General features: G+C 38.9%; 5 protein-coding genes across 5 annotated transcripts; 3 read left to right on the top strand and 2 right to left on the bottom strand.

Annotated features, from left to right (window-relative positions):
• Positions 1-4,537: 4,537 nt before the first annotated feature.
• Positions 4,538-8,057, bottom strand: LOC113142900 (cationic amino acid transporter 2). Its single transcript, XM_026328250.1, has 11 exons — positions 7,584-8,057; positions 7,275-7,402; positions 6,955-7,133; positions 6,709-6,842; positions 6,283-6,505; positions 5,928-6,064; positions 5,475-5,577; positions 5,252-5,382; positions 5,001-5,167; positions 4,804-4,912; positions 4,538-4,694 (listed from the first exon to the last, which is right to left on the bottom strand). Exons 1-11 carry the CDS (start codon positions 7,951-7,953, stop codon positions 4,621-4,623), a joined length of 1,755 nt encoding a protein of 584 aa, XP_026184035.1. The 5' UTR covers positions 7,954-8,057; the 3' UTR covers positions 4,538-4,620.
• A 2,809-nt stretch (positions 8,058-10,866) lies between these two features.
• casr (calcium-sensing receptor) lies at positions 10,867-14,767 on the top strand. The gene is made up of 6 exons (XM_026328875.1): positions 10,867-11,051; positions 11,141-11,447; positions 11,623-12,456; positions 12,542-12,772; positions 13,416-13,539; positions 13,632-14,767. Exons 1-6 carry the CDS (start codon positions 10,867-10,869, stop codon positions 14,765-14,767), a joined length of 2,817 nt encoding a protein of 938 aa, XP_026184660.1.
• A 2,998-nt stretch (positions 14,768-17,765) lies between these two features.
• On the top strand, positions 17,766-23,902 carry b4galt4 (UDP-Gal:betaGlcNAc beta 1,4- galactosyltransferase, polypeptide 4). The gene is made up of 7 exons (XM_026329053.1): positions 17,766-17,932; positions 19,133-19,656; positions 20,213-20,445; positions 20,713-20,900; positions 21,095-21,217; positions 21,341-21,445; positions 21,548-23,902. Exons 2-7 carry the CDS (start codon positions 19,395-19,397, stop codon positions 21,681-21,683), a joined length of 1,047 nt encoding a protein of 348 aa, XP_026184838.1. The 5' UTR covers positions 17,766-17,932; positions 19,133-19,394; the 3' UTR covers positions 21,684-23,902.
• Positions 23,903-27,129: 3,227 nt separating this feature from the next.
• On the top strand, positions 27,130-37,942 carry arhgap31 (Rho GTPase activating protein 31). The gene is made up of 12 exons (XM_026328020.2): positions 27,130-27,773; positions 30,605-30,707; positions 31,064-31,208; positions 32,700-32,782; positions 32,897-33,004; positions 33,203-33,345; positions 33,439-33,646; positions 33,777-33,898; positions 33,990-34,046; positions 34,207-34,851; positions 34,957-35,099; positions 35,374-37,942. Exons 1-12 carry the CDS (start codon positions 27,674-27,676, stop codon positions 37,438-37,440), a joined length of 3,924 nt encoding a protein of 1,307 aa, XP_026183805.1. The 5' UTR covers positions 27,130-27,673; the 3' UTR covers positions 37,441-37,942.
• Positions 37,943-46,046: 8,104 nt separating this feature from the next.
• On the bottom strand, positions 46,047-46,879 carry gsx1 (GS homeobox 1). Its single transcript, XM_026328945.1, has 2 exons — positions 46,501-46,879; positions 46,047-46,399 (listed from the first exon to the last, which is right to left on the bottom strand). Exons 1-2 carry the CDS (start codon positions 46,877-46,879, stop codon positions 46,047-46,049), a joined length of 732 nt encoding a protein of 243 aa, XP_026184730.1.
• Positions 46,880-56,510: the final 9,631 nt, after the last annotated feature.

Here is a 56,510-nt window from a genome sequence, read left to right on the forward strand (position 1 = left end):
TATTGACCCCATGACCCCAACAGGTACAACTGCAAAATACAATAGTATTCTGAGAAGTATATATTATACTTTTTTTTAGCATGTAACACCATTTTTTCTAATACTATCTCTATACAGACAATGTCAGGGCACCTCTAGAACTGTTTGCATGAATTTTTAAGGCTTAATATCCATCTACTGCTGCTGTAAAATGGAAATAACTCAATACCTGACATCTGAAATCTGCAGCCTAAATTTTACTTATTTGCCTATTTTTTTAGTATGAGTGTGTGTATGTATATATAAAGAGAGAAAGTTATAAAGAAAGTTACTTACCTTTTCAGCTGAAAGCAGCAAAGTCTGTGACTGACTTGTACCTGACCACAAGATAAGATACAAATAACTGTGAACTCTGCACAGCTCAACATTTTTGACACATTATGGTACTTTTCAAACATAGACGCCATTTCTGAAAATAAAAAGATCAGTATGATTTTTTTGCAGAGGTCACTGGCATGTCAAGCAATGTCATACATTTCACAAAGCAACTGACATGCATGATATGACATGACAAAAAAAAATTCAAATATTAATATTTATATAATTTTCTTATTTCTTAGTTGCATAATTTTTAAAAGCTTAAAAACAAAACAATATGGCTACAAAATCTGTGAAACCCTTTCAGTAATATTTAGTATATAAAAGAAATTTGGCCTGATACTTTGTGCTTATCCTTTGCCTCATCCTCCACACGAGGGCAGTGTTTTCAGCTCTGAACACACTTCGAGGTTGCTGCAACATATAGAGATCTGTATGTTACGCTACAAATGTGTAATAAATCTCCCTTTTTTCAAAGAAACGTATTAGCATGTTGCTGAAATTGAGTGAAAGAAACAAGAAAGTAAATTTTGAGTGCAGACTTGTTCCTTTTGGCTCTCCTATGTCCTGACGTCTCATGGACACAGTGTTGAGTTGGGACAGAGATTAAATCAACAAACTGTAAACTGAGATTGTTTTTTTAGAGGAGACATCTGCTCAGCAATAAATTAGACTTGTTCATCAAAGCATGAAGACACAACTAAATGTTTGAGGAACACAATAATGCAATCCATTGTTTCTAGGGGTTCCTGGTATCATGCAGCAGCTCCACATAGTATAATGGTATATATTGCAGTTTACTTTGAAATTATATTGATTATAAAATGATGTGCATTGCTTAAATTACACAAAGACCCAAATATGCAGATACACAAGTTGAAACAAGTGTTAATGAAAGTGACAAAGTCTTATCTCATTTTTTAGAGCCTGTCAGTGGAAACAGATGGTTTACATGACTCTAATCCTGTAATGCTGTGGTAATAGCAGGGAAGGACTAATTAAAAAACAACCTTCCCGACTCTTTGGCCAACACTTTAGGTTGTGATGACTTTAGTTCAAGATGCAAAGTACCCCCCCCCCCCTTTCTCTGTTAATGATTCATGTGGAGAAAGGGGTTCAGAAGCAAAAACTATTGACCACTGAATTCATTCAGCACCCTGGATATTGTAGGAAAAAGCTTTTGTGCACAGCTGCAGAATGAATGTTTTAGGTGTCTGAGGAGATCAGCCAGTAAGTTTGATTATGTGTTATTTTCCACTTTTAATCTTTTAACCTCTTTACTTTCAAAATTTAAAAAAGAACAAATTGCAGCCATAGTTTATTTCTTTCTTATAAAGACGATTAAGTGAACAGCATCATGTAGTATTAGTCATTTTGATATTTTACCATTTTACTTTAGAAAAAAATAATGTGTTTTTATTATGCATTATCAATTGGTAACATTTGGGAATAATAAAAAAAATGTATACTTGTTTTTTGTTTGTTTTAAATATAATTTACAAGAATGAAAAGCCCTCCTACCATGTTTGTGATAATATTAGAAAAGAAACTCTCTACTCAATAGTGACAGTAGGAAAATAAAATATGTTTTACTCTCTAATGGTTAATGTGGTTAAAGGTGTTAGTTACTTCATTATCAGAGCTCTGTCCCAGCATTTTTCCAGCAGTATTAGCCAGATGCTGTAAAGCTGCCATGGCTTTTCTCCATGGTGACTGGGTTCACTGGCTGCAGCATGAGGCCAAGCGTTTGCTGCAAAGAGGGTCATTAGAATGCAACTTAGCTCGTGTAAATCCTGTGCCTGTTTTAGTTCTGATCGAAATTTCAAGCAAATGACCACTCGATGACAGATCTGTTAAGTTTCATCTCTTCTTACACTAATTATTATAGAAGTCAACTCATTTAAAAAAACACAATCATAAAAGACTTGTGTCACTGATTAGACATGCTGGGTAATACCCTTAGGCCATGTGGACTTCTGACAACAGTCTTGTCACCATGACCTTGTTCATAAGGGTTAATGAGCTCAGTGAGTGCAACAGCACAAGAATTATGTTTCTCTTGTGCAGATTGTTTGTAGCTAAAGTTAAAGTTTGTTTTTGTACAAGTATGATCATTTTATTAGGGAAAAAATGTGATTGTACCCCCTTTGATTAGAGTAATAAAGCCCTAACATTTCCATTCCCATTTATCCTACAGGTTGACCTTCTCACCGTTGCAAACATGAATGAGATGAAGAAGCACAACAGGCAGATCAATGGTAGAAGATAATATTGAAAGTAGACATATTGTAGAAAATAGTCCTCCACAATAAAGAAAAGATGAGACTTGTCCTGTATTATCTGATGCTGTTGGGATCTAGTTATGTCATCTCAATGTATGGGCCCCATGAAAGTGCACAGATGACTGGAGATATTTTGCTTGGAGGTCTTTTCCCCATACACTTTGGAGTTGCCTCCAAAGACCAAGACCTTGCTGCCCGGCCAGAATCCACACAGTGTGTCAGGTACAATTCAGGATCAGTTTACTAGTTGGAAAAACATTGAAAACTGAGTGTGCTAAATGCATCTAAATCCAGGCTGTGTGTGCATATTTTTGTAGGTTTACGTTCACGTTTTTGTTCACATGCAATCAATTTGGATGATGTATTTTATCAGTGACAAAAACATAATGTTAAAAATGAAATAAACAATAATCAGGACACACTCAGTTTGACGGTTGAATCTTTCTTCTTTCAGATCAGCTATGCCTCCTCTAGTCGCTTACTGAGCAACAAGAATCAGTACAAGTCCTTCATGAGAACCATTCCTACAGATGAGTACCAGACCACAGCGATGGCAGACATCATTGAGTACTTCCAGTGGAACTGGGTCATCGCAGTGGCCTCTGACGATGACTATGGACGCCCAGGGATTGAGAAGTTTGAGAAGGAAATGGAAGAGAGAGACATCTGCATTCACCTAAATGAACTTATTTCTCAGTACTTTGAGGATCATGAAATCCAAGCACTGGCTGACAGGATTGAAAACTCCACAGCTAAAGTAATTGTTGTGTTTGCCAGTGGCCCTGATATTGAGCCCCTTATCAAAGAGATGGTCCGAAGAAATGTTTCGGATCGTATCTGGTTAGCCAGCGAAGCATGGGCAAGCTCCTCCCTGATTGCTAAACCAGAATATCTTAATGTTGTTGCAGGAACTATTGGCTTTGCCCTAAGGGCAGGGTGCATCCCTGGTTTTAGAGAGTTCCTGCAACATGTCAATCCAAAGAGAGATAGTCATAATGGGTTTGTCAGGGAGTTTTGGGAAGAAACCTTCAACTGTTATTTGGAAGATAGCTCAAGGATACAAGAAAGTGGAAGCACTAGTTTTAGGCCTCTGTGTACTGGTGAAGAAGACATCACAAGTGTTGAAACATGATTCCACTCACTTTGATGAGAATGCAGACATGGCAGCAAACTACTCCATTATAAACTGGCAAAGGTCTGCTGAAGATGGCTCTGTGCTGTTTAAGGAGGTTGGATATTATGGTGTACAGAGGTCGATTAGATTGTTATTCAAAGGATTTTCTAATTAGTGGTTTTTGAAAAATGAATGATATTACTCTTTGGGTTCAACAATATGAGTGACAAATTTCATCGATCCTCTCCCGCTGATCCTGGAACAACCAGGGTCACGGTGGACTACAGACAATTCCAGCTGACACTGGACAATAGGCAGGGAACAGCCAGGATCTCCAGTCTATCACAAGCTGATACTTAGAGACAAACACTCACAGTCACACTTACAGGAAATTTAGAGTCAGCATTTAACCTAACCCCAGTTTACATGTCTTTGGACTGTGGGAGGAAACTTGGAGAAAACCCACGCAGACACTGGGAGGTCATGCAGACTCCACACAGAAAGACTCTGTGTCAAACATCATAACCTTCTTGCTGTGAATTTATAGTGGTAACCGCTGCTCCATTGGGCCATCCAGGATCACATTGAGATTAATTGAAGTCTCCAACGAAAATGGTGGGGATTAAACTTGCAGTTTCTATTGGTGTTTCTGTGCACATTTGGCCAAGTCATGAGATTGTGGTTGTAGTGGAAATCTGTTCTAGACTTTGTGATATTAATCAAATCTTTGCTGTATTTATAGCATTTTGGTGAATTCCCATTGGAGGTTATATTGGTCAGTGATTTATTTCACATTGTTTAGTCATTATAATGTTGTCTAGGTTCAATGATTGGCTCTATAGTGGTGGTGATGCTGTGAATACTGACTCAGTTGTGTGCATTATGAAGCCTTTGTTTCTGTACACTGTGATGGACGCCATAACCAAAGTAGATGATTACACCTGTTGAAAGAAAAGTTGCATGACCTTTGGTCATGCTCACATGATTGATAGTTTTTGCTGATTTTGTTGAAATGATAATGTGTATTTTAAAGTGATATTATTCACATACCTACTGCCATCCACACTGCATAACGAATCCATGTGTGTGAGCCAAGTTGAACCATGAGATAAACATTGATAAAGATGCTGACAATAGGAAGCAATGGAACAAAAGGGACCTGAAAGGATGGAAGAGCAAAAACATTAAGGCAGTCAGTTTTTTTTACTACACTTCCCTGCTCATATGAAATGTTAGGAGAGGCATACCATAAAAACAGCTTTTGTTTTACTTCGTGGTTGTCTCCAGATGATCAGGATAATGAGGACCAGCATCAGTACAATTACAGAGACACAAAGTAAAATCCACCATTCAAGGGCCTGCAGGGAGTCCACAGCCCTAGATATGCAGAGGCTTAGGGTGATAGCTAAAAAGCCTGTGAAGAATGAAAGTTTCAGTAATTATTAACAATGGAAATAATCTATTCATATTTACTGATGACATTAAGACCAGCACTTACTAACAAAAACAGTTAAAACAGACACATTTTTTGATGTGCGTATGGTGGCTTGTGAAGGTGGATATAATACTCCGCTAAATGAAAAGGGTTCTTTGCTGAAAGATGAATCGTCACTGAGATCTGCTTGGTACCTGTAAATGTGAGGAATCAACAACGTGACTTTAATAACTACTAAACTTGGAGTAATAATGATATCATTATTGTAAGTACTTATGAAACACACCTCAAAATGAGGATACATATGGCAACAAGTGCATAGGCAAAGAGGATTCCTATTGAGATCATGTCAATCAGTGCCTTCATGTCAAACAATAATGCCATTACAGCTGAAAAGACATAAACAACAATAATAATATGTTACATAAACCTAAATGATTTACCCTGTGATGGACTGGTGACCTGTCCAGGGTGTACCCTTGCCTTTCACCCAAAAAGAGAGCTGGGATAGGCTCCAGCAGATTAGACATAGTCATACATTACTTCACATGTAAGGTTTCTTTCTGCAGATCTGCTCAGCAACAGTTTGAAAAGAAAAAAATGAAGCCTTTGTGAGACACTGCCCATAAATAAATTTAGTCAGTGTGGTGTATATTTTAGCATTATGCATAAGAACGAATTTGATATGAACAAATTGGAACTTTCACAAAAATACTTCAACTTGCTTTGGAAGTGTTACCTGCTACAACCCCTGAAGTCAGCGTGGCTATGACAGGACTCTGTCTGTCACTTGTTTTACTGAGAGGTCTGAAGAGCAGTCCATCCCTGGCCATGGCAAAGATGACACGGGGCATTGGGAACATTACTCCTAGAAGGCTGTTAGGAAAAAAAGCTCACATAATTTCATCCATAACAATTTGACAGTTCATGCAAAATGAAATTCAGATGATCTTCATCCACAGTAAATGTCAGCCAGTGATAATGACATGTTTTCATTGAAACAAAACACAAAACAGCTCCAGACAAATGATTTTTGCTTTGATTTGTAGAGTACAGTGAGGTTTGTAAATCCTACAAAATGTTATAACACATACCTTGTCGACAGTGCACAGAGGGATCCCACAGCCACTGCATAATTTGCAGCATCCCAACCAATGTATGCAAAGGCAGCAGACAGTGGGCTTTGAACACTGAGCAAATAGTACGGCATCATGAGAGTCAGGGCAGCAGACACACCAAAATAAGCCAAGAAGCAAATGAGAAGACACACCACAATGCTCAACGGGATTGACTTCTGGGGATTCTGAACTTCCTCTCCTAAAGAAAAAATGCATTTTATTGACAGTGTGACTGCTCCTGCATGCTTTTTAGTCTGCTGTTTAGAAAACATTTACCCTGTATATTAATGGGTGTGTGGAGTTGAGTGTCTATGCATCAACAAAACCAGATGTAATTTTGATCATTTTTTACTCATCGTTTATAAATGATCCTTATCAGTGACTTTGGCCTTTATCATTTACCTGTTGTGGCAATGTGGTCAAATCCAACAAATGCATTAAAGCAAGTGGCTGCTCCTGCTAATGTTCCTTCAAACCCAAAAGGGAAAAATCCTCCACTGCCATATCTGATGGTTTCATTCAGTAACGTGTTGTTTCTGCAATGAAAAATGTTGTTGCTTGGCCATTTAATAATAACTGACAAAGTGACTGACTGACTGACAAATTATGTAGGACTAACATATTTTTTGACATGCTCCTACCTATTACCTATATTGGAGAGAATCTTCACTGATGCACCAGTTGTTAATGTCTCCCTTTATAAAGCCAGAGAGAATAACAAACAGCAACACCAGTATGTTAACTGTTGTTAAAATATTATTTAAAGTGGCTGACTCTTTCACGCCAAATGCAAGAATCCCTAGAAAGAAAACACATAGAAAATATATGTATTAGTTCACCATGTCTATGGGTACAATGGATCTTTGTTAAATCAAGAATAGGAAACTGCAGTATACATCAGAAATATATGCGAAATTGCTCCACAATATATGTTTCATTTAAAAATCAAAAATCCCAGAGGTCTAGATAACGAAGTCTGGATAGGGAGCTAATCCAGGTAAATCCATCGCAGCCTGTTTGCCTAAAGAGTTGGCAATGACATCGCTAATAAGAAAGTCAAAGTTCCCACTCCAAGCTCTGGCAACACTGGACGTCACTTTAAAACAGCAAACAAGCAGAGAACAAAATTCAAAGAGATTCATTAAACTGTATACAAAATGAGGAAAAAAACAGTTTCCAAACTTTGATTTTAAAAAAAATTTAATTTAGATTTTTAGATTTTAGCATTTTGTGTGAGACTTTTAGACTTGAGGCTCATCATTTGGCATTAATTTTACCCATGATATAAGACAGCAACAGATTCCAGCCAGTGATAAAAGCCCATATCTCTCCAACAGTCACATAGCAGTAGAGATAGGCAGAGCCAGTCCTGGGCACACGAGCTCCAAATTCAGCATAACACAGTCCTGAAAAGATGGATGTTACTGCTGCTATCAGGAAGGAGATTATGATACTTGGCCCAGCCACATCTCTGGCCACTTCTCCAGACAGCACATACACCCCGGCCCCTAGTGTGCTGCCAACTCCCAGAGCCACTAGGTCGAGGGTGGTCAGGCACCGCTGAAAACTGGACACTTCACCTTCAGGCTCCAGAGGCTTCAGACGGGACAGGCTCTGCAGGACCAGTAGAATCTTTGCACCACACATCCTATTAATCAAGACACATGGTGTTTATTGTTAGGACAGATCAAGATGAAACACAAAAACTGAAACACAGAGGACTGACACAAGCACAGTCAATGGACAAACTGGAAAATGTCTCAGCAGACAGTGATGGACAGCTTTTTCCTATTTTCCATTTGCATAGTTTTGAAATGTTACAAAGAAAGTGAGTGCACAAAATGAGCACACAGCATTTCATATAAATCACACACAGAAACATATTAAAACATGTACAAAAGACCTTGTATAAAGAAATAAGCTTATTAGAATCACAGTAAAAGAAAGCACTGTAGAGAAGGGTCAGATAATGTGACTTATTTGATGTATGATTTACACACTTTTAGCTTAAGATTTCCAGTGTGAGTGCTCTCTGGGCATTTTACTTGGAGTATCCTAATGAGTTAATTGCACTTCTGCAAAAACATAAAATGCTTTCAGACCCAGTCTATATGTCCAATGGTTTTTTTTTTAACATCCAAATTGGTCGTGTTAAAAACAAATCAGCATTAATACATTGCCTTCATTGCCTTTAGAAAGCTGTTTTTTTAGTTGGTATATATTTACATTTATATATATGTATTTTATAATATATTTAGAGAACTGACAATATGGCTACAAATCTGTGAAACCCTTTAGGTAATGTTTAATATATAAAACTAATTTGTCCTGATAATTTTGCTTTGCCTCATCCTCCACATGGGGGCAGTGTTTTCAGCTCTGCTGTAACATATAATGATCTGTATGTTACACTCCAAATGTTCTCTCTGGGTTTTTTCACTTAAACTCTTCAGATGTTGCTAAATCAAATGCGAAATTTAAAATAGGAAAGTAAATTTTGAGTGCAGACTTGTTCCTTTTGGCTCTCCTATGTCCTGACGTCTCATGGACACAGTGTTGAGTTGGGACAGAGATTAAATCAACAAACTGTAAACTGAGATTGTTTTTTTAGAGGAGACATCTGCTCAGCAATAAATTAGACTTGTTCATCAAAGCATGAAGACACAACTAAATGTTTGAGGAACACAATAATGCAATCCATTGTTTCTAGGGGTTCCTGGTATCATGCAGCAGCTCCACATAGTATAATGCAACGACGGAGTAAATCATTCTGTAAAACTGATCACTGCATGTCAAGCACATGCAGACATCTTGATTGAGATGCACTGAGATATATTTCATTGATAAAACAGGAATCTATTGCAGTTTACTTTGGACTTCATTTGAGATGTATTTAAATGTGTTTAAGATGTGTTTAAAATGAAATGCCTTTGAAATTACATTCAATATAGGACGATGTGCATTGCTTAAAGAACACATGTTTATATTATATTCAAGACCCAAATATGCAGATACACAAGTTGAAACAAGTGTTAATGAAAGTGACAAAGTCTTATCTCATTTTCTAGAGCCTGTCAGTGGAAACAGATGGTTTACATGACTCTAATCCTGTAATGCTGTGGTAGTAGCAGGGAAGGACTAATTAAAAAACAACCTTCCCGACTCTTTGGCCAACACTTTAGGTTGTGATGACTTTAGTTCAAGATGAGTGAACTGTGAGCAGACTACATTTACTGAAGGAAATGGCCTCCCCCTCTCTCTGTTAATGATTCATGTGGAGAAAGGGGTTCAGAAGCAAAAACTATTGGCCAGTGTATTCATTCAGCACCCTGGATATTGTAGGAAAAAGCTTTTAAATTTGTGCACAGGCACAGAATAAATGTTATACGCGTTCAGCCGGTAAGTTTGAATATGTGTTATTTTCCACTTTTAATCTTTTAACCTCTTTACTTTAAAAATTTAAAAAAACAAAAAACAGAATGACCATTTTTTAAATTGCAGCTATAGTTACTTTCTTAAGTGAACAGATGATAGCATCATGTAGTATTAGTCATTTTGATATTTTACTCTGCTAGAAAATGTATTTTTATTATGCTTTACCAATGTATAACACTTGGGAATAATGAGAATAAATATACTTGTTCGATTTTTAAAAAAATATAATTTACAAGGAGAAGGTTTGGGGATACTAACAATGGACACTGGATGATGCTGTAAAAAGTTTATCAGTATTCTATTTTTTGTAATGAAAAGCCCTTCTACCATGTTTGTGATTATATTAGAAAAGAAACTCTCTACTCAATAGTGACAGTAGGAAAATAAAATATGTTTTACTCTCTAATGGTTAATGTGGTTAAAGGTGTTAGTTACTTCATTATCAGAGCTCTGTCCCAGCATTTTTCCAGCAGTATTAGCCAGATGCTGTAAAGCTGCCATGGCTTTTCTCCATGGTGACTGGGTTCACTGGCTGCAGCATGAGGCCAAGCGTTTGCTGCAAAGAGGGTCATTAGAATGCAACTTAGCTCGTGTAAATCCTGTGCCTGTTTTAGTTCTGATCGAAATTTCAAGCAAATGACCACTCGATGACAGATCTGTTAAGTTTCATCTCTTCTTACACTAATTATTATAGAAGTCAACTCATTTAAAAAAACACAATCATAAAAGACTTGTGTCACTGATTAGACATGCTGGGTAATACCCTTAGGCCATGTGGACTTCTGACAACAGTCTTGTCACCATGACCTTGTTCATAAGGGTTAATGAGCTCAGTGAGTGCAACAGCACAAGAATTATGTTTCTCTTGTGCAGATTGTTTGTAGCTAAAGTTAAAGTTTGTTTTTGTACAAGTATGATCATTTTATTAGGGAAAAAATGTGATTGTACCCCCTTTGATTAGAGTAATAAAGCCCTAACATTTCCATTCCCATTTATCCTACAGGTTGATCTTCTCACCGTTGCAAACATGAATGAGATGAAGAAGCACAACAGGCAGATCAATGGTAGAAGATAATATTGAAAGTAGACATATTGTAGAAAATAGTCCTCCACAATAAAGAAAAGATGAGACTTGTCCTGTATTATCTGATGCTGTTGGGATCTAGTTATGTCATCTCAATGTATGGGCCCCATGAAAGTGCACAGATGACTGGAGATATTTTGCTTGGAGGTCTTTTCCCCATACACTTTGGAGTTGCCTCCAAAGACCAAGACCTTGCTGCCCGGCCAGAATCCACACAGTGTGTCAGGTACAATTCAGGATCAGTTTACTAGTTGGAAAAACATTATTGAAAACTGAGTGTGCTAAATGCATCTAAATCCAAGCATATTTTTGCAGGTTCAATTTCCGTGGGTTTCGTTGGCTCCAGGCCATGATTTTTGCGATTGATGAGATAAACAACAGCAGCATGCTCCTGCCCAACATCACTTTGGGCTACAGGATCTTTGACACATGCAACACAGTGTCGAAAGCCCTGGAAGCTACCCTTAGTTTTGTGGCCCAAAATAAAATTGACTCCCTGAATTTAGATGAATTTTGTAACTGCACTGATCACATCCCATCAACTATCGCTGTAGTAGGTGCAGCTGGATCTGCTGTCTCAACAGCAGTTGCAAACCTGCTAGGACTTTTTTATATTCCTCAGGTGAGAAACTGAACAGCAACACTTTACTACACCATCTTAGTCCTGGACTTAGTCCTAAAAATCACATTCACATGCAAGTGTTTTATCAATAATATGACAAAAACATAATGTTAAAAATGAAATAAACAATAATCAGGACTCACTCAGTTTGACGGTTGAATCTTTCTTCTTTCAGATCAGCTATGCCTCCTCTAGTCGCTTACTGAGCAACAAGAATCAGTACAAGTCCTTCATGAGAACCATTCCTACAGATGAATACCAGGCCACAGCGATGGCAGACATCATTGAGTATTTCCAGTGGAACTGGGTCATCGCAGTGGCCTCTGACGATGACTATGGACGCCCAGGGATTGAGAAGTTTGAGAAGGAAATGGAAGAGAGAGACATCTGCATTCACCTAAATGAACTTATTTCTCAGTACTTTGAGGATCATGAAATCCAAGCACTGGCTGACAGGATTGAAAACTCCACAGCTAAAGTAATTGTTGTGTTTGCCAGTGGCCCTGATATTGAGCCCCTTATCAAAGAGATGGTCCGAAGAAATGTTTCGGATCGTATCTGGTTAGCCAGCGAAGCATGGGCAAGCTCCTCCCTGATTGCTAAACCAGAATATCTTAATGTTGTTGCAGGAACTATTGGCTTTGCCCTAAGGGCAGGGTGCATCCCTGGTTTTAGAGAGTTCCTGCAACATGTCAATCCAAAGAGAGATAGTCATAATGGGTTTGTCAGGGAGTTTTGGGAAGAAACCTTCAACTGTTATTTGGAAGATAGCTCAAGGATACAAGAAAGTGGAAGCACTAGTTTTAGGCCTCTGTGTACTGGTGAAGAAGACATCACAAGTGTTGAAACACCATACCTGGACTACATACACCTACGTATCTCCTATAATGTGTATGTTGCAGTTTATTCCATTGCAAAGGCCCTGCAGGACATACTCACCTGCACACCTGGACATGGACTTTTTGCTAACAATTCCTGTGCAGATATAAAGAAGATGGAGGCATGGCAGGTAAAATGTTTCATATTTCCATAACCAGAGCATTAAATACCTGATTTATTCATGTGTGAATCATCCAAATGTTCCTGCTTCACAGGTCCTAAAGCAGCTCAGACATTTGAACTACACCAACAGTATGGGGGAAAAGATGCACTTTGATGAGAATGCAGACATGGCAGCAAACTACTCCATTATAAACTGGCAAAGGTCTGCTGAAGATGGCTCTGTGCTGTTTAAGGAGGTTGGATACTACAATATACACAGCAAGAGAGGAGCCAAATTGTTCATTGACAAGACAAAGATTCTGTGGAATGGGTTCAGTTCAGAGGTCAGTCGGACTGTTTTCTGGAGCATTTTCTAATTAGTGCTTTCTGAAATATAAATGAAATTACTTTTGGGGTTCTTCCGTATTACTGAGCATTTACATCCATCATCTACCACTGATCCTGGAACAACCAGGGTCACAGTTGACTAGAGCCAATCCCAGCTGACCTTTTGTAAGGGTACACCGTGGACAGATCCCCAGTCTATCACAAGTTGATACATAGAGACAGACGAACATTCATATTTACACCTACAGGCAAGTCACTGGTTAACTTAATCCCAACCTGCATGTCTTTGGACTCTGGATGGAAACAATAGTACTGTGATAAAACCCACACAGACACTGGGAGAACATACAAAGTTCTCAAACTCATAACCTTCTTTCAGTGAAGTGACAATGGTAACCACTGCGCCACAGAGCCACCCATGACCACGTTCACATTATATATAATAACTTGGACCATTGTTCATATAAAAATTAGTGCAGCTTTAAGGTGCCTTTAAAAAATCTGGTTGTTTTGTTGCGTATAAAAATCTACACTAAACTCTACACCAGCTACACTAAATGTGAATGCAAATTTACATTGATTGAAGTTTATTTTCTGCTATTTCCCTTGCAACATTTGTTCCAATTTTATATCCTATAGGTGCCATTTTCTAATTGTAGTGAGGACTGTGAACCAGGCACAAGAAAGAGTATCATAGATAGTATGCCCACATGCTGCTTTGAATGCACAGAGTGCTCAGATGGAGAGTACAGCAATCACAAAGGTACAGAGATGTCAAGTATTCACAATCTCCTAACAATGATTACACTTTGCTAATGTTTGTAATGTTACGGATTTTTTAAATTATTTTTGCAGATGCCAGTGTTTGCACCAAGTGTCCAAATGACTTCTGGTCCAATGGAAACCACACATTCTGCTTCTTGAAGGAAATCGAGTTTCTCTCCTGGACAGAACCATTCGGGATAGCTTTGGCCATATGTGCAGTAATTGGTGTTGTCTTGACAGCCTTCGTCATGGGAGTCTTTGTCAGATTTCGCAACACGCCAGTAGTGAAGGCCACAAACAGGGAATTGTCTTATGTCCTTCTGTTCTCACTTATATGTTGCTTCTCCAGCTCTCTCATCTTCATTGGAGAGCCACAGGACTGGACATGCCGTGTACGTCAACCTGCCTTTGGAATCAGCTTTGTTCTCTGTATCTCCTGCATCCTTGTGAAGACTAACAGAGTGCTTTTAGTATTTGAAGCCAAGATCCCTACAAGTCTCCAACGAAAATGGTGGGGATTAAACTTGCAGTTTCTATTGGTGTTTCTATGCACATTTGTCCAAGTCATGATATGTGTGGTCTGGCTCTACAACGCCCCTCCTTCCAGCTACAGGAATCATGATATTGATGAGATCATATTTATCACCTGTAATGAGGGCTCTGTAATGGCTCTTGGTTTTCTAATAGGGTATACATGCCTCCTGGCAGCTATATGCTTCTTCTTTGCATTTAAATCACGGAAACTACCAGAAAACTTCACAGAAGCCAAGTTCATTACTTTTAGTATGCTTATATTCTTCATTGTTTGGATCTCTTTTATCCCTGCATACTTTAGTACTTATGGCAAGTTTGTTTCAGCTGTGGAGGTCATTGCTATTCTGGCATCTAGTTTTGGGATGCTGGCCTGTATCTTCTTCAACAAAATCTACATCATCCTCTTCAAACCCTCACGGAACACCATTGAGGAAGTTCGATGCAGCACTGCAGCCCATGCGTTCAAAGTGGCTGCCAAAGCTACACTAAAACATAACACAGCTTCAAGAAAACAGTCCAGCAGCAATGACGAATCTTCTGCCTCGACTCCATCCTCATCCATCAGCCTCAAAACCAATGGCAATGACTGTGACTCGGCTTCAGGAAAGCACAAGCCAAGGGTGAGCTTTGGCAGTGGAACAGTGACTCTGTCCTTGAGCTTTGAGGAGTCGAGGAGGAGTTCTCTGATGTGATAGCATGTATGTGGATGTTCAGCATCGTCAGTCCCATTAATGGGGTGTATTTTGGCTTTTATCAGCAGCTTCAGCATTTTGTCAGAAAGATGACATTTCACTTGAAGAAGTGGACATGCACTTTAATTGGATATGTGGGACCAGAGGATGCATGAGTCACACAGTAAATACACGATTACAGGATGTTGACAAACCGTTCCATGGTTACTGATTATGTTCTGTTATGGTCAGTCACAAGACAACAGAAGAGACAGAAGAATAGTCCTTCTGCACTGACAAATCCATGTCTCCATATTTGGGAACTGTTTGGGCTTATTCTCAAGCAAAGTTTCAAACTATGAAAAAATCTAATTTTGAGAGGAAGTGTGAACTGAATGTCAATAGAAATAATTGATATATACTGTATTTGTTTGGACTAACTTAACTGCTGTCTCACAGAGTAAACTACACTTCCACCCCCTCTCACTCTCACTTTTGTAAAATGAAATCTGGGAATATTCTTGTTAAGGTATTTTGTATTTTTCTCCTGAACAATTCCCACCAGTTAGCTTCATTGGTACATTATGTTTGCAGATTTTTCAGATTTACAAATAGAAATAACTACATTTTGAAACTTGTAAAACTGGAATTCCTTGAGTTATTTTAAAGTATATTCACACTATTAATTTTCACATGCTGGAGGGGCTTTGCAGGCTATTTGGCTATAGTGCTTTCAGAGACCTTTCTCTGTTTGCTTTTCACAGGTGTCTGACAAGTGCAAACAGTGCAGGCCTATCTCATATGATAATGTTATTCTCGCTATAGGCTTACAAAGTTATAGCCTCACAGTATAGAAAAGGTTTTAGAAGTAGGGAGGAGCAGTTTGGGGAATACAACAGTAATTCTAACCTATATCTCTTTGAACTGTGACGGATTTTATTTTGAATTAAACCACACCAAGCTATACAATACCAGCTTCCTGAGTAGAAAATACTCTTGGCCTATGAAGTAATAATAGAACAGTAACTGTAATAGTTCATAATTATTATACAAGGTCAAAATTGCTATTCTGTCATTTTTATTATTGTAAAAAAAACACTGGATTACTTCTTCCATTCTTGACTACCAAGTGAAAGCACCAGTTAAGAGAAATACCTCTCAATAGTGTCTGACCATGCTGGATTTCTCAAGGCCTCAAGTTCATCGCATACTGTGTAGGGTAATTCTTTGAATGTGACTAACAGCTAGTCTTGAGCATCTTTATTTATAGCTCAACATCGCCACCTTAGGAAAATGTGCCCAAGGAATAGGGCCTCAGGAAAATCTGTACTAAAATCCACCACAGATAAGACTAAGAGAGTAAAGCTTTGAGCTTCAGTCTGACAGTCAGCATCACCTGGAATGGCAATAGACAATGCAACTAATAATGACAATAAGGCCAAACAAATCAATTGCATCATTAAAATGGAAATGCCCCTTCAAATGCTCAGAAGACTGCCAAATTATATTAACCAAAATAAAACTAACCTGGACTGAAATGAAAAGCAAAATTGAATGCAACAGCAATTGATGAGAAAAATACTAAAAATAAATTAATCTAATGAAATTGTGTTTTATATTAAGTTCACTGTTTCTGTTGTACTATGCACAGTATTGATCACTGTAGTATTTTCAGACAAGCATTTTTTCCAAAGGGAAACTCTCAGTAGCTGGAGTAGCTGTTAAAAAAGAAAAAGTAAATAATAAGGCATTTTAGCAGGGTGCATTTCTTAAAACATTTCTTAACATTTATTAACAAAAAAATAACATGTTGAGATATTATGAATCATGTAGCAGGCTTACAAACAGCTGTTAGAAGGAGGAAAAGACCAACATGTTCTGTTTTGATAGGGCTAAAATATTACAAATATCTGCATGATTCATCAGCATTTCATGATTGTCAAAGACTGTTCTGGCTAAGGAAGAGAAGAGGACAAGTCCATTTCTACAAGGCCTCTGACATGATTCCGCAATTACTAAAAAGAAAACCCAGCATTGTATTTGTGTTTTATACAGCTATTTTCAACAACTGCTCAAACTATAGGGATTTACAGAATTTAGGAATCTAAATCAGATTTTTAGTCAACATCAGACAATCAATTCATATAACTTACATGGTGCCTGGGTCACGAAAGCATGGCTTTATTGGTACTGCAAATGTCTTTATTAAAGTAGCTATGCAGAATTATCCTGCCATTTTTACCTGAAACAGGTGATTAACACTGACACTGATTATTTGAAGCATTTCCACCAGGAACATATAATGACTGTTGCAAAGCGTTGTAAATAAATAATGGACAATAACTATGTTGTGCATTGTTGGATTTATGTTCCACTGTATACATGGCAAAGGGGTGTACAATAAATGCAGCTGTCAGGAGTGACGGATTTTATTTTGAAAGCCAGCACCGGAAGTATTTATTTAACACACTCACCGTGGTTTGAGCTTCATCAAGCCACCTATAAAAATAAAATGCTTTCCTGTTCGTGATTGCTGCCTTCAAAATCCGTGCGGTATGCTCCGTTTCAACAAAGGAATGAAATAGTATTAAATACTCAGACATACTGAGGTATTTGCTGAACTGTGAACATCTTTTCAAAGTCATAGCTGTCAGTCCAAATGAACCTTATGTCACTGAATAACTTTTAAGCTTTTTTCTTTCATTGAGAATTAGCCTAATTATTCATAACTTTCTCGTATTTAGTTAGTCTGCATTGTCCTAATCCCCTAATCCCATTGTATACTTTTAGTGTAAAATACACCCAGAAGACGTGCTGTGTATTTAGGTTCAGGTGACACTGTAGGTTATTGATAACTAGCTAACCAACAAAAGTAGTAACGTTAACTTTACAGCCCATAGGAAAATAAACGGCAGTGGTGTGAAACGATAAGGAGTGGATGGGCTGGGGGGGGGGGGGGTGTTTTGTCAGCAGCGACTGTAAACTTTACCTCTTACCTCTTACAGCACTTTACGGTAACACGTTGTATCCGCATTCCTTAGCTAATGTTAGCCAGCTAGCTAGGCTGCAAGTAGGCAACATCTGGGCACATCTACACGCACTTGGCCAAACACGTTTGAGCTTTTCCCGTCAGAAGACGCGGACAGTATGCAGGAGCCGAAGAGGGAGCAGTCAGAGATGTAAAAGGTAATGTCCTGACTCGAGTTTCGACGTGAGTGATTGTTGTTACGGTACGTTTATCGCGGTGGTGGTCTGAGCTAGCCAGCGTTAGCTTGTCTTTGACCCCCAGATTAACGTCAACATACAACAGGGCGATGGAAAAATAAAACATGATAAAGATTCAACCTTTTAGTAACTTTTCCTTCTGAGACCACAGACAAGACAGTGACAAAAACAACATTATTAACAATAACGTTTCTAACTCACTGGACATGTCATGTGTTTGCTTATTGTTAGCAGGTAGCTAAACAACAATTAGTTATACACGATTATTACAGTTATAACTATAAATGATCAGCTTTCTGATAATACATCAGTGAGGATGCAATAAGGAGTTTAACCTAAATTTAATTTGATTTACTTTTATTTTTTAAGATCGCTGTTTCTAGTTACAGATCTCTGAGGGTATTGTTACGCAATTATTATTATTAACGTTATGTAGTGACAATATTAGATATGGTATAAAGCAGATTAGACACAGAAAGATATGTTAACCTCATCCAAATCCAGCTAACAGCCGACAGTTCTTATCAGTCTTTGCTGTGTGTTAATGTTAAGACTTTTATTTGCTCATGCCTGCTTCTCAAATATTTGCTTATTTACACTTAATAATTTGTAATTTGAACAGATTTGCTTTATGGAGTCTCGATTGGACAAAACAATGTGAAGCTGTCAACTTGTACTCTGGGAAATTGTGATGGATACAGTTTTACTTTAAATAAAACAAACAACAACAACAAACCACCTAATTAACTGAAGTGCCCTGTGTGATAACAGCAATGTGCATATGTTGTATGAGGGTTTGGTTTCATTGTGGATAAGAGAGGGGGAAGGAGAGGCTTAACAGCTGGGCACTGTGATACCAAACTTTCTCATGTGGCACAGAAAAAGACAGGTTACTGAATGTAAAACTTTCCCTCTGGAAGCTGTTTCAGTAGCATGTAAGAAAATACATGGATCTGAACACAAAACTAAAAGAGGAACTGGAAATATAAACATTTATCCAGCATTAGTGCCAGGTGATTTCAGTTGTATGAAAAACAGTGGTTATACACAGATCTTCTTTCAGACTGGAGTTTTGCCTGAGAGGACATGGTAGTATCAGGTTATGATGCAGGTATAGCCATTCTCAGTAGTAACATGTTTTCTCTCTATACTAATTTACAGATCTCAGAGATCTCCTCAGCTGCTGAAACTGGATTTTAAGGGTTCGTCGACAGGGTTTCACCACCAATTGTTCGTCACATTGATCGTTTTATTTATTGACTGTCCAGATCAGCAGATTGTGTCACCGCCATGAATGACTGGTCAGTCATTGTGTGGCTGTCAGTTTTTTTGCTAAAATGTCTAGTATGGACATATCTTAAACTATAAGTAAGACTCTTCAGCTGCCGCTTTCACTGTTTTACATCAGCAAAACCAAAAAGTCATGGGCTTCTGTTTGCCTGTGTGCAAGATTTTGCGCCGAGGGAAGTATTTTGTACTGCTCTTTCTCTCGCTGTCATTGCTGGCATGGATCGCAACTTTTTCAGGAGAAACTGTGAAATCTATTCAGCTTTCCTCCGCCACAACTCAAAGTCTTATCAGAGCAGACAGTCTGACGGATAAATTCAAATCTTGGACAGCAACACCTGAAGACTTAAACACTCCACCACCAAAACACGAATGCCCTCAGGAGTCACCACTGCTAAGTAAGTATGCACCAAAGGTCAAGTTCAAAGGAGTGAAGAGGTATTCTCTATATGTTAGTTTGATTAACGTTTGTTTAATATTTTAAGGTTTAATAAAAAAACTCTCAGATATAAGTTAAATTTGTGCTTATGATGGCTGTCTCTTATACAGGAATGGTTTGTTTGTTTCAGTTAGTCTCTGTTTTATATTTCTGTCTCCATGATTACACTGACTGAATGGCACTGCAGATGAAAGAACATTAGAGTAGATAAGTTACCTACTATGTAATTTACCAGACAAAGCCTTGTGTCAATCAATCTCTGATATCACCTTGAAAATTAGAGTTTCAATTTCTCAGAACACTGATGTTACATTAGAAATTATATGAAATATCATTTTAATGGTTTAAAAATAAAACAATTTCTAACTGGTAAATCACTTCATTTTTTTAAGAATTTGGCCTTTGATATAATAGTTATTGGGTTTTTTTGGGGGGGGGGGGGTTCATATGAAATATTCTCATTATTGCATTTTTTATGTCCTAAAGCTCATTAAATGTGGAAACTGTTTCCACAGAAGGAGCTGTGAAACTATCCTTTGAATCCTCTCTTAAACTGAAGGATGTGGAAACTGAGAACAAAGGAGTGACTGAAGGCGAGTGTGAGCCTGTAGACTGTAAAGCGAGGCAGAGTGTAGCGATCCTCATCCCTCATCGCAACCGCGAGAGACACCTTCTCTATCTCCTGCATCACCTGCACCCCTTTCTGCAGAGGCAGCAACTGCACTACGCCATTTATGTCATCCAGCAGGTATTCCACCACATCATGCACAGTTTTATGTCACATGGTTTTAGACATACTAAAACTAAATACTAAATTATATTTATATACACAACTGGCCTTACATCACAGCTGTTGTGTAGGTGGGTCTGCACTTCAAACCTCCTAGCTATTAATGATTTTTTTTCAGTTGGTGACAGGTACAACAAATGTCAACACTGAGCTTTAAACTGTAGCTGAAGGATAGGAGCAGATTGTGATTTTATAGTATCTTCTCTTCTTTTTTTTTTGTTTAAGGCTGGAGATGTAACATTTAACCGTGCCAAGTTACTGAATGTTGGGTATTTAGAAGCACTGAAGGACTTCAGTTGGGAGTGCTTCATCTTCCATGATGTGGACCTGGTTCCTGAAAATGATCATAATTTATACGTCTGTGACAATCAGCCCAAACACTTGGTGGTTGGTCGGAATGTCACAGGATACAAGTAAGTACATGACTAAGAGTAAATTCCTGTAATTCCATGTATGAGTCAGCAGTTAAACTTTATGCTATCCTTGGGAATACACTTTGCAGCACTAACGGATCCCAGTCTCCTCAGGCCTAATAGTACCTTAAATGGCCTGATATCATCTGTAAACAAAGAAATGTTTTTCTTCATAATTTTCCACTCACTACTAGGCTACGTTACAAAGGATACTTTGGAGGAGTCACAGCAATGACTAAAAACCAGTTTCTTCAAGTGAATGGATTCTCCAACACATACTGGGGCTGGGGTGGAGAAGATGATGACCTTCGCATCAGGTGAGACTGAAAAGACTGAAAACTATGATTATCTGGTTGTTTCCACCAGTCTGGAGCAGATTTGAAGCAGTTCTTATTCTTGCATTTGTTCGCTGATACATGTGGCTGTGCTGTCTCATGCAGGGTTGAGATTCAGAAAATGAAGATTGTGCGGCCGCCAGCTGATGTAGCTCGCTATACCATGGTGTTTCACAAACGGGACAGTGGCAATGAAATAAACAAGGACAGGTCAGTCAATGTACAGATGAGTGTTGTGTGTTCAGCGTAGTTTAGGTCAATAAAAGTTGTGGTACAAATGTCATCTCTTCAGTTAAATTTTTTTTCCCTTAGGATGAGGTTGTTGGGACGAACACCGCAGGTATGGAGGAAGGACGGACTCAACAGCTGCTCATATAAGACGTTGTCAGTAGAGAGGCTGCCTCTTTATGTGAACGTTACTGTGGACATTGGTAAGCCACAGAGTTGAGATTCCAAACAGGAAGCCCTGCTGTGACCAAAAAAGTAACTTATGATGTATGCCAAGCCACTCCCTGCATCAAAGCTATTAGAAAAGAAAATCAAAAGTTAATAAGCACACAAAATGTACATTGTTTTTGTTTAGTTTACAAATGCTGGCACATTTTTGCACATTTTGGCAAATCATGCTGTTTTCAATTCTTCATATTCTTAACAGGGTTTCTTTATAATGTGTCAGAGAAATCCAGCCATCAGGCTTTCATTGATTTATCCCTATGCCTTATTATTTGCCTAAATGGTATATTAGGGCATGGTGTATTAGTATAAAATATACTGATATTTTGTAAAAGCCTGCAACACATGGACAGTGCATATTTTGTGTGCTTCTTTCTGTGAATGCAATGACTTCCTGAAGTCCCTACAGACCCTTATTAGTTGTCAGTTGCCTAATTAGACCATGTCTCAGGACTGTCTGGGAGGAACAGACTGATTGACTGACTGATACTGTATCACCATTAAGCATGTGTAATAGTACAGACCATGTAGTGACCTATTTCCCAGCCTGTGTTTGACTGACTTTACCATTAGCAGGCAACTAATCAGCCACATAACTGAGTACACCAATGAGGGTGCACCGAGCCATAATGTGTATGTAATGTACGTTAGAGCTGCATTAACTGATTTTTGAGGCAGAAAGACAAAAGAAACTAGGATCAATAGTCTATAAATAGTAATTCCTCTTAGATGTGCCTTGTTTAGTACAGTAGTAATTAGTCTTTTTAGGTACAGAAACAGAATATTTAATGTCCAAATAAAAAACTATCATTTAATCTGAATTAGTTCAAAATTATTTTCATCTAAATCTAAAATTTCTGCTGTGTTGATAGAGGACAACATGAAAATATTAATGAACGTCTGGAAATCTCAATAGCACTAGATGCCTGATTGCTGTCTTGCTTGTCATATTACTGCTCTGTATTATAGTGAGTGATTTTAAAAGCAATGGTATTACACTAATGTAACATGAACTTGTTTAACATAAAATGCAGCCTCATTCATGTCATTAATTACACATGCATGATATGTCAAAAGGTCTGCTGTGTTTATTAGAAGGTAAAAAGTAGCTTTTTTTTGTTCCTTTGGTTGGCACTATAAAGGTCTAGCTGCTCTACAATCAACCCAAATTATTTTTACTATCTTTACCACAACACACTAATAAAGAATTGGACGCCCTTGGGTCAAATAATTTTATTTACTGAACTTGAGAACTTTGAACATTTATGGATGAGACATCTTAAGATATAATTTCTTACTCTGCATGTTTGTTTGTTTTTTATAAACTTACATGCTTCATTTTCTTTTGAGACCAATCAGTAGAAATGTTATCTTGTTATCGAATGTGAAGAAATTTCAGTGTAAAAATTTCTAATATTTATGCTTTGATTGCGCTGTGCTGTTTAGACATGTATCTCTTATGCTACACAAATGATTTCATTTCTGCTAATTTAAATTTGTAATGTAGTATAGCTGCTGGTATGTCAAAACTACAGTATGTTTGTGTTTGTTTATCTAACTAAGGGATCCTGAATACAGTTTCACTAACTGTATTCATAAACATTGTTCCTTGAGCGACTCATTATAAATCCCCGTTCATAACCGTTAAACTAGACCTTCATAATTAAATTACAACATTTCCTGTGTGTCAGTGTGAGAAATTGAAATTGTTCCTCCTTGATGAGCTCAACTAGTCTACATAAATCTACAGTATGCTGTAGCCATTACATTACGAAGGTCTTTTCATTGTTCCAGATGTTTTATGTAACACACGTTTTCTGCGTTGTTTACGACCTGACTCTGTTTCTCCACTCCTGGGATGTTTTTTGTACTTGTTTGCTTTGAAATTTTCAGATGTGAAAAAATTATATAGTGCAAAGATAAACGTCAACTTTTCAATAAGAGTAAAATGATCACAAGCAAGAAGATCTGTGATAGTACTGTAGCATCAAACATTTCACTTTTTTAATTTGAATTTGTACTACTTATGTATGAAATTCAGCGTGATGCCATATTAACTCTGAGTGTCATTTGGTGGATCCATTTTGAATGTTTTTATGTTGATTTGGGCTGATATGTCCATCCTTATCTCTGATCATTACAGAGGTGATTCTGCATATCACTACTAATTATTTTTTCTTTAGAGCAGATGTTTAATAAATATTTTTATTATGACTTGTCTCATGGTTTTGTTTTTCATCTGCAGGTTTGGCACCACATTTTTGCTTTATCTGACAAAATATGCACATGATTAAAACTTAGTTTTAATGTAACATTAGTTTATGTTAGTCATGAGGGCAAAAACAACTGAGAAGTAGTTCATACCAGTTGTGGCAGTTGGCAGTATGTCTGCAATGTTTGGGATATATTAGTAGTATGGATTGGTGAAATAAAAGACTTGTTTTTATCCTGTAATATTCCAAAGTGTTTGTAACATATTATATCCTTATATTTGATGATGCAAATTCAAGCCAAACTTTAACATCTTTTCAGGAGCCTAATGTGCACTGGGCCTGCCTTATTGCATTACATTATACATAAGATAAGATAAACTTTATTAATAATCTCCAAAGGAAACTTCAGGACCTGGAAAGTGAATTTAAAATTAATAAATGATGTTAATATGCAGTGTACTGTATATAACAGGCAGAATCCCTGCAAGATGGAAGCAGCTTGCAGTGCATAGATCCGACCAGTAGGGGCTTTGTGAGCATATATCGAGGGCTTCTGTGTGCTTTTATTGTTAGGTAACCTGTGCAATGTACATAACACCAACCTGATTAATTCTTGTGAGGTTGAAATGTGGTAATATGTCACACGCAGCACAAGTATAGGCAATAGTAAAGAAAGCACATTTTGACAGTTTCTGAAAAACAACACTCAACAAAGACCTGACTAGAATAATAAAAAAAAAAAAGACAAACTCTTTTGCTCACTGTGATTTGAATGTGAATGCACAAGTATGTAATGAGAGCTGTGATAAGGTTGAACTCTTAGTCAGTGAAATCAGCTCTCCCCATTCCCTTTAAAAGCAGTTTAGCCCTTCCATAACACATAGCTGCTGATAGGAGAGATACTGGGTGTGACTATGGCATCTCAAACATGAAAGTAGATATCCCAAGTGGTGTCCTTTTTACACTTGAATTTTCACCATGTTTTCCTTGTAAGGGAGCAGTTTTATTCATATGACGTGGCACCATATAATGTGTAGTGCCAACACACAAATAACTCAAGATTTAGATTTGCAGTTCAAAGCCTGGGTATATGTTATGTTGTTGGTTCTCTTAACAGATTAGGCAGTTATGCACAGGTTACTTATGAGGTATTTGTATCAAAGTGTAGGAAGTCATTACAGGTCTGTGCCATTTCCAGTTAAAGCTAGGAAAATTACCCCCAAAAGCAAATGACTGTGTTGTGAGCTGAGTTGATGGGAATAAAATTTGATTTTGTAGATTTTTGTTTTTGTGCATATAATGAAAGGAGCTAAAGTCTTCACCTTCAAATCAACAACATTTTATAAACATTGAATAGTTTGTCTTTATTGTGTCATTTCGACTGTAGTGTTAGCAGAAAACAAATTGTGCTGCATCTCCATAAGACATGGCATCACTTTGGGGACATGTGCTAAAAGTAAAGACAAGAATAACCCCTTATTATTCAGATACAATGAAATGTCTTCTCAGCATAGACCCTTTTTTTTCCTAGTGGCTTTGTATGAACAGAATGATGTCATTTCCTCTTCCTATGGTGCAGAAAGAAAGCTTTGTCTTGTTGAGGCCAGGCCTGGTCATCTAGCTCACATGTGACATTCACTTGTAGCACAAAAATATCTGTATCAGAACACTGTTATGTACTTTACAGAGCAGCTCATTCAGATGTTAGTAAAATACCAGTGGTGCCTCAGTGTGTACTGTATTGTTTCAGCTTGTTCATGTAGATATAGTATCCCTTGTATGTAAGAATTCATCAGTGGGATGTTTATGACAGTAAGCAACATAATGAATGGAAAATCAGTACATTGCCAATTATTCCTGACTTTCACTCTGGTATATAAGGGCAGCCCAGCAACTTAAAGCTATTGTAATATATATTTTTAACCTCACTCTGCAGTTCTTCTCAGCCCTAGTGAGAATTTGTTTTTCGGCCTCGGAAAGTGTTATTGTTTTATCACAGCAGGTCCTCTGTCTCTGTTAGTGACGAGCCGGTGAGAAGCAGCACGTTTAGCCGCTAAAAAGAGCAGATGTTTTCCTCAGAGAGTGAATATTGGACATTAGCACGACTGGGTAATAATGGCACTATGTGTAAACAGCTGGATGTGTAAACAGCTGTAGTATGCTAAGCTAACCACTGTGCATCATTTGAGTCTAGGTTTGTCACTTCTTATGAAGCATTGAAGGTATTTTATGAGCTCAAACACGTCAAATCCAATGGCAACTGCTTTTCATATTCAATAGGACAATGACAGCAGGAATATGAGAAGTAGTTTAAAATATTGAATCACATCCATAAGCCAGAATCGCTGTTATGGGATTAAAGACTTATCAGATATCAGCAGTTGCTCTTCACAGCAAAAACAAACCAGCTTTGTATACAGATAATTTAACATTCTGTTTGATGGCTACATATTGAGTCTTTACACCATCAAATTTTGATTTGATTCATATTTACAATCCAATATATTAATAAATTTATACCTGTAAGATTTTAAACCTCTAATAAATTTGGGTTTCAGGATGTGCAAATTTATTATTTGAAGCTACAAATATGACAAATATATCAACACTACTAGTTTTACATGATCCATCTCAGGCAGTGCGCTCCAATATGGGCATGTTATTGTATCACATTTACTCGAGTAGCAAAGCACTGGAAAAAAAAACATGACAAAATAATAATAATAATACCAGCACTCTGTGGTTAATGCATTCATTGATTAAGCTAAGTTATTGTGATAAGGTTGCTGTCCAGTCTTAAAAGAGAAAATATGATATGCATAGCACGTACTAACAAGAACCATGTGTTGTCCATCTCCTCACCCTAACCCTCCCCAGATCTCCCTCCATTTCCCATCTGGGCCCTTCCAGCCATCACCTCAGTCACCTCCCACTTCCCTGTTCCTTCAGAACCCGTCTGTTTTTGTTTTCGAGGCCGGGCTCTTTGCACAGGAAACTGTATACATTGGGGGCATTCAGGAAGGCAGAGAGCTGCTTTCTCATTAGCTTCAAGTTTGGGTAGGTGAAAAAAAATTGGATAAAAGAGGTCAGTAATTCCTAAACCTGGAGAGAGACAGAAGTCAGCTGTTCTCCTCCCCTCACTTCATTTCCCTCCCCTTTACACAGTCTCAACATTTCAAAAATCCCTGCCACACCACTGCCACGAGTCCATCTCTAAACATAGAATATTTGAGAAATCTTAAAGGGAAATTAGATTAAGATGAAAAACTAATGTTCCTGAAGGAACTTGCTTCTCTTGATACATGTAAGCTTCCTCAGTCTGAAGCCAGTGAAAAGGGGAGACTGTGGAATGAAGGAAAAGAGGAGGGGATAAAAAAAGAGCAGAGAGAGACTGGCTGGGGGTAAAAAAACAACAGGAAACCAAGCGATCCTAATGCTGTTTCTGCAAATGCTTCAGAGATAGCACCACGGACTGCCACGTCCCAGCCAAGCAACATTCACACTGTCTTTTCTTTGATCATGATCTGAAGTAATGAAAATGTAAAGGACTTATTAAGTTTAAAGCGTGACGTCACTTCTGCTCTCAGCCTCCAACAGTGTGGTTAGGCTGAATGTGAGCGGATGCACAGTTTTGGGAGCTGATTGCCGGGATTTCTATGTGGCTGCTTTTTGACCTAGGAACTCAACCTTTTTTAGCAGGGTCATATGGATCGATCGCAGCGCGTTCAAGGATCTTTTTGTTTTAAACATCTGGACTACTAACTGGAGCCACATGAAGAATAAAGGGACTAAGCAGAAGTCCAAAAAGAAAGGAAGTGAAAATGCGTTCGGCTGTGACTTGATAGAACATCTACAGAGTTCAGGACAAGATGGTAAACTTTTTATTTGGCTTTCTCTGAAAGCTAGCACTTCTGTATAAGCAATAACCTTTAAACTACATGTTATTTCTTTCATCAGTCTTTTGACTCATACAGATAGAATAACATTTATACACAAAATGGAAATCTATTGGTCATTTCCTAAATTATAGCTATTATAACCTTTTACATACATATTATGTGGTGAAATAAGGACGAAAAAAGTGATAACAAAACAAAAATAGACTTTATCCAAATATTACAGATTTTATGTGTACATGTGGTTTGCATTTAATAGAGCCATCTGTTTACTGGTTGGCTCAATTAAATGTTCATTTGTGACTTTGGGTGTGGCTCTTGCCTTTTTTGTGTCAATTTCCTATGGTGAGTATAGTTCCTATGACTAGTTTTGTGTTTGACAAAAGACTGGGAGGTGCTTGTGTCTATTAATGAAAGAAAAAAAAAAAGGCCGGAAAAAAAAAGACCAGAAATGTACCATCAAATATTTACATATGTGGACAGGTTTTTCTTCTTTATTTGTTCTTTTCCTTTTGTTCTTCTGATTCTATTGTCTTTTTTTAAACTTTTCTGCTTATAACTTTTTTTGGCAGCATACATATATATATATATGTATGTATACATATGTATAAAAAAATCTTCCACGTGCAGAGGCGTATGGATGACTGTGTTAAAGATAACTTTAAGGAAGACCTGTTAAATTGGGCACATTGTAAGGCGGGGCCTTCAGTGCAGGAAGTGAGGGAGGAGGTTCGGCTCCTACCTCTCCGTCTTGGATGTCCAGCAGACATATTGTGTTTTCAGACTGGTGCTGCTTTTATTTGCCATAGCCACTGAGAAAGACACCCAAGAAAGACACTGGAAAATACATGTTTATGTTAGACTTGGACATACTGACTGTCAACATGTTTTTTTTAAAGTTTCTGAGCAGGGTATTAAATTTACTTGAGCAGCTTAGCTCTACTAAGAATTTACTGATTTCCTCTTGCACAGGTGAAAACAATGCACACTTGCACATTCGCTGTCTCGGTATTTGGGAGGAACTTAACATTTTACATCCTTGTAATAAGATAAATATAGATATAGCTTCATTTATTTAGTAATTGTTGTAATCCATCATTTAATTCTCTCTACACTATTTCCTGTTACACTAGTTCCACTTAGTTTGGAAAAAGTCCTTAAGTCTCTATGTTTATAACCTTATTAACCTGTAAAGGTTTGTATGTAAATGGGTGTTAAAAAGCTATGGAACTCACACTCCCTCTCTCACATCATAGTTATTTTGTGTCGAACATTGTTTATAATATTTGTGTCATGTTTCCATGGTAAAACTACAGTAATTTCAGAAAAGCAACCCTCCTAAACACAGCCTAAACAGTTTCCTCAGGTAGGAGAAGGAATTATGGAACTTAAAAAAAAAAACAAAACAAAACTTTGCTAAAAAAAAAACAACACACAAAAGACTGTGGGGCGATTACAGGATTTTGTAAAGCCAGCCAACAGTTCAGCATTTAATTGAACACTGAACATTTTTACAGAAACTACTGTAACAACATGCATCTGTTGACTCTGCTGAGTCATATTTTACCCTGAAATGTTGCTCATCACGCACCGTGCATTGATTTAGTTCCATGTGCTGTATCTGTAAAAATCAGCAGAGAGTCACATTGTATTTTGTTCCTGCTACAAGAAGCAGAAATCTTCCTGTACAGATAGAGACACTAAATGAAAGCTCCATGTTGTTCATCATCCAGCATTTGACCACAGGCATGTCCCCGAATGTCCAATTAGGCATGCAAATTAAAAGTCTTGGTCTGCAATAATTACTGAGAAACTGACCATATCTGAAAATGACATTATTCATTACATGCAGGATAAATTTAGGATTTTTTTCAGGATGATCAGGATTGTACTCAATGCCAAGAGACATGGATCTGTTTACATAAGCCGAAGTAACTGCTAATCATAGTCATTAATACACCCAAAATGTTTAGAACTATAAGGTAGCATATGGATCTCCGCTACACCTGCACTGACATGGAATTACTTATTACTAAATTTCAAGTTGAAAAATAAGCTTGTTGGCCTTTGTGAGATCCACTTTACAGGATTATTTTCTCCAGATTTGATTAGATTAGATTTGCATATGATTATTACCAACATCAGCGTCTCTGTTAGCTTTACATTTTACTAAGACCACTGTGTTGTTTCTGTATCCATGTGTGCATTCATCAAATCCTGCAGAGCAGAATTCAAAGAAAGTATCATCTTTTCCTAAGTCAACTGACTTGCAATCAATTCTTATTTTCAGTATTAGCTAAAGGGAAGTCATTGGTCACATTGAATCAGAGCATGTGATTTCACAGATGTCGTAAAGCCACAGACTCTGTTAAGATTTTGTAGCTGACTACAGTTGTGTACAGAAGATGATGTACTGTAGTGCAGAAAGCTGTGTGGGGCAGCGGCAACATTTCAAAAGACATTTTCTATTAGAGGAAATGTCGTAAGTAATACCAGCTACAAGGACTGGGTGTGTCAACCTTCCTCTGAAACAAACAAACCATTTTTAACTTCCTGTCAAAGTCCACCTACAATCAGCGACCCTCAGGAATAGAAAACAGCCATAGTGGGACAAACCCTATACCATAACGTCATCTGTACTGCATGTACATTGTGCCTGCATGAACATTACATTTAGAAGTGTTTTCTTCACCTGCTTTTATCTTTTAATGTGACCTTGAGTCCAATGTGCATTTGTGCAGCCTAAGAGTATAAATGTATTAAAGTTCCTCTAACAGTACATAACCAACACAGCTTCTTAACTCAAGTTCCTCAGGTTCTGAAGAAATGTGCAGAGTTTATTGAGAAGTATGGGATTGTGGACGGGATCTACAGACTGTCGGGGATCACCTCAAATATCCAGCGTCTCAGGTACATGTGCTAAATGTGCAGTGATTTACAATAATAAACGCTGCAGCTGGACGAGGAATCAAAAACCTCAAGTGATAGAAAATTACATTTAAATTAGACAATACTAATAAGTAATGGATTATTTTTAAAGTGTTATGAACTGTGTATGTATTCAACAATATTGCTTGTAAAAACGATTCATCTTAGTATTAAGCCTGTTTAGCATCTTACATGCTGTTATTTCCCCTTGTTTTTTTCCAATAACATTATTGGACTGGGTAGACTTCAATTTAATACTGCAACAGTAGTTAGCAGGGGTGTTAAACAATCGAAGCATTCAGCTAACTGTGTGTGTGTGTGTGTTTGTGTGTGTGTAGGCAGGAATTCTGCTCCGAGGCGTGCCCTGACCTTACAAAGGAAGTGTACCTCCAGGACATCCACTGTGTGGGCTCCTTATGTAAGCTGTACTTCAGGGAGCTACCCAATCCTCTGCTCACATACGAGCTATACAGCAAATTCACTGTAAGTCCATTCAAATTACATTTGCAGTTTTGATAATGGGGCACAAAAATATAGCAGTTCGACAGCAACCCATGCTCCACTGAGAGAAACACATAACAGAACGCCGACCCCAACACCAGAAGTCAATAAGCAGTATTTATTCCTCATGTTCCCTCAATATATTAATGTTGTTATGTAGATTATATTTACTATCATTTTTCATGTGTGTGATCTCAGCTCTCTGGCACACTATTGATCTCTTCCCTGGAGAATATGTTACCATTAGCAGATGTCAGCTGAACTGTAAGCAAAGAACATATTACATAAATATCTCACACAAAAACATTCCTTCTTCCGCTGTCCGGTTTATTATCATTATCTACTTTGCTATTAAAAGTGATAGTGTTTCTTCCTGCAAATCATAAAAAGATGTTTCTGCCTGCCTGTGCTGTATAACAAAATTAACAGTAAAAGACTAAAGGTTTCTATTTTATCTTTTATGTTTATCTGTTTTTTTTGTTTTTTTTTTTGTTGCCAGGCTGTCCTGGCTTTCTGATGAAGGATATAACCAAACGTTTGATTCAAAGCTGAAAACAGTTTTTGCTCACAGTGGTGTTTAAAGCTTGTAATTGTATTTATGCAAGAGCAAAAAATAATGAAAGTATAAGGAGATCATAAAATTTCTTAAAACTCTGACAATGTGTGGCCAAAATTGGTTTGACAGAATTTCTACATTTAGTACCAGAGAGACTTTTTGGCTTCATTTGCAGCAAATATGAAAGATACTAAGAAGGTGCAGGGGAGAAGGGAACGGGAATACCAAACTGTGCAGTGGTCCATGGTTTCCGTGTACCTTTCTGTAAAACCTTGACAGCCATCTGCATACTTTGGCATTCATGCATCTAGTGCTGCTTGTGCCTGAAAGCTGTTTATTAAAGTTACATGCTTCATACCATTCATGTTTTCATTTCCACATCTCTCTGATCTGACACAGCTGCAGTCTTTTTGATGTAACATATACTTTTTAAGTTAGGGTTCGTACTTTGACCAACCTGGAGTGTGCACGACTGCAGATGTTTTGGGAACCACTTATATTTTCAACCTCACACAAAACTAAACCAATGCAGCTAACATGCTCAACTGTTTGGACCTCTAACCTCACATTAGTTTGACCACACATACAGTACCACAACGTTTGTTTACATTTGTTCAGTAGGAAAGGCTGGGTGAAGTTGCAGACCACACAGTGGGATCATAGCTTTACCCTACAGCTCATCAACACATTGATCCTGTTTGCTGGTAATCTGGGGGAAAATCAGATACTAGTCTGAGAATATGTAGAATTGAAGACACCACAAGCTTAGAAATTCAGCTCATATTCAGGCTTAAATGGGTGTTGGAATGAAAGTCTGATTAAGAAATCAGACATCTTTCTAAACAATGATCATAATCCAAAAACTAGATCTAGATAGGAATTCCTTTGACGTGGATTTCTGTGTGTTTTACATGAAGGAAGCGGTCTCTGTCCAGGGGGATCATGAGAGACTTTTGTATCTTCAGAGGATCATCAGAGAACTGCCGACCCCTCACTTCAGGTGAGCTTTCACTCTCAGCAGTTTGGACAGTAGTAAAACTGTTGGTCCTGTTTGCTAGGCCTTGCAGAAATGTTGTAATGAATCTGACTATAAGTATTTGTAAACTCTCTATAGGACTCTGGAGTACCTCACTAAGCACTTGGCCCACCTTGCCACCTTAAGCACCAAGACAAACATGCATACACGTAACCTGGCCTTGGTATGGGCTCCAAATCTGTTAAGGTGAGTATGGTTTTGCAAATATGTCTGAAACACTTCCCTCATGTTGAAAGCATTCCTTTTTAGTTCATACTTTTTACTTTCTTTGTTTCTAAGTATTGAAACAGAAAGCTCTCATCAATTTCTCTTGCAGTTTTTGGAAAATAGGCATAAATAAAGCATTTTTTATTCACAAAATTTCAACATTTCTTATTTTCTTAGATCTAAAGACATCGACTCTTCGTCTAGTAATGGAGACATGGCTTTCCAAGAGGTGCGGATACAACAGTCAGTAGTTGAGTTTATTCTAAACCACACAGAGCAGATCTTCAGCAATGATTCTGTGCAAATCAAACCCAAAGAAGGTATGCCAAATGAAAAACTAACTACATAATATTACTATACAAACTAGAATATTTGTGGTCACCGAATCAAACTGACAAACTCTCCTTCTCCAGGACCGAGTTTGATGTGTGGGGAGAAGTACGCCACGCTCCCGATCAGTGGCCAGTGTGGGCCGATGAAACTAATGAGCCTGGAAGAAGCTCAGGCCCGCTCTTTAAGTCCAAACCATCCTGTGCATAAAGAACGCCAGCGAGAGAACAGTCTGCCTGATACCAGCACTGCCACACTGTACCACACTGTCATAGATATATCAGACAGCAAGTATGACCGATTTGGATTCAGCCCTTTGAGTCATTATGAGTATAATTTTCAAACTGCATGATGGTATTTATTACTGACAGGACTAGCTGTGTGATCGCACTGGGATTAATAACCTCTGTTTATCTGTTAGGAGAAAGTTTTCTGGGAAATCTAAGAAGTGGAAGTCAATCTTCAACCTGGGAAAGTCTGTGGACTCTAAGGGAAAACTGAGCCGAAATGGTAGTGTGTTCATAAGAGCACAGGGGATAACAGGTAAAGTGTCTTCCCATCATTATTATAATTCATTATTATTATTTTGTCCAGCCTTCAGATACTTAAAAATGTCAAACTCTTTTGTCTACAGAAAAGGCAGCTCTTCGTCCATCCAGGAGCATGGAGTCCTTGTGCTCCTTACCAACAGGTGGGTCTAAAACCATGACAATTATTTAAACACAGCAAAATAATTTTACATAGTACAAATATTGTCTTTGCTTCATTACAAAAAACGTTATTGTTGCATCCACTGCCATTAACTGATGTTTTTCTATGTTCTTGTATTTGTCTGTATTTATACTGGACAGATGATGACAGGACAGGGCACAACAGTCCAGCTGGTGGACCTGGAAACGCTTTTGTTCCAGATGTTAAATCCAGAACATTGGGATCTGACTCGCTGTATGACCTGAATGAACATGAGCCAAACTGGGAGTTTAAAGGGAAGAAAACTGGGGGGGCAACAGGTGGCTGGAGCTCTAGTTTGAACCAAAAGGGGTCACCGGGCCCTCCTGTGCCCCCTCAGAAAACACTGCCAGAGCAACTGAAGGTGTTCAAAGGTGATGACATCAGCGGCTACAAGCCCACATCTCCGAAAAACAGGAGGATGTTGTACTCGGGTTCCTCCCATAACAGCTCATCTCGGCCCTCCTTCCCGGGAAGCTTCTTCCCTCTGGAGTCCTCACCGAGGCATCAGCGCAGAGCTGTCAACATATCTGAGCCTTTTGCTGTGTCCGTGCCCCTGCGTGTGTCAGCTGTTATCAGCTCCAACAGCACGCCATGCAGAGGGCATGCCAAGGACAAAGCAGCTGCTCTACAACCCTGCAAAGACACCTCAGAGATCGGCAGCAACATCGGAAAGAGCAACACTTTCCCCCAACTGGAACCAAAGAAGCAGGAAGGGACAGAGAAGAAAAACACAGAGGTGCTGACCTCTAGAATACCGTCAGAGGGTGAGGACATCTCCTTGCATCACATTTCAAAATTCCTTGTTACTTTATGTGTTAAAGTCATACATGTGTAATATGATATAATGAAAAAACGACTTTTTTAATCAGATACAAGCAAAGAAGTGATGCCACAAGGTCAAGGAGGGGTGAACATTTCTGAAGTGGAATTGCCGTTCCTCACAAGTGCAAGCAAAGATGCAGCACCATCTCCTGGGAAAGAACTGCATAACATGCCTATGGCTATGCAACTGGTAAATCATTTGCTGTTGTAATGTAGTTTGCAGTGCTGCCTCTCTGCACTTTAAAAGGATTAATCCTATAGTCACATATATTTTTTTTCCCCAAAACCCTCATCATTGAAAATTTTAGTAAAATTGTGTGAGATGTTAATACTGCTCAAATATTTTGCCAACATCTTCATCTATCTCAAACCAGCACTTAGAGTTTATTATTTGATTTAAAAATCAAGGGTAAAGATTTGTGGTTACTCAGTCCTGTCCTGTTTTATAATCTCTTCTTTCTCAGGGAAAGGGAGCTTCTACTGGGAAAGAGCTGTGGTCCGAAGTCCACCAAGTACTGAGGATAACTGAACCTGAGTTTGACCTGCTGGAGGACACTTCCAAACCTGTTTTAGGCTCCAGGAGCATTTCTGAGGAGACAAAGTTAACGATGGACGTTAAGTCAAAGCGAAGCCGCAGTTCTCCATCTCTGTCTTTGTTATGCAGGGAGCAGTCTTCAAATACCTCTCTGAGCGATCGTGTAATTGCCACTGGATCAGACTCGACAAAGAAACAACCTTCAGAGTCAGACATTTTATTTTCTCTTCACAACACATTTGATGCAGTTGTTGGTAGAAGCACAAAAACTGCCAGGTCTCCTGATGTGGTGGATGAAACAGAAAAGTTACTGCATCAAAAAATTACACCTGTACAAACGGATGTTGCCGCCGAGCAGGTTAAACTTCCTTTAAAGGAAACATGTTTAGATAACGTGATGAATCCTTTAACTACAGGGGATGCACCAACTGTTATGGGCTTCTCAGGTGCAGAAGATACCAACAAATCACAAGAACACGAAAGTCGTCAACAAGACAAAACACCCTCCTGTGATGGAACGAAGACGAGTGTGATTCGTGAGGTGGAAGCTGTTCCGAGGCTTTCGGTGTGTTTGGAGACGAGGCGTAACACTTTGGAGCTGCCAAACTTTGACGACGATGAAGGATGTGGAGGAAATTCAGAGGACCTGGACTTGGTGGAGCCCTGGGAGGATCTTAGCTCCACCAAGCAGTGGGTTACCAGTCCTCTCCACTCACCTGATGTGGAGGAGTTCTTGAATGAATTGTCAGCCTTTAGCTCTTGTGGAGAAACACTGAGCTTAGAGCAGGGAAAGATTTCATCTCACGCAGCTGATAATAACAAAAAACCTGCCATTAAGAGCCCTGAACGCTTCTCAAGAAGCACTGGTCATGCTTCGAGCAGCAAACCAGAAACCAAATGGATGTATTTGCCATCAGTACCTACACGGGTCAGTGTTAACAGCAATATCACAGCAGCACCTCACACAGGGAAATGCAGCACAACTAAACAGAAGAATACAGTATCATCTCATAAGTTTTACAGACAGATGTCGTACGAGGCAGCTACTTCTGAGAAAAGGGAGGATAATTGCTTTTCTAGACACAGGCCATATTCACTTAATTTAGATCTGGGGCATAGATGCATCAGAGACATTTCTAATCAGCAAAACCGTGATTCTTCAGAGTTTTCCTCTTGTCAGAGAGGATTACTAACCTCATCTGGAACTGTAAACAATGGGCTGCCCTCAGAACTGGAGCTGTTTCTGAAAGATCGACAGGCACCTCTGCGCCGAAATTCAGCACCGGTCAGCGTGTCGTCTGTGCGAACAGCCTTCATGATAAAAACATGCCAGGCCAAGGCTGTGCCTGTTGTCCCTCCGAAGGTGCAATACAGTCAGATACCTCACTCCAGACATGAGAATGACTTTGACACAGTGAAGGAACAAGACAAGGAATATCCTAAAATGAGCACAGAGAAAAGCAATGCGGCACCTCCTCTGCTTATGTCTGATCTAAAGGAGGAACTAGAAAATAAAGAGCCAGCCCCCAAACACCAAAAACATGCAAATGTTGAGAAATCTGCTGAGTCTGAGAAGACCACATCTACTCCAGAACTGCCAGTCATAACAAGGAGACACGCACCCAGCCTGGAAGTATTTGTAGACTGTCCCAGACCTAACAAAGGGAACCTCTTACAAAGACCATCTTTTAGGAACAGGCAGAGGCCTCAAAGTCTCATCCTGCTCAGCCCGCCTTTTCCCATCATGGACTATCCTTCATCAGGGGATGATGGCAAACTCCTTTCCTCCATCAAGAGTCTGAATGACACATCCGGAGCCAACGTCTTCTCTAAAGAGATGTCGGAGAATTTCAGGACTCAGGAAGGGATCACTCTTCAAAACAAAATGACTATTCCAAAAAGTGGTCAGAGACTGGAAACATCAACCAGCTGCTTCTACCAGCCGCAGAGGAGGTCGATGATATTTGACAGCAGGAGCCACAGGCAGATTGAGTGACAAGAAGAGCAGTCAGTGGGTGTATTTACTTTCAAAAAACATGATATTTGAGGAAATCAAATTTTATTTACATATCCCCATATAATTTGCCCGAAGAGGCTTTATAATCATTACCGCATACAGAGCCCACAGCCCAAAACATATTCTGTTTATATCTCTTATCTGAATCGTTGCCAATTTATCTGCTGCCAATGGACCAATCTGTTAATCAGCTGAGTGTCTAAGCTCCCCCGACGAAGGCAGGTTTATACTAATGGTCTATCTGAGATATGGAAATCAAAGTCTAACCTGTCGCACACTGTACGTGGTACGACACAGTCACAGTCACAGTCACTGCAGGAGCTTCTTAAAAGATTTAGATTTTACATTTGAGAAAACACTGACAGATATTATACTAAATATTCAGAAAGGAGTGTGAAACCTCATGTTTGACCCTGAAAACACTAACCAGCCTTTTCCTTAAGTTTCAACCAACCATTTCAGTGCTGTCCATTTGCTGTCATTTCAGCTCCTTTGTAAAATTTTTTTTTTTTTTACCAGATTTCATTGAACTCACAAGCTTCTAGTAAACACCAAAGATTGTGTGGCGGTCACCCAAATTTTGGATAAATATGTCTTAGGATGTCATTTTTTAATTTATTTTTTTCTTTACAATATTTGAATACAAAGAAGACTGTTCTGGCAACTATTTCCAGGAGAATGAGAATACAAATATGTTAAACAAACAAACAAACATCTTATTTGTGTAACTGTTGTTATGACGTATTGTTAGATTGTTTAAACTTAGATTATGGTCAAATACAGTCAAGTGTACAGTAAAAACTAGCAAAAACTAAAATGGTATTCTGAAGAACTGACAATTAAACTGTTAAACAGTTAATGTGATACCTATGAAGTATTATACCGTACATGTAGCTTTCAGCAATGAGATAAGCTGGTGTTAATGTGATCTTTAAAGCTGATATTTACAGTGGGATGCGTAAGTTTGGGCAGCCTTGTTAATCTTCATGATTTCCCTGTATAAATCGTTAGTTGTTACAATAAAAAATTTCAGTTAAATATATCATATAGGAGACACACACGGTGATATTTGAGAAGTGAAACGAAGTTCATAGGATTTACAGAAAGTGTGCAATAATTGTTTAAACAAAATTAGGCAGGTGCATAAATTTGGGCACTGTTGTCATTTTATGGATTCCAAAACCTTTAGAACTCATTTTTGGAACTCAAATTGGCTTGGTAAGCTCAGTGACCCCTGACCTCCATACACAGGTGAATCCAATTATGAAAAAGAATATTTAAGGGGGGCAATTGTAAGTTTCCCTCCTCTTTGAATATTCTCTGAAGAGTAGCAACATAGGGGTCTCAAAACAACTCTCAAATGAGCTGAAAACAAAGATTGTTCCAGAGGTGTTCCGGGCATGTCCCACCGGGAGGAGGCCCCGGGGAAGACCCAGGACACGCTGGAGGGACTATGTCTCCCGGCTGGCCTGGGAACGCCTCGGTGTCCCCCCGGAAGAGCTGGAGGAAGTTTCCAGGGAGAAGGAAGTCTGGGTATCCCTGATTCGGCTACTGCCCCCGCGACCCGGCCCCGGATAAGCGGTAGAAAATGGATGGATGGATGGACAAAGATTGTTCACCATCATGGTTTAGGGGAAGGATACAGAAAGGTGTCTCAGAGATTTCAGTTGTCTGTTTCCACAGTTAGGAACATATTGAGGAAATGGAAGACCACAGGCACAGTTCAAGTTAAGGCTCGAAGTGGCAGACCAAGAAAAACCTCGGATAAACAGAAGCGACGACTGGTGAGAACAGTCAGAGTCAACCCACAGACCAGCACCAAAGACCTACAACATCATCTTGCTGCAGACGGAGTCACTGTGCATCCTTCAACTATTCGGCGCACTTTACACAAGGAGATGCTGTATGCGAGAGTGATGCAGAAGAAGCCATTTTCTCCGCCCACAGCACAAACAGAGCCGCTTGAGGTATGCTAAAGCACATTTGGACAAGACAGCTTCATTTTGGAATAAGGTGCTGTGGACTGATGAAACTAAAATTGAGTTATTTGGGCATAACAAGGGGCGTTATGCATGGAGGAAAAAGAACACAGCATTCCAAGAAAAACACCTGCTACCTGCAGTAAAATATGGTGGTGGTTCCATCATGCTGTAGGGCTGTGTGGCCACTGCAGGGACTGGGAATCTTGTCAAAGTTGAGGGACGCATGGATTCCACTCAATATCAGCAGATTCTGGAGACCAATGTCCAGGGTACAGTGACAAAGCTGAAGCTGCGCCGGGGCTGGATCTTTCAACAAGACAACGACCCTAAACACTGCTCAAAATCTACTAAGGCATTCTTGCAGAGGAACAAGTACAACGTTCCGGAATGGCCATCTCAGTCCCCAGACCTGAATATAATTGAAGATCTGTGGTGTGACTTAAAGAGAGCTGTCCATGCTCGGAAGCCATCAAACCTGAATGAACTAGAGATGTTTTGTAAAGCGGAATGGTCCAAAATACCTTCAACCAGAATCCAGACTCTCATTGGAAGCTATAGGAAGCGTTTAGAGGCTGTTATTTCTGCAAAAGGAGGATCTACTAAATATTGAGTTCATTTTTTTTTTGTGGTGCCCAAATTTATGCATCTGCCTAATTTTGTTTAAACAATTATTGCACACTTTCTGTAAATCCTATAAACTTTGTTTCACTTCTCAAATATCACTGTGTCTCATATATGATATATTTAACTGAATTTTTTTATCGTAACAACTAACGATTTATACAGGAAAATCATGAAGATTAACAAGGCTGACCAAACTTATGCATCCCACTGTAACAGGGAATTAGTTATTCTGAATTAAATATATCAGAAGTGTATTTAATAGTATTTACCCACAGAAGGACTTTAATGTGCGTCATTATTTTACTTTGTATTTTAGGGCAGTTTTTTTTTTTTTGACAGTAACAAGGAACCATAATTGTAAAGTAAAATAAAGTGCCTATGATTTTTAAAGGTAAAATCCTGGAGCTGCTCATCTGGCAATAAACTGGAGGTCGACTTTTTGGCACTGACTGTATTCAGTGTGTCTGGATGTCCAATGATGTTATCCCCAGATTTATTTTGTGTTATTTTCTGCACATTTTATAAACACAGGATCTGTCATCGACGACACGTGTAACATTGGATGCTACAGTGTTTTGTTTTTTTAAGATGACTTGGATGTTGTTCAGGTTGCATTGTGTTTTATACTGTAGTATGGATGGACTGAATGAATGATTTTGCTGTTAACCAAAAAAAAAAAAAAAAAGTTAATATGGATGTTAATGGAGATTCCAATGTTTTTGTTATTTGTTTTGTAACTTTTGTATACATGTTGATATTGAAAATAAATGACCTGTGTGTATTCATAGGAAAAACACATAAAATGAGAATTTTGAAAGGAGAGATTTGCTGTCTGCTGATGGCACCTGAAGTAATGTGTATAAGACATTTTGGTTTTCTGACAACAGAAGGTTGTGAGAATAAAACGTTATTAAAAAAATCACATCAGTCCTTGGTTCTGTTAACATACAAAACCAACATCAAGTGGCATCAGTGTCAATGTCACATGTTCACTAATGACTTGGCAGTCATTAGATTAAAAAGTGTAACTGCTAATAACCTTTATTGGACATGTGCTAACTTTCATACACTTCTTCAGAAAATAGTTCAGTGTGAGTGAATAGCCCTTCGGTGCTTCTGCACCCACTTACATGTTGTATGGCTTGGACCTATAGCACCATCACTGCTTCTTTGTTCTTAGTTTGGATATTTTAACCTGCAAAGGTGATACAGGCTGCAGTGAACAAAGCATGATTATGCAGCTCAGTGCCACCAGATGACGCTCCAGCTCCATACTGCACATATGGATGCTACGCTGCGTTAAAAACAAACCAGCAGATAAATCATGACGCTCCAGGTAGAGTGCTCCAAATAGTCCAAATACACTCAAAACGTCTGCATTTGTACACATCACCCCTCTGTGAACCCTGCTCCGATACTTTTTGCGCCTGTGTTCTTGTGTGCGTGTAACAGGAGGTTGTGCACGCGCAGTGCGTGCTTGCTGCTTTCATCAGAACTTGCCTCCCTGTCGTGCATTTCCAAAATAACTTTGAACTGCATGTTTCCATACTGTAAAGCATCACTAAAGACAGATCGCTGGTATAGTGGCTGCTGATATTTACGATTCAAGATTCTTTATTTGTCACATGCACGGTTGTTCAGGTACAGTGAAATGTGATTGCAACGCTCCCAGACTGTGCAACACAAAAACACAGGATAGTAAACAAAAACATTTAACACTAAGGACGTTAAATAGATAAAAATAAATTAACTTACACAAAAGAATAAACAGAATAGACGAAATATATGTATTATACAAAAAAATGTACTGCACGACCTAAGAGTCCTCAGGGATGTGGGTCTTAGTGCAGATACTTCTCCTTCTTGTTGAAATAATGGTTTCCTAAAATAGGGGCCCTGCACATTAACACACTTCATGAAGCTACAGTAACAACAGGCTACAATAGGACTCACAAATCATGATGCACAACACGTGTTTCAGTTTTCTGGGCTAATATACATATTCGAATGCGACGTGAATGTGATGTAGTCAAGCAGAAACTGGTAGCCAGAGATGCCAGAAAAGGCCCACTGTAATTTTATTCAAATGTCACATCTAGTATTTTGACCAAAATCCCTTTGAAAAGCATTCACTGGGGACCAGCGGTGGCGCTTGCAGAGGTCACTTCCATGTCTTCGCAGTTCATTATTTGTCGACCTTTGGCACTGCTTGTGTATGGGCTGAGAAAAAGGCAAGCAGAGCGCGGTGCGCGCGTTGAATATTCAATTAGAGGAAGGGGGGACTGAGGAGAAGTGAAGCTGCGTGCCAGTCCTTCATCTTAAATTACTGATTAGCTGTTAAACAGATTATATACAGCTGAATGGGTTCAAATGTTGCAGCAGAAAACAGTCGGAGTTCAAGGCAATGACGAGCGGTTTCCTTTCCTGCCACTTCAGCAGGTTTAACACACTCACCACTAACAGCCCCATAATGAAACATGTTTATTTTACCAATTTAAGCACAAGTAAGCACAGTCATTTAAAAAAAAAAACAGAGGAAGTGAAACTGTTTTCAGTTCCAGTCCATCGATGTAAGTCGAGTTGTTTGGATGAAACTGTGCCAAAATAACAGAAGAACTGTATGGATCAATATTAAGCTCCTTTCCCGATGTTACCTGATGCCAAATTGAAATTTCTTTCCATTTTCAGTTCACGCAAACGTGTTTACATTTCTAAATTCAGTAAAAAAAAAGTAAAATCAGTAACGATCCTTCCAGTTACTATTTATTGACTTATTTAAGCTGTACGCAAAATACATAACGACACAACTCATCATAAAGTTATGAAAGGTGAAGATCAAAGTGCATTAAACTTTTCGGTTCTTGTTTTAAAAATATCCTCTTGAAAATAGGCAGCACTCTTCCAGCAGTGCCTCAGTACTCTACATTTAGAGGCCAGACACAAGCCTGGAGCTGCAAGCATTTGTCCTTTAAAGAAGAGTAAACAAACACTTTATAAATCTAAGAAAGTGTTGAAAAGTTTATAAACAGTTTGGTTAATGTTAGTAGGTTAACATGTTAGGTTTACTACACACATTTATTAAGCGGGATAAGTTTAAAGTAGTTGAATGTGTAGTGCCACAGCAAGCCACGCGGGTCCAAAAGAGCTCTCATTGAGAAGCCACGTGTCCGTTTCCAAAGCCTCTCCAACTTAACCACCTCCTTTGTACGACTAACCCACATCGGCAGCGTCCCTCCACATAAAGGGATTTGCAATTTCAAGATATTTCAGCTTAAATGTTTTTGACAGTTCCCTCGCTTTTACCTCGGCTTGGTTATTTTAACTGTGCCAAATGGGTCACCTTGGGTTGCTGTCTGCGCGCAAAGGGCTTTTGCGCGCATTCAGTCTGAATTTTTTCCAACTTTCCTTGACGGGGAAACCAGCTGCTGGTCGTGAAAAGACGGCTTATTAATTGTCCTTTGTCATGCAGAATTGCTTGATTTCTAAAGAAACGTACAAAGGCTCTTTTTCAGGATTCAAGTATTTTGTTTCGTGCGTATTTTCAAACCATCGAATCAGCTGCAGCGCCGCGCCGTCTACCAGACTCTCAGGTACTGACTGCCTGCTCCCTTTGTCCCCTTTTAATGCTGTTGTAAATCGTGCAGACTGATTTGTTACAAGCTGTTCTTTTAATCTGATAGATAAGAGACATGTCAAAGAAAAGCCGTAAATAAAAAATTAGCCAGAATAAAGACAAGGGCGAGTCTGCTAGATGGGCGCCTGTTGACTCAAGCGGCTCTCCAGCGTCAGGGGAGCCCTCTCGTCAGCTCCGTCAAGGTTACGTCCACAATTCCCTTTTCTTCTTTTTAAAAAGACACCGTAGTCCTTTTTGCTTCAATGAATTGATCGGCACAAAATTAAGAATAAATAAATTGAGCATTTGGAGCACCCAGCGTATAAGCTCCCCCGGGGCGCATACCCTCGGGCTATTGAATGGATAAAGGGCGCTTTGCAGAGGACGTTGTGAGCAAAACGGGGCTCTATGGTGCAATTAACAAAATAGTCTAATCCCATATCTTAACAAATGCAAATATTGGAGTTTTGTTAAAATGGTTAAGTGAACAATTAAATGAAAGTTTACATGTGAAACTTCGCTTCCAAAAAAGGCACACTGATGCAGATAATATGCTGCACGCAATTTAAGAACACTTTTACTCCCTTTAAAAAAAGTGTACAGATATGTCTCTGTGGAGGACATTTTCATTTAAAGCATATTCAACATAATAAACATAATTTTGAGAACCAAAGCTTCAGTCAGATAGCAGCTGTAGCGGTGCGTAAAATAGGCGAACGAAAGAGGAACTATTTGGGTAAAGTCCTGGTTTGGTCTGTTTGGAGGTGTTTTAGTAGTTATATGGCATATTTATTACTACAGTATGAAAAAATATATATACACTCTTTTTAGATTAATATTAACTAAAACATCCTACAAAACTATTTTGCCAATAATACTGAATGTATGTTTAAAGAGCCTGCGTAATATTTAACCCGGCATACTATTTTGTTTTGTATTATAAATTTTCCAAAAAATCAAATCATATGCTAATGAATAATTATGTTTTTGTATTTTAACACGCTGCTGGCTGAGTTGAAGAAGCTTACATTAAGTCTAAACATACTTAGAGCTCATAAAAATAACAATAAACTTAACCACACTGGTGCGTTAACAATGAGGTCAGTGCTGGTCATAGAAACCAAACTCCATCTTTTCTTCATTTATTGTCATGTCAGATCCATATCTTAGGATTTGCACATTCCCGATGAACTATTATACACCCAGAGTGATCATTAGCTCAGTCACACGAGACGGATCATTTCAGCTGGGATGGTACTTGAAAAGAGCTCCAAATGGCCAGGCAGTGAGATCTGTTCCCCAGGGAAAGCACATAAGAGCACCCCATAACAGTGTCTTTATCACTTCTGAATGACTAAGATTATTGAGCATTTAACTGACTGACTCGGCTCATATGGATTGTGTGTTTCTTAGTTACACAAGTACATTTTTGTCTGCAGTGCGCAATGTATATCTGCTGTTTTTATTTGGGTAGTAGAGCAAAACATTGTCAATCACTGCTTAGTCATCTTTTACAACCCGAATAATAAACAGTCCTGGCACACAGCAGATTTCCTTTCAGATAAAAGAATATAATAATGCATATTTAAAATTGTAAACTGAAACAGAGTCGTCTGAAAAAAATGCGCTGCACATCCAGACATGCAGGCAAAAGCAGTTTAACTTTCTATAGATGCAAATCATGTTACAATTTTACTCAAAGGCTATAAAACAACGTTTACATGACTGTCTTCTGTCAAACTGGTTTCTCATTCAGTGTCCAAACTGCTCATATTAAGTTTGCGTGCGCCACCGTGCGCACTCTGTGGTGCGCAAAGACCAAAACATTTAACTCACACAACATCGTCTACCGCTCAGAAATATTTTTATTTAAGTATCAACATTTTTAAATAAATAAATATTTTTCAATTACACTGAAGTTATAATTTCAGAGTGATCTCGGTGATGTGACAGGGAATTTCTCTCCAGCTTTCCACATTTGAAGTCACAGTTCCATCCACACAGAATGAATCTAACCAGTATTCACCATTTATACAAAATACTGTCTCCCCCAAAATACTAATAAACAATATTTGTAATTGTTTTTGTCATTTGGGTTTTTCTGTACAAATATGCCTACTCATCGCATTGGCAACAACAACTGGACCGTTTTCAGAAAAAACTACATACAAAACGTACAACATGTATACAGCTATACAATAATTCAGGGCAATTCCCTGATTAAATATTCTCTGTTTATGTACAAATGACTGAACACGAGCGGAGCAGTCTTTTTTTTTTTGTTGTTTTTTTTTTTTTTTTTTTTTTTTTGGCTGTATTCAAAATCACGAGGACCAAAATCTTTCAGAGGCGAGACTGGGGGCAGTTCATGGGGAGACAGACAGGTCCACATCCTCCTTTTCGGATGAGGAGGGTGATATGGGAATGTCATCCTCTTCTTCCTCCGAGCATCTCGCGGTCGACAGGGACGAGCATTTGCAGTTATGTGATCCAGTCCTTTGGCCGCTGCTCTTGCCCTCCTTTTTGTGCTTCACTCTGCGGTTTTGGAACCAGATTTTCACCTGTTTCTCGGATAAGTTGAGGTATGTGGCGATCTCGATGCGTCTCAGTCTAGAAAGGTACATGTTGGAAGTGAACTCTCGCTCCAGCTCCAGAAGTTGTGTACTAGTGAAGGCGGTGCGCATGCGCTTGCTGCTCTGAAGTTTGCTGTTGCTGTTTTCTGTGAAAATAAGAGAAATTGTCAGCTATTGTGATTTTTTTTAAAAGACTGAAAATATAGATTTATCCACCCAGTCTAATGTTAAATCAGCCTTTACTTACCGATGGAGATGCAGTGGAACTGCCGCGGGTCTGGCACTGAGTAAGCAGCTTGGTATATGCCGGGTCCGTGGCTGAGGTTGACGCTGTTGGATGATGAGTGTTGCCTCGACAGAGCCGAGTGGCAGTACTGTGAGCTGAAGGGAGGGAAGGATGCCTTGAGCAGCGGCAGTGTCGGTGGAGAAGGATGGAGCTGGGACGCGGTCATGCACAGCGGACAGAAGCACAGAAGCCCTGCTTTCCTGGAATGACAGGAGCCTGGCAGCCCGTGCGGGTGGTGCGGTGAGTGCACGGCGTACGGGAATAAAGGAGGGTTATTCTCGTTTCCTTTGTCGTTGGCCTCCCTTAAAATCAAGGAATCCACGAGAAAAGACCTCGGCATGTTTGCAAACTTGATGGGTAGTGCGGTTGAAGTCGAAGCCTGCGCGTTGTTCCTTGTGTCAGCCTGTTCTCCTCTGGGACGGCGGACAGCGAAGTGGTGCTGAAGGCGCATCACCGCTCCTTAAATAGCCGCCGTGGACTCGGTTCGGCCATGTGACGGTTACGCTGTAAGCGGCCAAGAGCTCTCAATAGGGTTTTGTGCCTTTCTCTAGGCATTCCCACTGCACGCTTCCCCATTATTTCACTTGTTAACTATATGAACTGCATAATGTAGTCTATTCTTGTCAGCCCCACCCACGCCGCGAGAGGCGGCACTGCCCATTCTCCCTTTTATCATCTCTCTCATTTTATCATAGAGCAGAGCTTAAATTTGCGAGAGAAAACGTTCCTGTCACTTTCGGAAAAGCCAGTCAGCGTATTCAAGTTTTGTCTTAGGCATTAAGCAGCTTATTAGGTCCGTGTGCGCGTATAGTCTTAATTGTGTGAGGAGAGAAGGAGAAACTTTCACTGTTAATGTAAATCTCTTAGCCTGCATTTCAGTAATAACAGGTAAATTAGAGAATCATTTCCAGTGATTTCTTTTAAAGTTATGACTGCAAATGTTTATCTTTAAATCAGGCCCGTGTGTGTGTGTGTGTGTATCTGAATAAGCAAATAAAGAACAATTCTTATATATTTTACTTCTATGTATGTTAATTATGTGTATCTATACTCGCCCTGACACAGCCTGTATCCCATGTGGCCTACTTGTGCGGCTGCTTTACTGACAGTGCAGAGCGCAAAGCATAAATGCAACAGCTGAATGTAAAGTTTATGCGTATCCATTTTAAGGTTAATGTGTCATTTCTGAGCACAAAAAAGGGACAAGTCATTGCCTGGAGGCAGTGCTGTTAAAGAGCAGTGATTAATTCCTTTGCTCGGGCCCCTGCCGAGTCGGGGGGAAAGAATAGCCTATGTAAAAATAACCAGGTTTTCACTCTGCGGCCCTCATTGAATGTCATTGTGGAGGGTTTTCAATGAGAGAGAAAGAGAGTCGAATTAAAGTGTGTGACAGCGGCGGATAGACGCAACAAAGGCCACTCTGTCATAGAGGAGCCCGATGCGCGGCGCGTGAAGCCCCCGCCTCGCGTTCTGATTGAATTAAGTAATAGGAAAACATTTTCTTTCACTTTAAGGTTTTCTGAACAAGACCTTCAAAGCCACTGGACCCGCAGCGTGTGAGTAAATAGTGGAGTGTGATTTCTCTTCCTCTCAGTTTTCCTCTTTTTCTTGTAATAGTTGGTATCAAAACCAAACCCTTAGGCCCCACAATGCAATGCGTAATAGAAGGCTGCTCAAATAAGTGAAAGTCCTTATAAAGTTGTTGCATAGTTGTTTTTTGTTTTGCTTTATTATCCTTGTTTGTAGTCTGTTTACGTTTAAGGCCTATTTGTTTACGCCTCATCTGACTTGGACATTGTGTCCCAAAAATCATCACCTCCAGCGAATTAGCGCCGCAGCTCCAAAATAAATAAATAAATACATAAATAAACAAATAAATAAATAAACAGCCACGTGAGGGTGTGCTGTTATCTGTATTCTCTTTATAATGTGCCTAATGTGCTCAGCTTTCTCACCACTAATCTTCCATAGAGGCCAAACCTGTAATTAGGCTGCTGCGCCATTAAAGTAGGTACAAATTAGGAGCAGTTGAACCCTTTAACGACATCCAGTCATTCGGACAAAAAGCTGTTATATCTGCGAGGACCATTTTCAGTTTTGTATTAGCCTGTCCTTTCATTACCTGCCAAGAATTGGTCATTAACTTGTCTTGTCAATGTCTGAAACCTGTAAACACACATCGATGATTTTTATTCAGAATCTTAATGAGATAATACATTAATGACATGTTTTCATCACATCTTAAAAACACGATTATTCTCATGAAACGTTTATGTGCCCGAAACCAAACAGTCAAAACTTGTGATTTTTTTTTTTCACTCCAGGCCCAAAACACTACAGATATAAAAAAGTCTCTTTTTCCAACCACAGATAGTGGCAGCTTTGATGTATTGCTCAACATAAAGATGTTATCAAAGGCCCTAATTTTCAAATTATGTACAGCAGTCACCCCGTGGATAGGAATAGAGGTTTCATGGGTCGTCACGCAGGGAGGCTCATCCTAATTTGCAATCCCAACTGGAGACTGACAAATAGTTTTGACCTCCCTCTGGAGGCGCGGGCCAGAAGTGCAAAGAATCTCATTCTCCATAATCACTTGTTACTGAGATAAATAATTGAGAGAAATAGCCCACTCAGGCCATAACAACCCTATTACAGTGTTTTTGCAGTATTTCCAGGCTAAAAATATACATCTAGAGCCACTTTTGATGAAGTTCGTGCATCATCACATCTGCGCTTTGCTCTCACAAACAAATGAGCCAGACTAATTCAGCATAGCTTCATGGGTTCAGTGACTAGCATACAGCTGTGGGTTGGTAAAGCGTCTTAACGTTAATGTTTGATTGAGGGGAGGGGGGAGCAATGGCCCTGAAATAGTAAATTATTTATAAGATATTAAGTTGGAACAATTGCCATCACTCAAATTCATCCCCGATGATAACACTGACCAATGCCTGCTGTGCTGCTGGAGATGCACATTTTCAGGGGCTTTCATGCAATTATACCCAAAGATCTCGTGCCTGATGACATAAAGAGAGCAGTCTGTTTATGGAGATGTAGTCAATATCTCCTTTTCTTTTTTGTATGAATAATTCATAGTTTAAGACACTATCCCCCCTCACTTAATATGTACACACACTTAAACACCCACACATCTCTAATACAAATGATGGTTTTAGCTGACAGTGTAACAGGATTTAAAGTCCCAGTGGGGTTTGGCCCAGCCGTGGATGGGCGCTGTGACTGTCGAGGTGACACAGAGGGCCGGCTGCCCCTCCTAATCTCCCCCTGAGGCAACATCACAGACTGCAGATCCTGCTGCACCTCTATGGACACACAAAGGCCTGATTATCATTCATATGCTACACCAGCAACACCAGTCCAATAGGTAACAGATGACACATAAGTACCAGCTGAATGGTGCAATATGTTTATGCCTCCGGAGTCTATAGAGACTAATGAATCCTTAACAGAGAGGGAGGCTGACAAAGAGATGCAGTCGGCCGAGATGCAATAATGTGACAGATATAAGGCTCTACAGGTGAATTTGGATTTGAGTGAAGCAGAGTAGCTTGATGCAAAGTATTTATTTATTTTGCAAGTCGTGTACGTAAGGAAATAAAAAAATAAAAAAAACAGCTATATTATCTCTTGTATGTGTTTTAAAATGTTGAACAGTGACTGATGACATCCAGAGAGTGCTGGCATTTTGTTGATTATTTTGGGATGAGGAGATATTAAAAAGACTATTCCTGTAAAAGTACAACTTCAATCAGCACAGACAGAATTGTTTTCAGATTCTTCAATTAAAAAAATATTTTATGCATGTGTTTTTATTGATGGATAGATAGATTTGTAAATTTTGCAACAAAACATAGCAGTAAAATCTATTATTTTATATGCGCTGCATGAATTTGATTAACAATTATTTAGACTGAATGTAAATTTTGCATTTTTTAGGAATAAATGAAAATGCTGCACCAGTATTATGACTGTTACATTTTAACATCGCTTTGTAAATTCTCACCGGCAGTGCAGAAGTTTCTTTCTGCAGTGTTGAAGTTTGTAGCTGCCATAACTCCTTGTCCTAGGTGCTACTGCCAACACCACAAGATGCAGACATAGGATTTAATCAAACCCTAGCCAGTGAGGTTGAGATGCTCTTTTTTGCCCCGTGTTTGTGTGTGTGTGTGTATATTGACATAGGCTTCAGTACATTTAATTTCTAGGGTTAATTCTGCTGGGAGTGTTAAGTCACATTTGACACACACTCGGCACACACACACTTCAACTTAAAAACTCTTCAATTTAAAAGCAGGGGCTGCACATAGAAGTATGTCTGTGACGAGTGAATATGACAAACGACACATCATAGATCATGCTGACATAAGACCCAGGTACCATACATCCTACCAGCAGTAACAGCAACCTCCATCAGAGAGAACAGCTCAAAGTCCGGCAGTATAGATAGATGTATAGATGCGAGCACATAAAAATAATTTCCGCAATCATCACTAACAAAAAGATGTATATAAACACACAGGCCTAAAAATCTGTGGAACATATAGCTCTCATTAGACAAAATTATAAAATTGAAAATAATAAAAATCAGAGCTTAAAAGCTTTTTTGCTTTTTGTTCAGATGCTTTTTCCTTCTTATTAGCAGCATGCCTGTGTGTCTCATGGTTCCTCCCCTGACAGTAAACGCGGCTGCTGAATTTATGCCTCAGTCTGCTGTGTAGAGCCTCTCAGATGCGGTTGAGTCCAGGTCAAGTGCTGTTGCTAGGTGCGTCCTTGCAGCTATGCCTGTCTCTACACCGCACTGACAGTCTCAGTGAGGCCATCAATGCTGAAAACCAGTGCTGAAAATGTGCAGTCATGATGAATTAGAGAAAAAGCTGATACCTGGAAAGCATATGTTGTTGATAGAGCTCCATTAATGGGCAAGTCAACCGTTAAAGCATGTTTTGAGATGTAGTTTGATGGGGATTTCTTTGGTCAAACCATAAAAATGGGTAGAGCTGAGCAATGAAGGTCACTGCCAGAAACAAAATGGGTAGAGCTGAGCAATAAAGGTCACTGCCAGAAACAAAATGGGTAGAGCTGAGCAATAAAGGTCACTGCCAAAAACAAATAAGGTACTGACATATATTATAAGTTTTCCTATAGGCATTTTCTTTGTTGTCGTGGTTTAGGATTTCCAGCATTTTAATATAACCAATTTTAACACCAATAAAGTCTAAATTATATTTCTGGTTATACATTTTTTTTAAACCCAAGTTACAAAATGCTCACCAGTTACATACAATAAAGTGGACTGAGATGTTTTTTGGGCCTTGTTTAGGTGCCTTAGGTTTAGCATCCACTACTGTCATGAAAGCAAAGGGCAGGTTTATGGGAAGAGGGCCAGAATGAAAAAAAAAAACTAAAACACACAAACAAACAAAAAGAATAAAGTCTAAACCTGAAAACAATAGACACATATTATGTACAAGTATGTGTGTATTTTACACATACATTTTTTTTTAAGAAGTAAACATTGTAACTGTGATCAATTTAAGCAGATTTTCTACAAAAACTATTTCAATTCTGAACTACTAACTACTAAACATTCATTTTACATTTAAATAGGGCTGCACCTATCGATCATTTTTTAGAGTTCAGTCTTCTACCGAATATTTCAATGATTACTCGACTAAACGGATAAAATTGACTTCTGCATTTTTAAACAATAATACTATTGTGTAAACGACATGTTACCTTAAAATGACGTTACCTTGTGTCGGCTCCGCTGGATGAGCCGGTCTGGTTCACAACCGGATGTTTTCTGTCCAGATGTTGAAGCATTGACGAAGTGCTGTTGTGGTTCGTCAGATCTACTTTACAATACACACACTACACCGTGTTGTCATCTTTTTTAAGTTTGAAACGATCCCAACAAATTTGGACATTTTCTGCCTTTTACGGACGGTTTCTCTCTCTGTTATGACGCCAACCTTTCATACGGAAATGCGTTGTGCTACAGTGATTACGGTCCGTGTGGAACAATGATCCCTAAGCGAAGCAGGTCCGATAAAGCAAGTTATAATAATTAAACGAATAGTCGCCTCGACGATATTTTTGTAATCGAATTAATCGATTTAGTTGAGTAATCACTGCAGCCCTAGGTTTAACTAATAATTTTCATAGGCAATAGAAATCATTGGCCTGGTAATATAACTGTTTCCTTTTTACTCTATGTGATTCATTTGACATAATCACTGTGACGCAATTTAAAGTAAAGACTTTAACCCATTTTCACAAAAATGCATATTGTCTTTGACAAGAATAAATGAGAAATTGGTGCAAACTTGACTATTTGGCCTCTTTACTGAGTCTGTTTACATCAAAATGTGATGATGGTATGGAAACTAAAACGTGTCAGTGTTTTTCACTGAATTAAAAAAAAAAATTAGAACGGGACAAATAATACCAACCAATACTATTTAATGCCCAGTGTGCTTTGTAGTAATACACAACAGATTTTTAATTAATTAATTATTCAAATGTGTTGTTTGATGTTAAAGTTTTAGCAATCCTCATACTGTTTAATTACAAACTGGATTTTGCTCAAGATATTCTGCACAAACCTTGCAGAGATATTAGTGGTCTAAATATCTTTGGATGATTTCAAATTCCCTTTTGATGTAAATCCATTGGTTCTGGCTATAGCTATGTCTCAAACTTCCCCTTTGACCCTATTCATATAAAAGCCTTGAAATGCTGTTCAAAAGGGTTTGTTACCCTGCAGAGGTCAGTAGGCTATTACGTATGGCTGACTCACATTTTTCCAAATCAGCAGACTTTTGGCCTAGAAATAACAGGTCAAACCAATGAATTTAATGAACTCTCCCAGACACAATGGATGCCTCTTGCCATTTGAACCCCGATAAAGGGATACGGGCAGGTCAGCAAGCCCTTTCAAGGGGTTTGTACACAAATGTGACAGAAAGCAGTTGCTTCAGTGTCTGTGCTGACAAGTTGTTCAAAGTGCTGGGGATGTCAGTGATAGTGCCTTCATCCACACTGCCCCCTTTGTTCCCTATTTTGTGTCTGTTGCTCTTTCATGAACAGTCCTACAAGTACAAAAGCCAAAGAATGCGAAGCTTCTTTAGCGATGTTCGGTTTGCTTCATTTCATCTCCGCTGAATGTGATGCTGTAGACTAACATGTAGGCGACTTTATTGTAGAGAAAACAAAGCAGAATTATGGCACAGAACGAGTTTGGATTGTGACTTGCTATTCCTCCCTTCTTTTCACTGCTTTACTTTTCTGATCCTCCTCTCTTTCACTTTTCCCTTCATTCACAGTCACAGTTTTCATCTTTGACTTTCTGATGTTTCCTGTGGATTTTCTTTAAACTGAGGAAATGATGGGATAACACTACAGTATCTTCATCATGCATGTCTCCTTGATGCAGCTGCCCAGTTTTTTGTGCTCAGTTGAGAAAAAAACATCTTTAAGCATATGGTATTTGTGTGTTCACTTAATTGAATCAATTGGAGGACCATGGGAAACCACAGAGGGGGGTAAGGGTTAGGGAGGAGGGAGGTCAGAGAGTTAGAGTAGGAGGAAGGGTGGGGAGATAAATAGTCCAAAAACTGCTCATTTAGTACTCATTTTCAGCTCAGCACCTCATGATTACCTCATTCTCAGTGTATTTCTCCAAACAACAGGATGGGGACGAGCTTTGGGAAGAAGGCTTAAATGAACCAGACTATAAAAGTGCTGTGATTCCTTAAAGTTTACGGTTTTGTCTTTAATGACCGCCTGTGGTTTGGCCCATTTCCTCTCCATTCATCTCACGTTAGCCTCCTATCAGGAGTCACCTTTGTTTTGGAATTGTTTTCATTTTTTAGGATACAAACGTTCGATTGTTAACACAATCTTCTTAACAGTTTGACATTTTAAAAATGAACCGATGCGTCAGTCTGACCACTGTTTAGAGAAAGGTGAAGACAGTTTTGCTAAAAACAATAACGACAAAACTGTATTTGTTTAACATAGTTTAAATGTTGAGTTGTGCTTTTTCTGAGTATAAAACTGGATCCACTCTTGAAAGATCGAGCTGAATGTGTTTCCTGGATGAGAGCAACACTTTAAGGGCAATGAATGAGAAGTTTAGCGACATTTGCATGAGTAAGACCAGACCCCCCTGTATGATTTTCATAACCCAATATCCCTCTTTCTTCACAAATTTCTATTGCAGGCATTGTGATTTGGAGTCAGCTTTTGTTTGTTCACCCCCACACACACCCACTTTGTGGTTGTTGCATTTTACTTCTTCCCCCCTCTTCCTAATGACCTCTGTGACGGCTTTTTACTCTGTCTCACACTCTGCTTTTGATGAAACGGGGAATATATGGCTCAGTCTCAACTTTCTCTCAAGAGTTATGACGTAAGCAGTGTGAAAAAGAGATTTAGGCTAATTCAATGTCTATATATGACCATGTGTGAGAGTCAGTGTGATGACGGGTCACTGCCCATCTCACAGGGTCCCTGAGTTTTCTTCAGATGCACTCTATTGAAGAGATGACACGCGGCGGGACGCTGCTGGGAGGTAGTTACTATTTCTCCATTACCATAGAAACTAACACACTGGCTTTCAGCTGGTCTAGACCAGGGGTCCACTGACACCAACTTTCACACTACTCTAAGTGCTGACAAAACCCCAAATGGATCTCAGTTCTCAGAATAATAACCATTTGTACCCAGTTCACTTACAAAATGAGCTGCCAGCAAAATGCTATGACAGCTTGTCTTCACACATGACACCAAAAAATAAAGAGGTCGCTCCTTATAATGAACACAAGATGGGAAAACATTCAGGCACTGATATGGAGTGGAGTAAAGAAAAAAACTAGAGCAGTTTTGCATGTTATCATGGGAAACTCACGCAACACACTATCATCCACTGACTATGGCGCTCGGTAGGTCAGGTAATCAAGTCATTGACTTTTGTTGTGGAGCAAACTTGGTTTTTGTGCAAAAATGACAAAACCGAGGCCTGGGCTAAAGCACTAAATTAAAAATACATTCCACACTGGTCCTGAATAACTCTCCCCTGTTGTAAAGTCCATCCAGCTACACCAACCATGCAGACATGTTGCTCTATATGCTGCATCACCTCAATCCCTCCTTGTATCATCATTACATACGTACAGTAACTACCTATCAATACTTGGAGGTTCAGGAGGCACATCCTCTGTGCTAAAAAATGTACAAATCTTCCCAACCTTAGTGAAGAGGTCTTTCATTTTGGGAGCTATGCTTGTTCAATTTCTTGCTGAGAGTTAAATGAAAAGATTAATCTCATATTTATGAATCTACAACAGCTGGAGGAAACAACTAGCCAGACTCTGTCCAAAGTTAATTGCATCTACTTACCTTAACCTTTAAAGCAAAGACACAATTACAAACTGATTGTATCTTCTTTGTTTAACCTGTAAAATAACTTCATGTAAAAATTATAACAGGGTGTTATGTGCTGAACTGTTATTGAGCTCAAGTCACAGCTGTTTGCCAAAGCTAAGCTAACTGGCTAGCAATGTATCATCTCCTTTACCCAATTTACAGTGTTTATTTTGTCAATGGGAGGAACGTCTAGACAGATTTCTTTCGATCTCTGCTATTCTGAGACCTTGTATACATCCCATTTGCTGTCTCCTTGTGGAGAGAAATTTTTAAAACAATTTAACTATTTGATTTTAATCCTGAAACCAATTTTTTTGTCCATCCTGAAAGATTTATTTCAACATTATTGGAAATAGGCTTTAGTTGAGAACATTAATACCACCCATATATCTGTGCAATGAATAAGAAACTCATCTATGGGGAGACAGCGTGGCTGTGTTCAAAGTCAGCAAGTTTTAGTTCACGAGCACGTCTTATTATCACTAATTAACACTAATTAACTAGCCCATTCAATGAAA

This window comes from Mastacembelus armatus, chromosome 14, assembly GCF_900324485.2.
Source record: "Mastacembelus armatus chromosome 14, fMasArm1.2, whole genome shotgun sequence".
NCBI lineage: Eukaryota > Metazoa > Chordata > Actinopteri > Synbranchiformes > Mastacembelidae > Mastacembelus > Mastacembelus armatus.

Excerpts from the sequence above, each read along its gene's own strand:
- LOC113142900 (XM_026328250.1), bottom strand. The coding sequence starts at position 7,953 with ATGTGTGGTGCAAAGATTCTACTGGTCCTGCAGAGCCTGTCCCGTCTG. Across the intron at positions 7,134-7,274 it reads CTCCCTATCCAGACTTCGTT|ATATATTTTCTATGTGTTTT; the intron begins ATCTAGACCTCT and ends GTGAACTAATAC. Across the intron at positions 6,065-6,282 it reads CTCTGTGCACTGTCGACAAG|CCTTCTAGGAGTAATGTTCC; the intron begins GTATGTGTTATA and ends TTTTCCTAACAG.
- casr (XM_026328875.1), top strand. The coding sequence starts at position 10,867 with ATGAGACTTGTCCTGTATTATCTGATGCTGTTGGGATCTAGTTATGTC. Across the intron at positions 11,448-11,622 it reads GACTTTTTTATATTCCTCAG|ATCAGCTATGCCTCCTCTAG; the intron begins GTGAGAAACTGA and ends TTCTTCTTTCAG. Across the intron at positions 12,457-12,541 it reads AGAAGATGGAGGCATGGCAG|GTCCTAAAGCAGCTCAGACA; the intron begins GTAAAATGTTTC and ends CCTGCTTCACAG.
- b4galt4 (XM_026329053.1), top strand. The coding sequence starts at position 19,395 with ATGGGCTTCTGTTTGCCTGTGTGCAAGATTTTGCGCCGAGGGAAGTAT. Across the intron at positions 19,657-20,212 it reads TCAGGAGTCACCACTGCTAA|AAGGAGCTGTGAAACTATCC; the intron begins GTAAGTATGCAC and ends CTGTTTCCACAG. Across the intron at positions 21,446-21,547 it reads AATGAAATAAACAAGGACAG|GATGAGGTTGTTGGGACGAA; the intron begins GTCAGTCAATGT and ends TTTTTCCCTTAG.
- arhgap31 (XM_026328020.2), top strand. The coding sequence starts at position 27,674 with ATGAAGAATAAAGGGACTAAGCAGAAGTCCAAAAAGAAAGGAAGTGAA. Across the intron at positions 31,209-32,699 it reads AGCTATACAGCAAATTCACT|GAAGCGGTCTCTGTCCAGGG; the intron begins GTAAGTCCATTC and ends TTTTACATGAAG. Across the intron at positions 32,783-32,896 it reads CTGCCGACCCCTCACTTCAG|GACTCTGGAGTACCTCACTA; the intron begins GTGAGCTTTCAC and ends AACTCTCTATAG.
- gsx1 (XM_026328945.1), bottom strand. The coding sequence starts at position 46,879 with ATGCCGAGGTCTTTTCTCGTGGATTCCTTGATTTTAAGGGAGGCCAAC. Across the intron at positions 46,400-46,500 it reads GTTCCACTGCATCTCCATCG|AAAACAGCAACAGCAAACTT; the intron begins GTAAGTAAAGGC and ends TTATTTTCACAG.